Source organism: Canis lupus, chromosome X (assembly GCF_003254725.2).
Source record: "Canis lupus dingo isolate Sandy chromosome X, ASM325472v2, whole genome shotgun sequence".
In the NCBI taxonomy this organism is placed as follows: domain Eukaryota; kingdom Metazoa; phylum Chordata; class Mammalia; order Carnivora; family Canidae; genus Canis; species Canis lupus.
Window position 1 is genome coordinate 108,076,446 of NC_064281.1, and position 72,089 is coordinate 108,148,534.

General features: G+C 43.7%; 1 pseudogene; it reads right to left on the reverse strand.

Moving 5' to 3' along the window:
- Nucleotides 1-34,190: 34,190 nt before the first annotated feature.
- LOC112668550 (uncharacterized protein KIAA1143 homolog) lies at nt 34,191-34,727 on the reverse strand (annotated as a pseudogene).
- Between the last annotated feature and the right edge of the window lie 37,362 nt (nt 34,728-72,089).

Consider the following 72,089-nt stretch of genomic DNA (forward strand, 5'->3'; position numbering starts at 1 on the left):
GCAGAGGGATCTGTGGCAGCATCTGCCAGGCTGACCAAAGCACTGGCATTGACCATGGCTCTTGGGACAGAAAGCACCAGGAGACCCAGGGACAGTGGGATTTACCTGTCTCCACTCAGAATTTGGCAAGAATTAATATGGTGGCATGGATAAAAATGATAGGAGATTCTCAGGAAGTTACTGAGAGGGAAAGCAAATATGTTTGGAGATCCCAGAAGTAATTTCCAAGGAACACAAAAACAAATGGTAATGTTTACTGTTATTTTACTGTAAGCAAACTTGTATGGAGCATTCTCAGGCACAAGCACTCTGCTGAGCTCTTCATAGAAATTCTCTTGTTTGAGATGCCTGAGTGGCTCAGTGGCTGAGCATCTGCCTTTAGCTCAGGTCATAATCCCATGGTCCTGGGATTGAGTCCTGCATTGGGCTCCCCACAGGGAACCTGCTTCTCCCTCTGCCTATGTCTCTGCCTCTCTCTGTGTGTCTCTAATGAATAAATAAGTAAAACCTTCAAAAAATTATCTTGTTTAATTAAGGTGGGTGTTAGCATCAGCCCCAACTTCCAGATGAGAAATCTGAGGGTCTGAAACAAGATTGTCACCTGCCCAGGGTCACACAGCTCATAAATTCTAGAGCCAGGAATCCAATCCAGGGTGGCTGACTTCAGGATAATTAAGTGAGGACTTGTCCCAAAATCTTACTTGGGACTTTGTTAGGGTTGAGGGGTGGGAGGGGGGAAACTAACCTTTATTGATAAAACCCTTTGCCTCATTTCATCCTCACAACTCCCTTGGTGGATTCTGCTATTCCCATTTGACAGGTGAAAGAGACAATCAAGTCTGTGGGTGGCTAAGTCTGGTGGGGAGAGCTGTTACTTGGGATGAATTGTTTTAAACCTTAGGAAGGAGCTTGAGAGCACTTCCAGGGGGCATCCCTCAACCACCATAGGGTGGTTTCAGGGTCTCTGCTGATCTGCCCTGATTCGTACTTCCTGGTTTGTGTATATATGCATGTAATGCTCAGAACATCACACATCAGTGGGTTGGCGCCCCATGACCCTGGGCCTGGCTACCCTCAAGTTCCTGTGAACTGGATGGGTACATTGTGCTCAAGTGGCTCCCCCTTTCTGGTGGGGGGTTCTGTTGGTTTCCCCATTCTGTTAGGATGCACTTTGATACCCTAAGATTCAAATAGACTACTGGAAAAGCACTGGCTGCTGAGACATGCCATTCCGAATACTGGAGATGGGGTCAAGTAAGGGCTTAGGCTTCTGGTTCATGGGAATCGCCAAGTTCATTCCTCTCTCTCAGCCATCCAAACTGCCATCCAAAATGCCACCAGCTTCCCTGCTTCTTGCCATCCGGCTGTGCTGTGGATGAAAAATAAAACCCTGTTTGCAGTTAACTGACCTCACCGTAAAAAACACTGCATCCTCCACGTTTGAAGTCCTTTGTGCTTAGACGCAACCTATTTCAAGCCTTGTACTGTTATACCCTGGACCTACCCTGCCTGCTTCTACTGATGAGGCCCCTGAGGCCCAGAGAGGTCAGGTGAGCTGCCCAAGAGCATACAGCCAGTCAGGCGTAGAGCCAGAATTGAAGCCTAGCCTTCGGCTGCAGACCCAGCGCTCGGAATCTGAGGTGCTCCTGCCTCTCAGGAATGCGGGACTCCAACCTGGCTTCCACGCTGCCATTTCGTCATAGCCTTCCACCTCTTTCAGGATCTGCTTGAGGCTCCAAGCCCTGAGAGCTTGCTCTGAACGGGCTCAGTGGACAGGACTCAGAGGTGCAGAGAGACAGATGCTGATGTGGATGTGGGAAGCTGGAGTGGGGGCAGACAATTTGAGTTGAAAATTGCCAGCTTTAGAACTGCACCAGTAAGTGGAGTTGGGGAGAATGGGAAGGGTGAATGAAATAAAATTGTCATTCATCTTCCCTATTTTTTTTTCACTTTTGCCCTGAGAGGGCAATTAAGGAAACAAATGGTTTGTGGAGATTAGCTGGCTGGGAACTTTGCATATTAATATAAGGATACTTGGCTATACCAGGCTGACTTATGATTTAAGGTAGCTTTGTCCTTTCAGGCTGAAGAACTAACTTCAGAGAATTGGGCTCCTGCAGATTAAAAATATAAAATAAAATAAAATAAAATAAAATAAAATAATAAAATAAAATAAAATAAATAAATAAATAAAATAAAATAAAAGTCTGTACTCTGTCTCCACCCTGCTTGTGTCCCTCCAAGAAAAATAAGACGTGAACAAGGCTGAGCACCCTTCTGCTGATAGACATGAAGGTCTCCACCTGACATGAGTCAAAATTCAATTGTATTCAGAAGCTTTGGCTAGGCTTCATGTTCCACTAGGTACTGCGGATGCTGAGAAGGCTGATGCTGGGTCCCTTCTCTCAGGGAGTGTCTAGCCTAGCCGGGGAGAAAGACACACAATCCATGCTGTAATTTTGTCTGAAGGGCATCAGGGAGTTGACATCAGGCTTATTCTAGAAGAATGGGTAATAATTGGACAGCCAGGCTGCAGGAAATGATTTCTTTCCAGAAGAAGAGGGTGGCTCTGGTGTGTGGTGGGCACTGTGATGCCCACAGTGACCCTCGGTTGAAACCTGAGCACTCCTGTGCTGGCTGCCAGAGGATGGATCCATTGGCAGTCCTGGCATCTGTGGTCAGATCAGGGACCCCCATCTCCAAACAAATTGAGTCCTGCCTCATGCCCACTTCGGCTCTACCTGCAGAACTTTCTAAGGAGCAGTTTGGAAGGTGGTTAATCACATGAGCTTGTGAGTCACACAGATCTGGTCTAAAATCATGACCCTGCCTCTGCCATGCTACGTGAGCTTGGACAAGTCATCCTTCTCTCCTCTACGGACTCACTTTCTAGAAAGTAGGGATAATGACCAGTACCTACCTCGTAGGGCTCTTGTGATGATTGCGTGAGATTCTACTGTGGTAACACAAATGTTATCCGCTGGAGTCTTCTAACCCTTAAAAGCTTGATAACATTGACTCAAACTTGCATTCCTTCTCCCCAAGATGTGCACATATTTCAGGGAGGCAGTGTCACAACAGCATGGTGACCCCTATCCCTGGCCGTCCCCCTATCCCTGACTTCCTATTCTTCAAATTATGGCCATTCGAGATTTTGTAGCTCCCTTCTAATAAGAACCTTAACTTAGATGTCAAACCCCTACTTTGATTTCAGCAGTGGTAAAGCTGCACCCTCCCCCCCAGATATTAGCAATGACAAAAGCAGTGACACAGCCTGTATTGTATAGCATACTTCAGGGAAGGTTTGAGGAAGTAGAAGCCCTTCGGCAGCCCCTCCAAGTTGCTCAGCTGGCCTCTCTCGACTCTCTTCTTGGCTCCCTCGCTCCTGGAGACAAAGGAGCTAAATGTTTGCTATTTTCTGATGCAAAGCAATTCAGCTCTTCCTGGCCCTTAACCTCCATCCTGGGCATTGGGCTTCAAAAAAAAATTTTTTTTAATAAGCAAGGATCTGGCTGAGGCTTAGAAATGACCTCCTACAAGGACCTAATTAAGTTTTTGAACAAGTTACCATCCACTTTCCTGTTTTTAATGGGGTGGAGGGTGATTTTTTTCTCATTATACATGTAAAGCACTTTACACAAATCTCGCCCATACTATTAAGCATGCAATAAAATAATGGCCATTGTTATTATAATAATCTTAATATTTTGGACTGAATTAAGCATAAATTAATCAGTGCAGTATACATTTATATCAGTGTGAGAGTCAAAGGAGATTATTTCTAGAAGAGCCCTTAGAGATCCAGTATTTCTCAAAATGTGTTTTTTGGAATGCTATTTTCACAGGCTGTTTGTAGACCATCCAAGAAATAAGGTTTCCTTCCTTAATTAGATTAGAGTCATGCTGCATACTATTTCCCACTCTTGGAAATAGAATATTCACATTAGTCCATTAAAGGCTCTGAGAAGTCTTGCAGTAAAGATCATCTATTTAAGGTTGTTTGCCATTTGATTTGCCCACAAAGTGCTTTGTGTTCACCAAAGAGTGCAATTAGTATATCGTGAAACTTGCTTTGAGGACGTTAACTGGGCTCCAGCCTATCATTTCACAGATGATTGAAGTGAGCTACACAGAGGGGAAGGGCCTAAACCAAAGAAAACCACCCAGCTAGCCAGTGGTTTCTGAGTATGAGGAATAAAGTGGAATGGAGGATGGAAAGAGTATCTCAGGAAAGATTTAAATACACCCCAGTCTTTTCATACTATTCACCTATTGCAGTCCTGGCATCTGTGGCCAGATCAGGGACCCCCATCTCCAAACAGAAATTGAGCCCTGCCTCATGCCCACTTTGGCTCTACCTGCAGAACTTTCTAAGGAGCAGTTTGGAAGGTGGTTAATAACATGAGCTTGTGAGTCACACAGATCTGGTTTAAAATCAGGTTTGATACAACCTGAAGATCTTTGTTCAGAAAGAGTCTACTGGAAGAGTTATTCTGTACTCCTTGTCCACCCTCCCTTATCTCCTCTAGTCCACACTACTCAGACTTCAAATCCCACTGTTTAACCGAAACTGTTCTTATCAAACTCACCAGTGACCTCTCTGTGAACAAACCCACTGATCACTTCTCTGCCCCCATCTTCCATGACTTCTTGGCAGCATGTAAGACAAGTAAACATTCCCTCTTTCTTGAAATATTCTCCCTTCCTGGTTTTGCATAGCATGGAGCCTTCCGTGTTTCCCCCAGTTCCCTTCACCATGGTTTGCTGTGGTGACTTTCTGTTCTTGTTCTTTGTTTATTGACTTTTCAGAACAAAATCTGTCAAGTCTGTATTCTTTGTCATGGGTGGCCACTGGTATCTTTTTGGTTAGCTTAGTCAGCCAATGGTTAGACTGATATTTTTTTAAATGTCTAGACACAGTAGCCCATTCTTTGTTTTGAGGGGCTCTGTGCATACGTTGGAGCACACCTGCAAAACTCTGGTGGGCAGTTGTCAACTCTGCCTTAGCATTCACTTCTGGCTTGCTGTAGCTTCAGGGTCATCCAGAGGTGAGAAATTTGAGCCTTTACAGGTGTTTCTGAGTATGTGCCCAATCTTGTGCATGTGGCCTTCTAGATTCTCAGGAATACGTCAGATCTCTTCAAAGTTCCTTGTGGACACCTCATTTCCCAGCTTTTCCTTTGAAGCTTTTTGGTTAGTTTATTGTCTGCCCCAAACTTTAAACCATGCCTCAGGAAGCTGTTTTGTTAAACAATTGCTGCTGATTGTTTTGACAAACAGCCCTGGGGAAGAAGCTGTTTGCACTAGTCAAACTTGAGTCCAGCTGGTGCTCTGTTTAATCTACATCCTGAATCCACCACTTTTTGCTGCCACACCCACTGCCCTGATCCAAGCCACTGTGTTCTTTCACTTGAATCATAATCATCACCTAACTGTTCTCCCTAATTCCATTCTTGCCCTCATAGGATGCATTCTCCACACAGCAGAGCTTTCTGAAATGCTCTTCAAATGAGGTTATGTCACTATTTAAAATCCTCCAATGGCTTTCCCACTGTCCTTTGGAGAAAAGCATAGCTTTTCCCATGGTGTCCTGGGCCCTGAATGATCTGGTCCCTGCTTACCTCAATTCATATTTTTTCCCTGTTGTGCCCTAAACTAACCACCCTGTTTGTTTGTTTCTTTTTTTAATATTTTATGTATTTATTGATGAGAGACACACAGAGAGAGACAGAGACATAGGCAGAGAGAGAAGCAGGTTCCCTGCAGGGAGCTGGATGAGGGACTCAGTCCCAGAACCCTGGGATCATGCCCTGAGCTGAAGGCAAATGATCAACCACTGAGCCACTTAGGTGTCCCGGTTTATTTCTTTAATTTAGAGAACATATCAAGTTCTTTCCCACAGCAGGGCCTTCACACTATGATTGTTAACATCCCTCTTGTCCTGGAACTTTCTGATTTTAGCATGGAAAGTTCCAGATCTCATGAATCCTTCAATCCTGGGTAGATGGGGACAGTTGGTCACCTTACTGTAGACACAGTGTTATCTCTAATGAAAATGCTGGTCTCCTCCACTCTTCACTGAAATATAAACCTGCCCATCCCTTAATCTGTTTAGATATTCCTCCTTTAGAGAGGCCTTCCCTGGCCATGCGCTTGTAGCAGGGCCTCCCTGATTTTCTCTCCCATAATTCTCTAGTATTTTCCCATAATTCTCTAGTATTTTCCTTAGCACAACTTATAATGATTTGTGATCATGTATTTGTTATTTGTTTACTTTTATTGCTGGTCTTTTCCACTGGACTGTAAACTCTATGAGGGTAGGAACCACTTTTGCCACTGGACTCACTTTTGTCTTGTTCACTACTGTATTCCCATCACATAGTAGGAGCTCAGGAAATACTTGTTGAATGAATGAATGCATGCATGCTATGCCACCATTGTTAATTTATCACTTTCTGTGTAATGTTGCAGCATTTATATTCAGTGAATGTTTTCTTCTGGGGCCTATTTGTACTCCCCAGACAGGGTTAATGCACCCTTCTCAGATTGGGATAATGACTCCCTCATACTCTGTAAATCTGGAAACCCCAAAGTGGCAGATAGCTCATGGGTAACACAATGACCTGAGCAGGAACAGAATGAGCTCATACAGTACCTTTGTATAAACTGGAGGAAAGTGCCCCTATCAAGTCAGACATAATATTAGCGGAGGGAATGGCTTGGTGAAAAGGGTATGGGCTGCCTTTCAGACAGCTAAGTGGCCTCGTGAAGGTCACAGACTGCACAGCAGTGAGCCATTCTAAGGGGAAATTTGTAAGCAAGGTGAGAGGAAAGAGCAACAGAATCTCACAATATTCTATGCCCACCTCTACTAGAAACTAAGCTTCCTTTGCAAGTGGCTTTAGAAAGCTATTTGAAGGGAAAGGCAAGGCAAGATGGCGGAAGAGTAGGGGTCCTCAACGCACCTGGCCCCACCAACTCACATAGATAACTTTCAAAACATCCTGAACACCTACGAATTCAACCTGAGATTTAAAGAGAAAACAGCCAGAACACTATAGAGAGAAGGGTTTTCACTTCTAACAAGGTAGGAAGGTGAAAAAAATAAATAAATGAATAAAATGAAGGAGGGGCATCATGAGAAGCTGGGCTAAAACAGAGGGGGAAGGCCTCCAGGACAGGAAGGACCAGCCCTAGTGAACTGAACTGGGAACTTTAAAAATCCATGCTGGATTTTTCCCGGACAGAAAAATACCTTGCAGGGAAATTGGGCAGAATCAGGAGGGGCAGTGAAGCCTCCAGATTCCAGGAGTCACTATTAGAGGAGGTGCGTCCAGGGGAAAGCGGACTGATCTCGGAAAAGGGATAGAGAGTGCATCCGGCAGGGCATCTGAGAGAAGCCAGTCGGTTAGGCAGGCAGCTCTGAATGGAGGTGGGTGTGCCCTCTTGCCTTTGGGAGCTGTGGTCCCCGGGAGTGTGGCTCCAGCAGCACAGGGCCCCAGATCCCAAGGCACCTGAGTGGACAAAGCCAGTGATCCTTCATTCCCCCTGCAACAGGCAGAAGAGGGGAGAGCACAGCACAGCAAGAATTTTCCTGCTGATGGGCGCCCCACAAGCTGTGCATATCAGTGCACCCGAGCCGGCCCAGGAGCATCTAGGCCAGTGGGGACTGGGACTCTGCATTAGTTACTAGCAGAGAGCTGACTCCAGAGCTAGAGACCTGGCCGCCTCCAGTTTTTTTTTTTCCTCCTTGTTTCACCTTGTGCCTGGGAGAGGTGGGACTACCAGGGAACAAAGGCCATACAGGATAAACAGCTCACACTGAGCCTGGCAACTGGCAGGGGGTAGGGCATCTCTCCCAGGCACACACACACCTGAGAATCGGCACAACAGACCTTTCCGCCAGAAGACCTGCTGGAAGAACAGGGGAAAAGAAGCTCCTGATCAAGCAGCACTGGAAAGCTCCAGGACCGAGGGAAAATCAAGGGAATATAGAACTAAAGGGGTCCCCCCTTTTAAAAATTTTTGTCTTTTCCTTTTTCCATTACAACCCATTTTAATACCAGACAAAAATTTCCAATATTTTTTGGTCTTTCCCCACCTTAACTACAATATTTTACTAGCACTTCATTTTTAAGGATCTTCCTTTTTGACTTTGATATTTCTACAATGTTGTGTCTTAGATATATTTTTCACTTCTGGATTCCCTTCAGCATACTCAATTTAAATATGGGAGATATAAAAGATATGGGTTTTTGTTTTGTGTTTTTTGTTTTCTCTACCTTGTTTTGTTCTACAATGGCAGAAGTTAATACCTTTTGAAACATGACCACCATACACCCAGAACCAAGTGGAATACCATGCTGGTTCATTCTGTGAGATTATATTCTCTCTTCATTTCCATTTTGCCCCCCTGTTTTATCTTGTTTGTGTTTTGGTGGTCATTGATGGGGCTTTCTATAAGTATTGCTGGTTTATATAAATTTAGGATTGACCATCTTCTAACATACAGAACTTAATACACTAAGAACCAAGAGGATCACCCTCTAGGACCTCTCAGGTAGACTACATTCTCCCTCCACTACAACTTCTTCACCACCACCATCCCCCAGTCCCCTCCCCTTTTTAAAATTTTTTTCTTTTTTCTCTTTTTCCTCTTTACATTTTTTTCTTCTTTTTTTCTTTTTCTTTTTTTTCTTCTTTGGGATTCTTGGCCTTTTATTTTTTACTACTTTATTTTAAAATTTGTTTTTCAATTCAGAGGTCCTTTTGTTTTACTTCGTTCTGATCTTCGTTTTAATTTTCTGGTCTCTGACCTCATCAGAATCATCTAGAGTGGAATTTACTTACATCATGGTTGATATTCTTGACTCAGCCCACTCATATAGCCACTCTGCACTGATCAAAATGACTAGAAGGAAGAATTCACTACAAAAGAAAGAATCAGAAACAGTACTCTCTGCCACAGAGTTAAAAAATATGGATTACAATTTGATGTCAGAAAGCCAATTCGGAAGCACAGTTATAAAGCTACTGGTGGCTCTGGAAAAAAAGCATAAAGGACTCTAGAGACTTCATGACTGCAGGATTTAGATCTAATCAGGCAGAAATTAAAAACCAATTAAATGAGATGGAATCCAAACTGGATGTCCTAATGGCTAGTGTTAATGAGGTGGAAGAAAGAGTGAGCGACATAGAAGACAAATTGATGGCAAGAAAGGAAGCTGAGGAAAAAAGAGAAAAACAATTAACAGACAATGAGGAAAGGTTAAAGGAAATAAATGGTAGCCTAAGGAGGAAGAATCTACGTATACTTGGGGTTCCAGAGAGCGCTGAGAGGGCCAGAGGGCCAGAAAGCATATTTGAACAAATCATAGCTGAGAACTTCCCTAATTTGGGGAGAGAAACAGGCATTCAGATCCAGGAGATAGAAAGGTTCCCCCCACCCGCCAAAATCAATAAACACTGTTCAACACCTCGACATTTAATAGTGAAACTTGCAAATTTCAAAGATAGAGAGAAAATCCTTAAAGCAGCAAAAGACAAGACATTCCTAAGTTATATGGGGAGAAATATCAGATTGACAGCAGACCTCTCCACAGAGACCTGGCAGGCCAGAAAGGGCTGCCATGATATATTCAGGGTTCTAAATGAGAAGAACATGCAGCCAAGAATACTTTATCCAGCAAGGCTCTCATTCAGAATAGAAGGAGAGATAAAGAGCTTCCAAGATAGGCAGAAACTGAAAGAACATGTGACCACCAAACCAGCTCTGCAAGAAATATTAAGAGGGGGCCCTGTAAAAGAAAGAGGAAGCCCAAAGAAATAATCCACAACAACCAGGGCCTGAATAGGTATTATGATGACACTAAATTCATATCATTCAATAGTTATTCTGAACATGAATGGGCTAAATGATCCCATCAAAAGATGCACTCAGGGTTTTGAACTGGATAGAAAAAGCAAGACCCATCTACTTGCTGTCTACAAGAGACTCATTTTAGACCTAAGGACACTCCAGCCTTTCATTTTCAATGAAAGTTTGGAGAACCATTTACCATTCAAATGGTCCTCAAAAGAAAGCGGGGGTAGCAATCCTCATATCAGATAAATTAAAGTTTATCCCAAAGACTGTAGTAAGACATGAAGAGGGACACTATATCATACTTAAAGGATCTATCCAACAAGAGGACCTAACAAGCATGAATATTTATTCACAGCCCCTACTGTGGGAGCTGCCAAATATATCAATCAATTAATAACCAAAGGAAAGACATGCTTAGATAATATTATGCTAATAGTAGGAGACTTCAACATGGCGCTTTCTGCAAATGACAGATCCTCTAAGCACAACATCACCAAAGAAACAAGGGCGTTAAATGATACACTGGACCAGATGGATTTAACAGATATATACAGAACTTTCCATCCGAACGCAAATGAATACACATTCTTCTCAGGCGCACATGGAACTTTCTCCAGAATAGACCACATACTGGGTCACAAATCAGGTCTCAACTGATACCAAAAGATTGGGATTGTCCCTTGCATATTTTCAGACCACAATGCTTCGAAACTAGAACTCAATCACAAGAAGAAATTTGGGAGAAACTCAAACATGTGGAGGTTAAAAGATGAATGGGTCAACCAGGAAATTAGAGAAGAATTAAAAAGATTCATGGAAACTAATGAAAATGAAGATGCAACTGTTTAAAATCTTTGGGATACAGCAAAAGCGGTCCCAAGAGGGAAATACATCGCAATCAATACAAGCATCCCTCAAAAAATTGGAAAAAACTCAAATACACAAGCTAACCTTGCACCTAAAGGAACTGGAGAAAGAACAGCAAATAAAACCTACACCAAGCAGAAGAAGACAGATAATAAAGATTTGAGCAGATCTCAATGAAATATAGACCAGAAGGACTGTAGAACAGATCAACAAAACCAAGAGTTGGTTCTTTGAAGAATTAATAAAATAGATAAACCATTAACCAGCCTTATTAAAAAGAAAAAAGACTCAAGTTAATAAAATCATGAATGAAAGAGGAGGGATCACAACCAATACCAAGGAAATACAAGCGGTTTTAAAAACGTATTATAAGCAGCTATATGCCAACAAATTAGGCAATCTAGAAGAAATGGATAAATTTCTGGCAACCCGCAAATTACCAAAACTAGAACAGGAAGAAATAGAAATAGAAACCCGAAGAGGTCACTAACCAGGGAGGAAATTGAAGCAGTCATCAAAAACCTCCCAAGACACAAAAGTCCAGGGTCAGATGGCTTCCCAGGGGAATTCTATCAAATGTTTAAAGAAGGAATAATACCTACTCTGCTAAAGCTGTTCTAAAGGATAGAAAGGGACGGAATAATTCCAAACTTGTTTTACGAGGCCAGCATCACCTTAATTCCAAAACCAGACAAAGACCCCACCGAAAAGGAGAATTATAGACCAATATCCCTGATGAACACGGATGCAAAAATTCTCAACAAGATACTAGCTAATAGGATCCAACAGCACATTAAGAAGATTATTCACCATAACCAAGTGGGATTTATCCCTGGGATGCAAGGCTGGTTCAACACTCGTAAAACAATCAACGTGATAAATCACATCAACAAAAGAAAAAACAAGAACCATCTGATCCTCTCAATAGATGCAGGGAAAGCATTTGACAAAATGCAGCATCCATTCCTTTTTTTTTTTAAGATTTTATTTATTTATTCATGAGAGACAGAGAGAGAGACAGAGAGAGAGAGAGAGAGAGAGAGAGAGGCAGAGACACAGGCAGAGGGAGAAGCAGGCTCCATGCAGGGAGCCCGATATGGGACTCGATCCCGGGACTCCAGGATCACGCCCTAGGCCGAAGGCAGGTGCTAAACCACTGAGCCACCCAGGGATCCCCTGCAGCATCCATTCCTGATCAAAACTCTTCAGAGTGTAGGGATAGAGGGAACATTCCTCAGCATCTTAAAAGCCATCTATGAAAAGCCCACAGGAAATATCATTCTCAATGGGGAAAGACTGAGAGCCTTTCCCCTACGATCAGGAACACAACAGGGATGTCCACTCTCACCACTGCTATTCAACACAGTACTAGAAGTCCTAGCCTCAGCAATCAGACCACTAAAAGAAATAAAAGGCATTCAAAATGGCAAAGAAGACGTCAAACTCTCCCTCTTTGCAGATGACACGATAGTGTATGTAGAAAACCCAAAAGACCCACCCCAAGATTGCTAGAACTCATACAGCAATTTGGCAATGTAGCAGGATACAAATTCAATGCCCAGAAATCAGTGGCATTTCTATACACTAGCAATGAGACTGAAGAAAGAGAAATTAAAGAGTCTATCCCATGTACAACTGCACCCAAAAGCATAAGAAACCTAGGAATAAACCTAACCAAAGAGGTAAAGGATCTATACCCTAGAAACTACAGAACACTTCTGAAAGAAATTGAGGAAGACACAAAGAGATGGAAAAATATTCCATGCTCATGGATTGGAAGAATTAATATTGTGAAAATGCCAATATCACTCAGGGCAATTTACACGTTCAATACAGTCCCTATCAAAATACCATGGACTTTCTTCACAGAGTTGGAACAAATAATCTTACGATTTGTGTGGAACCAGAAAAGACCCTGAGTAGCCAGGGCATATTGAAAAAGAAAGCCAGAGCCGGGGGCATCACAATGCCAGATTTCAAGTTGTACTACAAAGCTGTGATCATCAAGACAGTGTGGTACTGGCATAAAAACAGACACCTAGATCAATGGAACAGAATAGAGAGCCCAGAAATGGGTCCTCAACTCTATGGTCAACTAATATTCGACAGAGCAGGAAAAACTATCCACTGGAAAAAGGACAGTCTCTTCAATAAATGGTGCTGGGAAAATTAGACAGCCACATGCAGAAGAATGAAACTGGACCATTCTCTTACACCATACACAAAGATAAACTCAAAATGGATGAAAGATCTAAATGTGAGAGAAGAATCCACCACCTCACACCAGTGAGAATGGGGACAATTAACAAGGCAGGAAACCACAAATGTTGGAGAGGATGCGTAGAAAAGGGAACCCTCCTGCCCTGTTGGTGGGAATGTGAAATGGTGCAGCCACTCTGGAAAATTGTGTGGAGGTTCCTCAAAGAGTTAAAAATAGACCTGCCCTACGACCCAGCAATTGCACTGTTGGGGATTTACCCCAAAGATACAGATGCAATGAAACGCCGGGACACCTGCACCCCGATGTTTCTAGCAGCAATGTCCACAATAGCCAAACTGTGGAAGGAGCTTCGGTGTCCATCGAAAGATGAATGGATAAAGAAGACGTGGTCTATGTATACAATGGAATATTACTCAGCCATTAGAAATGACAAATACCCACCATTTGCTTCAACGTGGATGGAACTGGAGGGTATTATGCTGAGTGAAATAAGTCAATTGGAGAAGGACAAACATTATATGGTCTCATTCATTTGGGGAATATAAATAATAGTGAAAGGGAATAGAAGGGAAGGGAAAAGAAATGGGGAGGAAATATCAGAAAGGGAGACAGAACATGAAGACTGCTAACTCTGGGAAACGAACTAGGGGTGGTGGAAGGGGAGGAGGGCGGGGAGTGGGGGTGAATGGGTGACGGGCACTGAGGGGGGCACTTGACAGGATGAGCACTGGGTGTTATTCTGTATGTTGGCAAATTGAACACCAATAAAAAATAAATTTATTATTTAAAAAAATCCTAGAGGAGAACACAGGCAACATCCTTTTTTAACTTGGCCACAGCAACTTCTTGCAAGATACATCTGTGAAGGGCAGCCCAGGTGGCTCAGCGGTTTGGCGCCACCTTCAGCCCAGGGCCTGATCCTGGAGACCTGGGATCGAGTCCCAGGTCGGGCTCCCTGCGTGGAACCTACTTCTCCCTCTGCTCGTGTCTCTGCCTCTCTCTTTCTCTCTCAGTGTCTCTCATGAATAAATAAATAAAAATCTTTAAAAAAAGATACATCTATGAAGGCAAGGAAAACAAAAGCAAAAATGAACTATTGGGACTTCATCAAGAGAAAAAGCTTCTGCACAGCAAAAGAAACAGTCAACAAAACTCAAAGGCAACCTACAGATATTTGCAAATGACGTATCAGATAAAGGGCTAGTATCCAAGATCTATAAATAACTTATTAAACTTAACACCCAAGAAACAAGCAATCCAATCATGAAATGGGCAAAAGACATGAACAGAAATCTCACAGAGGAAGACATAGACATGGCCAACAAGCACATGAGAAAATGCTCCACATCACTTGCCATCAGGGAAATACAAATCAAAACCACAATGAGATACCGCCTCACACCAGTGAGAATGGTGAAAATTAACAAGACAGGAAACAACAAATGTTGGAGAGGATGTGGAGAAAGGGGGGCCCTCTTGCACTGTTGGTGGGAATGTGAACTGGTGCAGTCACTCTGGAAAACTGTGTGGAGATGCCTCAAAGAGTTAAAAATAGAGCTACCCTACAACAATTGCACTGCTGGGGATTTACCCCCAAAGATACAGATACAGTGAAACGCCGGGACACCTGCACCCCAATGTTTATAGCAGCAATGTTCACTATAGCCAAACTGTGGAAGGAGCCTTGGTGTCCATGGAAAGATGAATGGATAAAGAAGATATGGTCTATATGTACAATATATATAGGACAATCACTATATGGCTTCATTCATATGGGGAATATAAGAAATAGTCAAAGTGGTCCTAGTGGAAAGGAGAGAAAATGAGTGGGAAAAATCAGAGAGGGTGAGAGAACATAAGGGACTTGAAACTCTAGGGAACGAACAAGCGGTAGTGCAAGGGGAGATGGGCGGGTGGATCCGGTGACTGGGTGATGGGCATGAGGGGGGCACTTGATGGGGTGAGCACTGGGTGCTATAGTATATGTTGGCAAATTGAATTCCAATAAAATAAAATTATATCTATATATATATATAAAGCTATTTCAAGAGAATGAATACACAGAGATTGCCTAAGTATCAACTCATGTCAGTGGTTAAGCCTCTGGTACACTAGTTCTGGAATCCCTCAGACCTTGGTTTGCATTCTGGCTCAGCCTTTTACTAGCTATGTGACCTAAGAGAGGTGCTTCCATTTTCTCATCTATCAAATGGCTCATTTGGTCATTGTGAATATGAAGTAAGATTATGGGTATAATATATGCTTACCATAGTGTCCTTTTTTTAAAAATAATTAATTAATTAATTAATTAATTTATTTATTTATTTTGGAAGTCATATTCCCAATCTGCCTTTCTCCCAAATATTTCCTTTTTAATTTATTTTTTATTGGTGTTCAATTTACCAACATACACAGTAACCCCCAGTGCCCGTCACCCAATCACTCCCACCCCCCGCCCTCCTCCCCTTCTACCACCCCTAGTTCGTTTCCCAGAGTTAGCAGTCTTCATGTTCTGTCTCCCTTTCTGATATTTCCTCCCCATTTCTTTTCCCTTCCCTTCTATTCCCTTTCACTATTATTTATATTCCCCAAATGAATGAGACCATATAATGTTTGTCCTTCTCCAATTGACTTATTTCACTCAGCATAATACCCTCCAGTTCCATCCACGTTGAAGCAAATGGTGGGTATTTGTCATTTCTAATGGCTGAGTAATATTCCATTGTATACATAGACCACGTCTTCTTTATCCATTCATCTTTCGATGGACACCGAAGCTCCTTCCACAGTTTGGCTATTGTGGACATTGCTGCTAGAAACATCGGGGTGCAGGTGTCCCGGCGTTTCATTGCATCTGTATCTTTGGGGTAAATCCCCAACAGTGCAATTGCTGGGTCGTAGGGCAGGTCTATTTTTAACTCTTTGAGGAACCTCCACACAGTTTTCCAGAGTGGCTGCACCATTTCACATTCCCACCAACAGTGTAAGAGGTTCCCTTTTTTCCGCATCCTCTCCAACATTTGTTGTTTCCTGTCTTGTTAATTTGCCCCATTCTCACTGGTGTGAGGTGGTATCTCATTGTGGTTTTGATTTGTATTTCCCTGATGGCAAGTGATGCAGAGCATTTTCTCATGTGCGTGTTGGCCATGTCTATGTCTTCCTCTGTGAGATTTGTCTTCATGTCTTTTGCCCATTTCATGATTGGATTGTTTGTTTCTTTGGTGTTGAGTTTAATAAGTTCTTTATAGATCTTGGAAACTAGCCCTTTATCTGATAGGTCATTTGCAAATATCTTCTCCCATTCTGTAGGTTGTCTTTTAGTTTTGTTGACTGTATCCTTTGCTGTGCAAAAGCTTCTTATCTTGATGAAGTCCCAATAGCTCATTTTTGCTTTTGTTTCTTTTGCCTTCGTGGATGTATCTTGCAAGAAGTTACTGTGGCCGAGTTCAAAAAGGGTGTTGCCTGTGTTCTTCTCTAGGATTTTGATGGAATCTTGTCTCACATTTAGATCTTTCATCCATTTTGAGTTTATCTTTGTGTATGGTGAAAGAGAGTGGTCTAGTTTCATTCTTCTGCATGTGGATGTCCAATTTTCCCAGCACCATTTATTGAAGAGACTGTCTTTCTTCCAATGGATAGTCTTTCCTCCTTTATCGAATCTTAGTTGACCATAAAGTTCAGGGTCCACTTCTGGGTTCTCTATTCTGTTCCATTGATCTATGTGTCTGTTTTGTGCCAGTACCACACCGTCTTGATGACCACAGCTTTGTAGTACAACCTGAAATCTGGCATTGTGATGCCCCCAGATATGGTTTTCTTTTTTAAAATTCCCCTGGCTATTCGGGGTCTTTTCTGATTCCACACAAATCTTAAAACAATTTGTTCTAACTCTCTGAAGAAAGTCCATGGTATTTTGATAGGGACTGCACTAAACGTGTATATTGCCCTGGGTAACATTGACATTTTCACAATATTGATTCTGCCAATCCATGAGCATAGAATATTTTTCCATCTCTTTGTGTCTTCCTCAATTTCTTTCAGAAGTGTTCTATAGTTTTGAGGGTATAGATCCTTTACATCTTTGGTGAGGTTTATTCCTAGGTATCTTATGCTTTTGGGTGCAATTGTAAATGGGATTGACTCCTTAATTTCTCTTTCTTCAGTCTCATTGTTAGTGTATAGAAATGCCACTGATTTCTAGGCATTGATTTTGTATCCTGCCATGCTACCGAATTGCTGTATGAGTTCTAGCAATCTTGGGGTGGATACTTTTGGGTTTTCTATGTAGAGTATCATGTCATCGGCGAAGAGGGAGAGTTTGACTTCTTCTTTGCCCATTTGAATGCCTTTAATGTCTTTTTGTTGTCTGATTGCTGAGGCTAGGACTTCCAGTACTATGTTGAATAGCAGTGGTGAGAGTGGACATCCCTGTCTTGTTCCTGATCTTAGGGGAAAGGCTCCCAGTGCTTCCCCATTGAGAATGATATTTGCTGTGGGCTTTTCGTAGATGGCTTTTAAGATGTTGAGGAATGTTCCCTCTATCCCTACACTCTGAAGAGTTTTGATCAGAAATGGATGCTGTATTTTGTCAAATGCTTTCTCTGCATCTAATGAGAGCATCATATGGTTCTTGGTTTTTCTCTTGCTGATATGATGAATCACATTGATTGTTTTACGGGTGTTGAACCAGCCTTGTGTCCCGGGGATAAATCCTACTTAGTCATCGTGAATAATTTTCTTAATGTACTGTTGGATCCTATTGGCCAGTATCTTGTTGAGAATTTTTGCATCCATGTTCATCAGGGATATTGGTCTGTAATTCTCCTTTTTGGTGGGGTCTTTGTCTGGTTTTGGAATAAGGTGATGCTGCCCTCATAGAGCGAATTTGGAAGTACTCCATCTCTTTCTATCTTTCCAAACAACTTTAGGAGGATAGGTATGGTTTCTTCTTTAAACGTTTGATAGAATTCCCCTGGGAAGCCATCTGGCCCTGGACTCTTGTGTCTTGGGAGGTTTTTGATGACTGCTTCAATTTCCTCCCTAGTTATTGGCCTGTTCAGGTTTTCTCTTTCTTCCTGTTCCAGTTTTGGTAGTTTGTGGCTTTCCAGGAATGCGTCCATTTCTTCTAGATTCCCTAATTTATTGGCGTATAGCTGTTCATAATATGTTTTTAAAATCGTTTGTATTTCCTTGGTGTTGGTAGTGATCTCTCCTTTCTCATTCATGATTTTATTAATTTGAGTCTTCTCTCTCTTCTTTTTAATAAGGCTGGCTAATGGTTTATCTATCTTATTAATTCTTTCAAAGAACCAACTCCTGGTTCTGTTGATCTGTTCCACAGTTCTTCTGGTCTCGATTTCGTTGAGTTCGGCTCGAATCTTTATTAACTCCCTTCTTCTCTTGGGTGTAGGATCTATTTGCTGTTTTTTCTCTAGCTCCTTTATGTGTAAGGTTAGCTTTTGTATTTGAGTTCTTTCCAGTTTTTGGATGGATGCTTGTATTGCGATGTATTCCCCCTTAGGACTGCTTTTGCTGCATCCCAAAGATTTTGAACGGTTGTATCTTCATTGTCATTAGTTTCCATGAATCCTTTTAATTATTCCTTAATTTCCTGGTTGACCCTTTCATCTTTTAGCAGGATGGTCCTTAACCTCCACATGTTTGAGGTCCTTCCAAACTTCTTGTTGTGATTTAGTTCTAATGTCAAGGCATTATGGTCTGAGAATATGCAGGGGACGATCCCAATCTTTTGGTATCAGTTCAGACCCGATTTGTGACCCAGTATGTGGTCTATTCTGGAGAATGTTCATGTGCACTTGAGAAGAATGTGTATTCAGTTGAGTTTGGATGAAAAGTTCTGTAGATATCTGTGAAATCCATCTGGTCCAGTGTATCATTTAAAGCTCTCGTTTCTTTGGAGATGTTGTGCTTAGAAGACCTATCGAGTATAGAAAGAGCTAGATTGAAGTCACCAAGTATAAGTGTATTATTATCTAAGTATTTCTTCACTTTGGTTGATAATTGATTTATATATTTGGCAGCTCCCACATTCGGGGCATATATATTGAGGATTGTTAAGTCCTCTTGTTGGATAGATCCTTTAAGTATGATATATCGTCCTTCTTCATCTCTTACTAGAGTCTTCGGGGTAAATTTTAGTTTATCTGATATAAGGATGGCTACCCCTGCTTTCTTTTGAGGACCATTCGAATGGTAAATGGTTCTCCAACCTTTTATTTTCAGGCTGTAGGTGTCCTTCTGTCTAAAATGAGTCTCTTGTAGACAGCAAATAGATGGGTCCTGCTTTTTTATCCAGTCTGAAACCCTGCGCCTTTTGATGGGGTCATTAAGCCCGTTCACGTTCACAGTTACTATTGAAAGATGTGAGTTTAGTGTCATCATGATATCTATTCAGTCCTTGTTTTTGTGGATTGTTCCACTGAACTTCCTCTTAAAGGGGAATTTTAAGAGTCCCCCTTAAAATTTCTTGAAGAGCTGGTTTGGAGGTCACATATTGTTTCAGTTCCTGCCTGTCTTGGAAGCTCTTTATCTCTCCTTCCATTTTGAATGAGAGCCTTGCTGGATAAAGTATTCTTGGTTGCATGTTCTTCTCATTTAGGACCCTGAATATATCCTGCCAGCCCTTTCTGGCCTGCCAGGTCTCTGTGGAGAGGTCTGCTGTTACCCTAATACTCCTTCCCATAAAAGTCAGGGATTTCTTGTCTCTTGCTGCTTTAAGGATCTTCTCTTTATCTTTGGAATTTGCAAGCTTCACTATTAAATGTCGAGGTGTTGAACGGTTTTTATTGATTTTAGGGGGGGATCTTTCTATTTCCTGGATCTGAATGCCTGTTTCCCTTCCCAGATTAGGAACGTTTTCAGCTAGAATTTGTTCAAATACATATTCTGGCCCTCTGTCCCTTTCGGCGCCCTCGGGAACACCAATTAAACGTAGGTTTTTCTTCCTCAGGCTGTCGTTTATTTCCCTTAATCTATCTTCATGGTCTTTTAATTGTTTGTCTCTTTTTTCCTCAGTTTCCCTCTTTGCTATCAACTTGTCTTCTATGTCACTCACTCGTTCTTCCACCTCGTTAACCCTCGTCGTTAGGACTTCTAGTTTGGATTGCATCTCATTCAATTGATTTTTAATTTCTGCCTGATTAGCTCTAAATTCTGCAGTCATGAAGTCTCTTGAGTCCTGTATGTTTTTTTCTAGAGCCACCAGTAGCTGTATAATAGTGCTTCTGAATTGGCTTTCTGACATTGAATTGTAATCCAGATTTTGTAACTCTGTGGGAGAGAGGACTGTTTCTGATTCTTTCTTTTGAGGTGAGGTTTTCCTTCTAGTCATTTTGCTCAGTGCAGAGTGGCCAAAAGCGAGTTGTATTGGGAAAAGGAGAAAAAGAGAGGAGAGAAAGAAGGAAAGAAAAGAGAAAGAGAAAAAAAAAGGAAGAAAAAAGAAAAAAAAGAAAAAGAGAAAGAAAAAGAAAAAGAAAGAAAGGGAAAAAAAGGGTGGGGGAAGCAAACAAATCAAAAAGCAAAACAAAAAAGAAAACAAAAAACAAAAAACCCACGGGGGAGTATCTTCTGATTCTGTATACTTTAAGTCCCTTGACTTCCTCTGGAACTTGTCCGTCTAGCTGGTCTTCTGGGGGAGGGGCCTGTTGTGCTGATTTTCAGGTGTTAGCACTTGGGGGAGCTGCTCTGCCCCCTGCCTGGTGCAGGGCTCAGTGGGGGTTGTTTACCCCGTGAGGCCCCAGGAGCAACAGCCCCAGTGGTGAGGCCAGCTCTGGAAACCTGGATTCAGCCCCCGCAGTAACTCCGGAGCTCTCCGTCTGCAGGGCTTGGATGCTCCGGGCGGGGCCGCTGATCTGCTCAGCTCGGGGCAGGAGCGTTCTTGCTGTCCTGGGCCCTCCCGGCCTCTGCCTGTCCCGGGGGGAGGCCGGATCCTGGGCTGTGTCCCGGCGCCCTGTGCTCTGGGGCCTGTGCTGTTGGATTCGCACTCCCGGCCGCACAGCCCCCTCCGCGGAGCCGCCGCCCGAGCCCCTCCGAGTTGCTCCGGGTCCCGCGGTGCGTGCTGTAGCCCTTAGGGAGCTCGGCGCACTCTCCTGGGCGCGCAGTTGCTCTGTTACTGTCCCAGGGAGCCTGAGGGCATCCCCGCCCTCCTGGGGTCCTGCTCCAACTCCCTGCGAGCCTTTTCCGCCCGGGAAGGTTGGTGCAGCTCCTGCTTCTCCGGGACGGGGCTCTCCTGTCCTGGGGACACTCACCCTGGCCTCAGCCTGGCTCCTCACGGGGCCCCTCCCCCTTGCGGGCCTTTTGTTTCTTTATTTCTTTTTCCCCGTCTTCCTACCTTGATAGAAGCGCGAACTCTTCTCACTGTAGCATTCCAGGTGTTCTCTCTTTAATTCTCAGGCCGAATTCATAGATTTTCAGGATAATTTGAAGGTTTTCTAGGTAATTTGGTGGAGACAGGTGATTTGGAGACCCTACTCTTCCGCCATCTTGCCCCTCCCCCCATAGTGTCCTACACATAGGTACTCTTAAATAGTCATCACTACTATTGATGCATCTTATTATTTATATTATATAAAATAAATATAGAAAACATGAGATTTCTGAGAAATCAGAATGAGTTGCAAAGGCAGCCCCTTTCCCTGGCAATCAGCTTTGAGTTTGCAGATCAGGTTTTTATTAAAAGACAGATTTGGAAAGCTTCCCAGATTACACAGCTGGCCCAGTCCCTAGCCAGCCCAGTGACGGTGTAGGGTGACATGCAAGGTGACTCACTTGTCCCAGTAGAGGGCTCATCTCCTGTGAAACAGCAGGGGTGGGTGTGGGGGTGCTGAACAAGATATAAAAAAGGCCCCCACAGCCATGCCCTTGCCAAAGACCCCAGCGTTGTACAGGTGGCTGGCTACAAGCCTGTCCTCAGGAAGAAGGTGCATAGGCCTCAGTGAAGGCTTCATTCTCTTTGAGTGGTCCAGGCTTCTAAGGCAGCTTTTTGCCAAGGGAAGACATAGCCCAGAGCCCAGTACTACTGGAAAGTGTGTAGGCAGCAGAGTGGGTAGGCAGCAGGAATGTGGCCTCCTAAAGGAGGCCAAGAATATGAAGAACAGTCAGCTCAGCGTTAGAGCCCTTCTGTGGGGCAGAAGGCCCACCCAGGAAGACATTGAAACTCAGGGGAAGTGGCCCAAGCAAAGAGCTATCAGGCAAACTTGAGAGGGAAAGAAAGAAAAGATAAGAGAATAGCTTGGGGTACCAAGTACCAGGAGTTTTGAGTTTTGATAAGGAAGCCACATCCTTTAACCAAGGTCATTTAGGCAGTAGAAGTCTCCAAACCCAGTTCAACTATACAACACAATGGATGGGGCACCTGGGTGGCTCAGTTGGTTAAGCATACAACTCTTAATTTCCGCTTGGGTCATGAGCTCAGGGTGGTGAGATCAAGCCCCTATGGGGTTCCATGTTCAGCGAGGACTCTGCTTGAGATTCTTTCCCTCTGCCATTCCCCTACTCTATCCCTTTCTCTCTGTCTCTCAAAGAAATAAATCTTGAAAAAAACAATACAATGGATAATGACAATAGTAATAACAGGGGCAACAGTAATTTTAGTGAGCCATTGCTAAACATCAGAGGTTGGCCCCCACTAAGTGCCTACACAGACTGCCTCGATTTGCCCTCCCAACAACTTAGTGCAGTAGTCACCATTACCATCTTCATTTTACAGATGAGGTGACTGAGATTCAAGGAGAAATAGTAGCTTAGCCCGTGTTGGCCAATGGAACCTGCATTGGAACCAAGGTCTCTCCAGCGCTAGAGTTGCTAGCCCCAAATCAGAATACGTAGCCTAGCATTCCACAAACATGGGGTTTCCCAGCCATCTCCAGGAGGAATATCCAGGGCCTATGGTCACCCACCTCTTGCACAGTCTGGGCCCTGAGCTCTGAGAGGCCCAGCTTATCTTTTACTTGTTCAGTTCTGTCATTCGCTGTCACTCAACTTACTAGCTGCATGACCACGAGCACCGGCGGACTTCGCACAGCACCTGGCATGCAGCAAGCACGCCATAATGTAAGCTGGTTTGATGGCTGGTAGTAGCCTTCCTGAGCCTGTTTTTCCTGGATACACTGGGATAATAGAGTTCATGCTACCTACCTCACAGGCTTCCTGTGAGGTCAAATGAGATGATGGGTAGAAGAGGCTTTGTAAACTAAGGTCAGTACAAATGTACTGTGCTTTCATTGATGTGTTCATTTGTTCCATCAATCAGCTTGCCCTGCATGCTTTTGTGCACTAGGATAGACACAGAGGTGAAATAGAAGATCTGCCTTTGTACCTTCACATTCTCCTTGAAAATCTTATTATTTCTTTGTGTACCACAGCGCAGAGATTGTCATTGTCATTTCACAGCTGAGGTTGTTATTTGTCCCAAATCATAAAATGATACAGAATTAACAATAATAGGTATCTGCATGATCTTGGGCATGTTACTTAATCTCTTTACGATAAACTAAATAATGTCCCGCAGATATCTAGGTCCTTATCACTAGGCCTGTATATGTTACCATATGTGGCAGAAGGGAGTTTGCTGATATGATTAAGTCAAGGACCCTGAGATGGGGAAATTATCCTGGATTATCCAGCTGGGCCCACATGCAATGGCACGAAACCTTGCAAGAGAGGGGCAGAGAGAGATTTGACATAGAACAGTAGAAGACAGTGTGACCATAGTGTGATCACAGATTAGAGGGCTGTGGCCACATGCCAAGGGATTTTGGCATCCACCAAAGCTGGAAGTGGCAAGGCACAGATTCCTCCCTAGAGCCTTCCAAGGGAGTGTGGCTCTGCCAATAACCTGATTGCCACCCAATGGGTGATACTGATTTTGAGCTTCTGGCCTCCAGAATGATTCTGTGGGAGAATAATTGTCTCTTGTTTCAAGCTGACAAATCGGTGGTAATTTGTTACTACGGCCATAGGAAATGGTAATGCACTCTCCATGACGCAGTTTCCTCACTTGGAAAATGGGGCTAATAATAAAATCCACTTCATAAGGTTGCTGTAGGGATTCATTGGATTAATATGTGCAGAGAACTGTCCAACAGTGCCTATCCTATTGTAACCCATTAGCTATTGCTGTACTCATGCTTGTCATAACCAAATGAGCATTCACTGGGTGCCAGGTCCTATGCTTAGAACTTTGTTCATGCAAGTAAATATGTTGGACCTGTAAGTCGAGTTTTCCAGATCCAAAAGCCATGCATTTGTTTTTTGTGGTTAATCAGTTATTGTCATCATGTAAATATCCCATAAGACAAGTGTATCTCCAGACTTTGCAACACCTCTCTTCTACATCTCAACCCCAGAGTTCAGGGCTTCTTGGGCAGAAACTCTATCTTCACAGGGCATGTGTTCCTCAGTGAGGGAGTCCTGCCCCCTCCCAGCCCTGAGCTCCTCACTGGGAGTGTTGGAGAGGGTGGGTTAAAGCACCATTCTCTCCTGGGAGTGAAATACCCTCTCCTTCTATTAGGGGGACGACCAAGGACATCACTGCCTTTCTCATTTGTCCCCTGAGCATCTGGCACATATTAGAATTCCATAAATATTTGGTGAATCACTGACTCTTTCTGGGATGATTGGAAGACAAAATTCAAAATTCCATTACCCAGAGAACTGGAGGCCCACAGATATTATGTGAGTGCATCCATCCTGGCCCTGGTGGCAAAGAGATGGTGCCCCTAAAAGGGTATCTTGAGAATCTAAGGAAAGAACTACTTACACAGTGTTTTCTGCGGTGCCTGGGTGGCTCAGTGGTTGAGCGTCTGCCTTTGTTCGACTCAGATCATGATCCTAGGGTCCTGGGATCAAGCCCCACATTGGGCTCCCTGCTCAGCTCTGCTTCTCCACCTCCCTCTGCCCCCTGCTCCTGCTCTCTCTCTCAAGTAAATACATAAAATCTTTTTAAAAAACCTGAAGGTATTCATTGGCCAGGTAAAGGGAGCCAAGAAGAGATGGTGAAGGACCCTGGCCTAGCCACAGCAGGGAGCTGTTGCCATCCCCAGCCTGAAGAAGCAAGGGAAGGGAGCAGACACAGAACCCAGTGAAAGCCATGGCTGTCGGAGGAGGACTTCACAGCAGGAGCTATGCCTTTTGGTGAGGGATGGCAGGCTCTACCAACCTGTGGCACAGTGTCCTTAGTCTATTCAGGCTGCTGTAGCAAAATATCACAGGCTGAGGGCCTTATAAACAACTACATTGATTTCTCCAGGATCTGGAGGCTGGAAAGTCCAAGATGAAGGTGCCAGCAGATTTGGTGTCTGGCAAGGACTTTCTCTCTTGTCCCAAGATGATGGTCTTTTTTGCTGTGTCCTCACATGAGGAATGGGGCAAGGTAGCCCTCTGGGATCTCTTTTTTTAGGACATGAATCCCATTCATAAAGTCTTTGCTCTCTTGACCTAGGCACCTCTCAAAGGCCCCAAATGCCATTGCACTGGGGATTAGATTTCAATGTATGAATTTGAGGGGAAGGGAAACACAAATATTCAGTCTGTAGCACCCAGACAGTAGGGGAGCCAGGGTGATATATAGCTCATTTTCCTTCTCTTTCTGCCCTTCAATCTTCTACCAGTGTTTCTCATTGATCAACCCAACTGGAAGCCAGAGGACTAGGGAGTCCAGGTGATATGGTCCATGTGGGTCTGCCTCTTGCAGCACAGGGCAACATGGAGAAGGGTGGTGAGTGGATGTGAGGGGGACAAATAGAGAATTTTGGCGTGGCTCATATTCCAACAAGACCAGTGCTAAGTTGAAAATAGGACGTTTAATGACCCTGGGCTCATTCCCTAAGACCATGTTTCCAAAAATGCTAATTGAGTGATGCAGCTCATGATTGGCCAAGTGCTCCTTATCCTCATTTGTTCTCAGAACTTCTGACACAGTTTTTTTTCCCCCCATCATCAATGGGTTTGAAAAGTAAACTCTCTCTAGCATTGCTCAATCTTTTAATTGATTTTTTGGTGACATCTCATTTTTAATTATACTTTCCACAGGCCATGAATGAGTTAGTACAGGAGATAAATGAATAAAATCTCTGTAGTATCCCTATAAGCTGCACTTACGTGCTTACGAAGAATTAGAACTAAAGTGTACAGATTTTTCTGAAAGTTTTGATTGATGGTAAATTAGAATTGGAAATGAGAAATGTTTCCCTGGGAGGTTGTACTTAGTTGCCTGGAGATATGTTGGTGGAGAACAGAAAAATCCTGATCTATCCGCTGTAGGAATTACAGGCATCAGGTTCTTTATTCCCCAGGTTAGAAAGGTCTGGTCAAAAAAAAAAAAAAACAAAAACAAAAAAAAAAAAAAAAAAAAAAAAAAAAAAAAAAAAAAAAAAAAAAAAAGAAAGGTCTGGTCACTCACTGGTATGTACTTCCTACACACAAGTAAGGAGGATTGGCCACTGGAAGGCTGGGCTCTGGAGTCGGCCAGGTCTCAGTTGGTTGCCAGCTTCGCTACTCCCTTGTGATGTGGCCTTGGCCAAGTCATTTCATCTCTCTGAGCCTCAGTTTCCCCTATGACAAAGTCGGTGGATGGCTCAGTCGATTAAACATCCAAATCTTGATTTCAGCTCAGGTGGTGATCTCAGTGTCATGAGATTGAGCCCCATATCGGGCTTTGGGATGGGCATGGAGCCTGCTTAAGATTCTGTCTCTGCCCCTACCCTCTGAGTATGTGTTATCTCTCTCTCTCTCTCTCTCTCTCTCTCTCTCTCTCTCTCTTTCTCTCTCTCTCTCAAACTACAAAAACAACAAAGTGGGAGTATGAAGTGCCTACCTTTCAGAGTCACTCTGAGGATAAAATGAGGTCACAGCAGAAAGCCTTTGGTGTGCTGCCTAGAGGCTGGCCAGCCCTCCACAAATGGTGCAGCCCCTGGTGGGAGTGCTGAGCGCAGGAACCTCTCCCTTCCCCCACCCCTGCCGGCTGCCGGCTGGCCTGGGTTACAGCCCATCCCCTGGCCTGGCACCCCAGCTTCTCTACCCACCTCTGGCTCCTTTGTAGACAGCCATCGCCTTCTGGATTTTCATGTTGTCATTCCCTAGCCTGCCAAGGTCCTCCCCCCTGCCTGCCCCATTGGCTCACCTTGGCATTGTGTAGCCCCTACATGCATCTGCAGTCAACCCCAACGACTTCCCTGCAGTAGCCCCCCAGGCCCGGAATGCCCAAGTCGGGGGTCCTATGCCCGGTCACCTGCCCCCCAGGTGCCCTGCAGCCCCCAAGTGCTTCTCAGATGAGGAGTCATTCGTAACACATGACACCACCGAGGTCAGAGTGGGAGCAATGAAACAGCAGGCTCCACATCCCGGTGCCACCTCCCACCACCTGCTCCATCTCATACAAACTACCTGACCTCATGGAGTCTGATGTCTCCTCCATGAGCTGGGGAGCATGGTAGCCCCCGCCTCGGAGGACTACAGGGATTCTGATGAGCCTGCTTTATGGGAACCTGAAATACCTCCCCACCTTCTGTAGGAAAAAATGAGGCCACAGAGCCACATTTCACCAGCTTATTGCCTCCACTCCAAGGCCACTGACTTTGCACACGAGAGGCCGGCAGTCTGAGTGCCAGGTTCCTGGTGAGAACGGCACTGACATTCCTTTTATCCTCACTGCACCTGAGCCAGACTATGTTCTTCTCAGAAAGGAGGACAGTGACCCCACCATACATGTCCTTCTAAGGAGTGGAAGATGCTCTATCTAGTCGGTGTGACCAGATTGGCCAGCTGCCCGTGGTCCTGCTGGTGTTTCTGTTCCTGGCTAGGCCCCAGCCTCACTGAGGGACCCCTTTGTGCCAGGCACTGGGCTGCACACTTCACACACAGTACCTCACCTAATCCCCACAGCTATCGTCCTCGCTCAACCCTTGCCATTCCCATACCAGCCAGCGTGTTCCCACTTTGGAACATTGCATTTGCTGTGCCCTCTGCCCTCTGCCCTGGATCCTCTTTTCCTCAGGTATCCAAATGGCCTGCTCTCTCACCTGCTTCACATCTTCATCCGTTCCGTGAGGCCTTCCTGTCTGCTACTTCCCCCGCCCCAGCTGACACACCCTCTGGCCCCTCTCATAAAGCATTGCATTTATCACTGAGTAACATGGTGTGTACTTACTTGTTACTTATGTCACTCCACAAGGGCCAAGGTTTTCGTACACTTTGCTCTCTGCTGTGTCCCCAGAACCCTAGCACCATGCCTGATGTGTAATAAAAATTTGCTGAATTAATAAAGGATCCCATGAGGTAGCTGGGTTTATGATCCCCGCTTCACAGCCAGAGCTGTGGAGAACTAATGTTAACACACCTTACTCCACATAGTCGGGATTCAAACACAGGACAGTCTGATTTTAGAGCTCTAAGATGAAACCACTACACTGCACTTCCTTTGGATACAGAGGGCTTCTGGGCAAGCAAAGAGTAAACCTTCAAACTGGACCTGGCTATGGAACTAGAAGCTTCCTGATCTCCTGGCCCCACCTCCTACTTGGGAAGTGAAGGAGGAATCACAGGCAGAGTATAAAAGCCAGAGTAGGGCATCCTGGGTGGCTCGACGGTTTAGCGCTGCCTTCCACCCAGGGCCTAATCTTGGAGACCCGAGATCAAGTCCCACTTAGGGCTCCCTGCATGGAGCCTGCTTCTCCCTCTGCCTGTGTCTCTACTTCTCTTTCATGAGTAAAGAAATAAAATTTTTAAAAAAGCCAGAGTATAGGTAGGGTGGTTCAGCCTCTGAGCTGGGAACATGTGGGTGGGTAGCCCCAACCCTGTGCATCCAGCAGCCTATTGGTTTTCCAGAAATTTCTCAGAGACAAGAGAAAGCCCAAGTGTGGCTCCTACTTTCTCTGTCTTACCCTCACTGAAAAGAGCTGGTGCTTCCTTGATATTGAGATCTACTAGGCCTGGTTCTCTGTCAGCTGACATTGTGGCCACCTGACCTTTGAAAGCCTCCAGACTGACATGCTGCCTCTAGTCTCTGGGTCTTCGTCTTCTGGCTCCATGTTCTTTCTTTCTTTTAAAAAAAAAAGATTAAATAGATAAAATATTAAAAATATATATATATTTATTTATTTGAGAGACTGCATACACACAAGTGGGGGAGGGGCAGAGTGAGAGGATCTCAAGCAGACTCCACATGCAATGCAGACCCCATGCAGGGCTCAATCTCACGACCCTGAGACCATGACCTGAGCTGAAATGAAGAGTCAGACACTCAACTGACTGTGCCATCCAGGCACCCTGGCTCCATATTCCTTCTGTACTTGTTCTTTGCCAGAATCTTTGGGGACTTCTGAGTATCCTGTGAAGACCCTGCAAACACCTGAGTCTCTGACTTCCTTGACCTTCTCACTTTCAGTGATCTTCCCCTTCCCTGACTTTGACCATGCTAGCACACTAAAGGCCTCAGCCTCTCTCAGAACTGCTCTGCTACCCTCATGATCTCAAATTCTGAAATTCCTTCTATATCATTCATGATTCCCTTGTGTCCTCCTGCTCCTGCCACTGAATCCATTCTGGGTACATATCCCCCCATTCCCTACTTTCCCTGGCTCTCCCACAATGGCCCTGTTCTGTCAGATGATGGATCAAACTTCTCTTAGCTTAAGCAATTTGATCCACAACTCTACCCAACAGCTGCTCTCTGACCTCCACTCTCCTTTTGATATTTGCAAGCCAGGAAGGGAGTTCTCCCCAGAGACCAAATCAGCTGGATCCTTGATCTTAGACTTCCCAGACTCTAGAACTGTGAGAAATGAATTTTTGTTGCTTAAGCACCCCCTAGTCTATGGCATTTTGTTACGGTAGCCTGCGCCAAGTAATATCATAGCTTGCCTTGCAATATGAAGATATGCTTCAATCAACAAAGATGGTGAATGGAATCTAAAAACGCCAAGCTCATTGGAAGAGAGTAAAATGATAGTTACCAGGAGGTGGGGGTACAGGGATAGGATAGATGGTGTTTAAGGGTATAAACTTGCAACGAGTAGGAAATAAAACCCAGAGATCTAATGCATAGCATAGTGAATATAGGCAACGATATTGTATTATAATCATCAAACCTGCTAAGAAACTGGAACTTAATTATTCTAACCACTGAAAAGAAATGATAATTATGTAACATGACAGAGCTGCTAATTATTTATACAGTGGCAATTATATTACAATACTTAAATGTATCAAATTAACATGTTGTACACCTTAAATTCACAGGTTGCTCTAGGTTGAATATTTTTCAATTAAAAACAAAACAAAAACAAAGATGGCAGAACAGGCTTTATCTTAAGAAATATACAGAACGAGTCAACCTGGTAGCCCCAGCTAAAGCAAAAGTGAGAGCCAAAATGTTAAAACTTGGCAGAGACAACATCTGATTGCCTAGATTACAGTTACTACAAATTTTAATATAATTTTATATTGGTTTCCACATATATGTATATGTGTACACACACACACACACACACACAGAAAGCCTTGGAGTCAAATGTCTACAGAATTCCTGAAGCAATTCTCTAAATCCTTAGGTTCCTGGCCACCATTTATAAACCAGTGCACTGGAAAATAATAGATAGGTAGAAAGCACATGCTTGAAAGACATAGACTCTGACCCTGACTCTAGCAGATCACAGGGGAAGGAAATATAGGATAGCCTAATTCACACGTGGGTATTTTCTCAGTAGAATCAAACAAGAAACTTTCTGAGGATGAACAGCATTGCAGTATTTAACAGGAGGTGTGGGCAAGTGACTAGAGTTAACAAGGTTATTTTTATAAAGGAATATGCTAGAATGGCCTTCTGAAATTTCTCAGAATGATGCAAGTTAATAGCAGCATCCCCAAATATCACTTTTCAAGGTTCATCAATTGCTGGTATAACAAAACATTCCTATTAAACCACTGAAATGTTAGGCCCACAACTGAGAAAATACACCTTGCTGTATATCCTTGTGTGGTGAAAGGAGTTGTATTTTTCCAGCAACTTTCTTAAGTCAGTGAGCAACTCCCTTCCACTTAATGATATCTTTAAATTTTTCTCCCTGTATCCACACTTGCTTCCCTAGATTTCATTTTCAGCATAGGCCAGAAGAGTCTTTTAAAAAGATGACCTTTGACATTTGAAAAAAAATATGTCTTACGGGCATTTGACAGGAAAAGCATATGCCTCCTCCAGCAGAGTGCTGCCACTTTATTCCTTCTTCCTTTTTACTTTTTTGTAATGGAGTTTGATTTGCCAACATGTAGTATAACACCCAGTGCTCATCCCATCAAAGACCCACCTCAATGCCCATCACCCAGTCACCCCATCCACCCGCCCATCTCCTCTTCAAACCCTTGTTCTTTTCCCAGAGTTAGAAGTCTCTAATGTTCTGTCACCCTCACTGATATTTCCCACTCATTTTCTCTCCTTTCCCCTTTATTCCCTTTCACTATTTTTTTATATTCCCCAAATGAATGAGACCATTATATGGACCATATAATGTTTGTCCTTCTCTGATTGACTTACTTCACTCAGCATGACACCCTCCAGGTCCATCCACATTGAAGCAAATGGTGGGTATTTGTCCTTTCTAATAGCTGAGTAATATTCCTTTTTTTTTCTTCTTTTTTAAAATTTTTTATTGCTAAGGTTATCTTGAGAATAAAATGAGTTATATATAATAAATAACTTCCATTAATTGGTTTTGAGTTATAGATGTTCCAGAAATTATAAAAATCTGGCTACTGAAAACAAGCAAAGTTCAGCATTAGTTTTTGGTTCTTAATGTATTTTCAAAAAAACATTCTTTTTATTTTTTTTATTTTTTAAAGATTTATTTATTTATTCATGAGAGATACACAGAGAGGCAGAGACATAGGTAGAGGGAAAAGTAGGCTCTCTCCGGGGAGCCCGATGTAGGACTCGATCCCAGGACCCCGGGATCATGACCTGAGTCAAAGGCAGATGCTCAACCACTGAGCCACCCAGACGTCCCACATTTTTACTTTTTATTATTTTTAAAGATTTTATTTATTCATGAGAGACACACACACAGAGAGGCAGAGACATAGGCAGAGGGAGAAGCAGGCTTCCTATGGGGAGCCCAATGTGGGACTCAATCCCAGGACCCCAGGATCACGACCTGAGCCCAAAGTAGATGCTCAACCACTGAGCCACCCAGATGTCCCCTGGTTTTATTTTTTAAAAACATTCTTGAAATTGGGCTATTATTTCATGCTTAATTTACAGAAATTTATTTAAACTATGTCCAGATTTAAAAAGAATACAATTTAATACCAGTTTATTCTTGAGAAAATTCAGATTGAGTCAGAGAATAAAAGGAAATTATTGGGATTTGAGCAGATCTTGTGAAGTATACTGCTGGGTACCCTGAAGAGCTTTTTTTGATCTTGACACCTCTTGCTATTGGACCTTATTTCACTTCAAGCTCTAGACCTCTCTTTCCATGAAAAAGGATGTCTTGGTGATACTAACTGAATAAAAACTCATGTTGCAGGACTTTTGCGTGTTGGACAGGGGGTCAGTGAGGAGAAGTTATAGAATTATAAAGAGGGGTGGAAATAGAGGAAACCATATGCATGTTGATTAGCATGTGGCTGTACTTGCTTGGAAATTTGTGAAATGGAATAAAGAAAATGTCACTTAAAAATGGAGTTGGGAAGCCAGAGAGGGGAGCTCACATATATCACACCTTACAGCCCTTTGCAGAAACGACAGAGCCATACCTTGCATTCCTAACAAGAAGCCTACTTTACTAACCCCCAGCAAGAAGAAGGGAGGTTTTCTCCTTGCCTGGCAACAGCCTAGCCAATGAGACTGTCACAACTCAGCCAATGAAAAAGCATTCCACTTCGAGCTCCCAGTATACTCCAATGGACATTTTATCACAACTCCTCCAAATTCCCTCTTTCCTCTGTAAAAGAGCAATCCCCTCCTTGTTCTCCTGACTTGCCTATGGTTTTGTAGCAGCTTGTGTATCCTGAATTGCAACTGTCTACTATTCTCAAACCCATGTTGCTGGTAAAATAACTGACTTTTATTTTTAAGGCTAATAAATTCTAGGAGCACAGCACTAAAGAGGGCCTCCTAAGGGAAAAGGAGGGCAAGATATATTGAATTTTCAAGTGTCAGCAAGTGGTACCACTGACCATCAACTTTTGGTTTATTCTTCTCATGTATCAAGTCCAGAATCCGTAGCTGGTGCAGTAGCTTCTTGAGGCATGCTATCAGGATCCAAGTGCCTTGAGTTTATCCACTGTACCACCCAGAAAAAGGGTCTGCCTTCCTTAGGGCAAAAAAATGGCACCAGTACTCCTAAGTTTCATGTATGTGCTCTTGGATGTAGCAGGATGTAGCAAAGACAAAGGTTCATGCTTGCCAGACCTGCTTTCTTTTTTTTTTTTTTAAAGATTTATTTATTTATTTATTCATGATAGACACAGAGATTGAGAAAGAGGCAGAGACACAGGAGGAGGGAGAAGCGGGCCCCATGCCGGGAGCCCGACGTGGGACTCGATCCCGGGACTCCAGGATCGCGCCCTGGGCCAAAGGCAGGCGCCAAACCGCTGAGCCACCCAGGGATCCCCAGACCTGCTTTCTTATATCAAACACCTGGTAGCTTTGTTAAGCAGACTTCTATTTGTATCTCTTTTTGTTATCAACTACAGTCACCATGTTATACATTAGATCCTTATTTCTATCAAGATCATTTGTATTAGATCCTCACTTGTACAAGTTCCACTTTTATCTCTAAAATTGCTGGAGCTGTTATATGGCTACCTTTAGCTGGGGAACTATTCTTAACTAGGCACATTATCATCCTCATTCAAAGTGAGCTTCTGCTAATGTGGAAGATTCAATAGGTGCTCTGTATAATGACAAAATCCTCTGTAGCAATTATGCTAAGTTTCTGAATTACTGATCTGGAAAAATGCTCACACTATAATGTCATGTGAGAAGCAGGACAGAAAGCATATACAATATAATCTTAATTTTGTTTAAAAAATATAATTTATATACATACATACCCCACGTGTGGGAGTTCCAAAATGTTAGTAGTAGCTATTATCTATAGAGTTAGAATCATGTCAAAGAAGTATTGATAGACAAAATTTTTATCATACTAAATTTTTTCTGAATTCTCTGAACTTTCTATAATGAGCCTGTATTATCTTTAAATAGAAAAAAAAGTCACTTTAAAAAACACCCCATAAGCTCTTGAAGACTAAGTCCAAAATATTTACTTATGCAGGTTCATCTTCATTGTCAAAAGAAAGGAGGGAACTGTTTTTTATTTGCTTTTGTGAGTTCTTTTTAACCGAGTCCTGATTATTTATTTCATCTTCTTTTGCCTTCCTCTTTTTTCAAGTTGCTGTTAAACCTGAGTATTTTTCATCTGATGAACGCTTGACTGGTTTCTGATAAATGATTCTTCCATCAACAGCAGCTGGTTCTTCATCTGCTTTCGCAGCTTTTATTTCTGCTTTAATTTTCATGACTTCTTCAACTGACAGGTCTCCCTTTTTTAAAACCACCACTTGGGGCTGCTGTTCATCTTCTTTGTCACTGTGATCACCATCATCATCTGGGAGCTGAAGCTGGGTTCTCTTGGTTTCCACGGTGGGCCCTTCCCTGAAGCCGACACATTCCTTGAAGCAGGAGAGGAACGCCGGCTCAGCTGGCCCCACGTATGAAACCTGGTTCCTCTTGCTCCTAGCTGAGTAATATTCCATTGTATACATATACAACATCTTCTTTATCCATTCATCTTTCCATGGACACCAAGGCTCCTTCCACAGTTTGGCTATAGTGAACATTGCTGCTATAAACATTGGGGTGCAGGTGTCCCGGCGTTTCACTGTATCTGTATCTTTGGGGGTAAATCCCCAGCAGTGCAATTGTTGTAGGGTAGCTCTATTTTTAACTCTTTGAGGCATCTCCACACAGTTTTCCAGAGTGACTGCACCAGTTCACATTCCCACCAACAGTGCAAGAGGGCCCCCCTTTCTCCACATCCTCTCCAACATTTGTTGTTTCCTGTCTTGTTAATTTTCACCATTCTCACTGGTGTGAGGCGGTATCTCATTGTGGTTTTGATTTGTATTTCCCTGATGGCAAGTGATGTGGAGCATTTTCTCATGTGCTTGTTGGCCATGTCTATGTCTTCCTCTGTGAGATTTCTGTTCATGTCTTTTGCCCATTTCATGATTGGATTGCTTGTTTCTTGGGTGTTGAGTTTAATAAGTTATTTATAGATCTTGGATACTAGCCCTTTATCTGATACGTCATTTGCAAATATCTGTAGGTTGCCTTTGAGTTTTGTTGACTGTTTCTTTTGCTGTGCAGAAGCTTTTTCTCTTGATGAAGTCCCAATAGTTCATTTTTGCTTTTGTTTTCCTTGCCTTCATAGATGTATCTTTTTTTAAAGATTTTTATTTATTTATTCATGAGAGACACTGAGAGAGAAAGAGAGAGGCAGAGACACGAGCAGAGGGAGAAGTAGGTTCCACGCAGGGAGCCCGACCTGGGACTCGATCCCAGGTCTCCAGGATCAGGCCCTGGGCTGAAGGTGGCGCCAAACCGCTGAGCCACCTGGGCTGCCCTTCACAGATGTATCTTGCAAGAAGTTGCTGTGGCCAAGTTAAAAAAGGATGTTGCCTGTGTTCTCCTCTAGGATTTTTTTAAATAATAAATTTATTTTTTATTGGTGTTCAATTTGCCAACATACAGAATAACACCCAGTGCTCATCCTGTCAAGTGCCCCGCTCAGTGCCCGTCACCCATTCACCCCCACTCCCCGCCCTCCTCCCCTTCCACCACCCCTAGTTCGTTTCCCAGAGTTAGCAGTCTTCATGTTCTGTCTCCCTTTCTGATATTTCCTCCCCATTTCTTTTCCCTTCCCTTCTATTCCCTTTCACTATTATTTATATTCCCCAAATGAATGAGACCATATAATGTTTGTCCTTCTCCAATTGACTTATTTCACTCAGCATAATACCCTCCAGTTCCATCCACGTTGAAGCAAATGGTGGGTATTTGTCATTTCTAATGGCTGAGTAATATTCCATTGTATACATAAACCACATCTTCTTTATCCATTCATCTTTCAGTGGACACCGAGGCTCCTTCCACAGTTTGGCTATTGTGGACATTGCTGCTAGAAACATCGGGGTGCAGGTGTCCCGGCGTTTCATTGCATCTGTATCTTTGGGGTAAATCCCCAACAGTGCAATTGCTGGGTCGTAGGGCAGGTCTATTTTTAACTCTTTGAGGAACCTCCACACAGTTTTCCAGAGTGGCTGCACCATTTCACATTCCCACCAACAGGGCAGGAGGGTTCCCTTTTCTACGCATCCTCTCCAACATTTGTGGTTTCCTGCCTTGTTAATTGTCCCCATTCTTACTGGTGTGAGGTGGTGGATTCTTCTCTCACATTTAGATCTTTCATCCATTTTGAGTTTATCTTTGTGTATGGTGTAAGAGAATGGTCCAGTTTCATTCTTCTGCATGTGGCTGTCTAATTTTCCCAGCACCATTTATTGAAGAGACTGTCCTTTTTCCAGTGGATAGTTTTTCCTGCTCTGTCGAATATTAGTTGACCATAGAGTTGAGGACCCATTTCTGGGCTCTCTATTCTGTTCCATTGATCTAGGTGTCTGTTTTTATGCCAGTACCACACTGTCTTGATGATCACAGCTTTGTAGTACAACTTGAAATCTGGCATTGTGATGCCCCCGGCTCTGGCTTTCTTTTTCAATATGCCCTGGCTACTCAGGGTCTTTTCTGGTTCCACACAAATCGTAAGATTATTTGTTCCAACTCTGTGAAGAAAGTCCATGGTATTTTGATAGGGACTGTATTGAACGTGTAAATTGCCCTGAGTGACATTGGCATTTTCACAATATTAATTCTTCCAATCCATGAGCATGGAATATTTTTCCATCTCTTTGTGTCTTCCTCAATTTCTTTCAGAAGTGTTCTGTAGTTTCTAGGGTATAGATCCTTTACCTCTTTGGTTAGGTTTATTCCTAGGTTTCTTATGCTTTTGGGTGCAGTTGTACATGGGATAGACTCTTTAATTTTCTTTCTTCAGTCTCATTGCTAGTGTATAGAAATGCCACTGATTTCTGGGCATTGAATTTGTATCCTGCTACATTGCCAAATTGCTGTATGAGTTCTAGCAATCTTGGGGTGGGTCTTTTGGGTTTTCTACATACACTATCGTGTCATCTGCAAAGAGGGAGAGTTTGACGTCTTCTTTGCCATTTTGAATGCCTTTTATTTCTTTTAGTGGTCTGATTGCTGAGGCTAGGACTTCTAGTACTGTGTTGAATAGCAGTGGTGAGAGTGGACATCCCTGTTGTGTTCCTGATCGTAGGGGAAAGGCTCTCAGTCTTTCCCCATTGAGAATGATATTTCCTGTGGGCTTTTCATAGATGGCTTTTAAGATGCTGAGGAATGTTCCCTCTATCCCTACACTCTGAAGAGTTTTGATCAGGAATGGATGCTGCAGGGGATCCCTGGGTGGCTCAGTGGTTTAGCACCTGCCTTCGGCCTAGGGCGTGATCCTGGAGTCCCGGGATCGAGTCCCATATCGGGCTCCATGCATGGAGCCTGCTTCTCCCTTTGCCTGTGTCTCTGCCTCTCTCTCTCTCTCTCTCTCTCTGTCTCTCTCTCTGTCTCTCATGAATAAATAAATAAAATCTTAAAAAAAAAAGGAATGGATGCTGCATTTTGTCAAATGCTTTCCCTGCATCTATTGAGAGGATCAGATGGTTCTTGTTTTTTCTTTTGTTGATGTGATTTATCACGTTGATTGTTTTACGAGTGTTGAACCAGCCTTGCATCCCAGGGATAAATCCCACTTGGTTATGGTGAATAATCTTCTTAATGTGCTGTTGGATCCTATTAGCTAGTATCTTGTTGAGAATTTTTGCATCCGTGTTCATCAGGGATATTGGTCTATAATTCTCCTTTTCGGTGGGGTCTTTGTCTGGTTTTGGAATTAAGGTGATGCTGGCCTCGTAAAACAAGTTTGGAATTATTCCGTCCCTTTCTATCCTTTAGAACAGCTTTAGCAGAGTAGGTATTATTCCTTCTTTAAACATTTGATAGAATTCCCCTGGGAAGCCATCTGACCCTGGACTTTTGTGTCTTGGGAGGTTTTTGATGACTGCTTCAATTTCCTCCCTGGTTAGTGACCTCTTCGGGTTTCTATTTCTATTTCTTCCTGTTCTAGTTTTGGTAATTTGCGGGTTGCCAGAAATTTATCCATTTCTTCTAGATTGCCTAATTTGTTGGCATATAGCTGCTTATAATACGTTTTTAAAACCGCTTGTATTTCCTTGGTATTGGTTGTGATCCCTCCTCTTTCATTCATGATTTTATTAACTTGAGTCTTTTTTCTTTTTAATAAGGCTGGTTAATGGTTTATCTATTTTATTAATTCTTCAAAGAACCAACTCTTGGTTTTGTTGATCTGTTCTACAGTCCTTCTGGTCTATATTTCATTGAGATCTGCTCAAATCTTTATTATCTGTCTTCTTCTGCTTGGTGTAGGTTTTATTTGCTGTTCTTTCTCCAGTTCCTTTAGGTGCAAGGTTAGCTTGTGTATTTGAGTTTTTTCCAATTTTTTGAGGGATGCTTGTATTGATTGCGATGTATTTCCCTCTTGGGACCGCTTTTGCTGTATCCCAAAGATTTTAAACAGTTGCATCTTCATTTTCATTAGTTTCCATGAATCTTTTTAATTCTTCTCTAATTTCCTGGTTGACCCATTCATCTTTTAACCTCCACATGTTTGAGTTTCTCCCAAATTTCTTCTTGTGATTGAGTTCTAGTTTCGAAGCATTGTGGTCTGAAAATATGCAAGGGACAATCCCAATCTTTTGGTATCAGTTGAGACCTGATTTGTGACCCAGTATGTGGTCTATTCTGGAGAAAGTTCCATGTGCGCCTGAGAAGAATGTGTATTCATTTGCGTTCGGATGGAAAGTTCTGTATATATCTGTTAAATCCATCTGGTCCAGTGTATCATTTAACGCCCTTGTTTCTTTGGTGATGTTGTGCTTAGAGGATCTGTCATTTGCAGAAAGCGCCATGTTGAAGTCTCCTACTATTAGCATAATATTATCTAAGCATGTCTTTCCTTTGGTTATTAATTGATTGATATATTTGGCAGCTCCCACAGTAGGGGCTGTGAATAAATATTCATGCTTGTTAGGTCCTCTTGTTGGATAGATCCTTTAAGTATGATATAGTGTCCCTCTTCATGTCTTACTACAGTCTTTGGGATAAACTTTAATTTATCTGATATGAGGATTGCTACCCCCGCTTTCTTTTGAGGACCATTTGAATGGTAAATGGTTCTCCAAACTTTCATTGAAAATGAAAGGCTGGAGTGTCCTTAGGTCTAAAATGAGTCTCTTGTAGACAGCAAGTAGATGGGTCTTGCTTTTTCTATCCAGTTCAAAACCCTGAGTGCATCTTTTGATGGGATCATTTAGCCCATTCATGTTCAGAATAACTATTGAATGATATGAATTTAGTGTCATCATAATACCTATTCAGGCCCTGGTTGTTGTGGATTATTTCTTTGGGCTTCCTCTTTCTTTTACAGGGCCCCCTCTTAATATTTCTTGCAGAGCTGGTTTGGTGGTCACATGTTCTTTCAGTTTCTGCCTATCTTGGAAGCTCTTTATCTCTCCTTCTATTCTGAATGAGAGCCTTGCTGGATAAAGTATTCTTGGCTGCATGTTCTTCTCATTTAGAACCCTGAATATATCATGGCAGCCCTTTCTGGCCTGCCAGGTCTCTGTGGAGAGGTCTGCTGTCAATCTGATATTTCTCCCCATATAACTTAGGAATGTCTTGTCTTTTGCTGCTTTAAGGATTTTCTCTCTATCTTTGAAATTTGCAAGTTTCACTATTAAATGTCGAGGTGTTGAACAGTGTTTATTGATTTTGGCGGGTGGGGGGAACCTTTCTATCTCCTGGATCTGAATGCCTGTTTCTCTCCCCAAATTAGGGAAGTTCTCAGCTATGATTTGTTCAAATATGCTTTCTGGCCCTCTGGCCCTCTCAGCGCTCTCTGGAACCCCAAGTATACGTAGATTCTTCCTCCTTAGGCTACCATTTATTTCCTTTAACCTTTCCTCATTGTCTGTTAATTGTTTTTCTCTTTTTTCCTCAGCTTCCTTTCTTGCCATCAATTTGTCTTCTATGTCGCTCACTCTTTCTTCCACCTCATTAACACTAGCCATTAGGACATCCAGTTTGGATTCCATCTCATTTAATTGGTTTTTAATTTCTGCCTGATTAGATCTAAATCCTGCAGTCATGAAGTCTCTAGAGTCCTTTATGCTTTTTTTCCAGAGCCACCAGTAGCTTTATAACTGTGCTTCCGAATTGGCTTTCTGACATCAAATTGTAATCCATATTTTTTAACTCTGTGGCAGAGAGTACTGTTTCTGATTCTTTCTTTTGTAGTGAATTCTTCCTTCTAGTCATTTTGATCAGTGCAGAGTGGCTATATGAGTGGGCTGAGTCAAGAATATCAACCATGATGTAAGTAAATTCCACTCTAGATGATTCTGATGAGGTCAGAGACCAGAAAATTAAAACGAAGATCAGAACGAAGTAAAACAAAAGGACCTCTGAATTGAAAAACAAATTTTAAAATAAAGTAGTAAAAAATAAAAGGCCAAGAATCCCAAAGAAGAAAAAAAAGAAAAAGAAAAAAAGAAGAAAAAAATGTAAAGAGGAAAAAGAGAAAAAAGAAAAAAATTTTAAAAAGGGGAGGGGACTGGGGGATGGTGGTGGTGAAGAAGTTGTAGTGGAGGGAGAATGTAGTCTACCTGAGAGGTCCTAGAGGGTGATCCTCTTGGTTCTTAGTGTATTAAGTTCTGTATGTTAGAAGATGGTCAATCCTAAATTTATATAAACCAGCAATACTTATAGAAAGCCCCATCAATGACCACCAAAACACAAACAAGATAAAACAGGGGGGCAAAATGGAAATGAAGAGAGAATATAATCTCACAGAATGAACCAGCATGGTATTCCACTTGGTTCTGGGTGTATGGTGGTCATGTTTCAAAAGGTATTAACTTCTGCCATTGTAGAACAAAACAAGGTAGAGGAAACAAAAAAACAGAAAACAAAACAACAACAACAACAAAAACATACCTCATGTATCTCCCAAAATTAAATGAATGTGTTGAAGGGCATCTAGAAGTGGAAAATATATCTAAGACATATAATTTTAGAAATAATGAAAGTCAAAAAGGAAGATGCTTAAAAAACAAGAGTTGATAAAATATTGTAGTTAAGGTGGGAGTAGACAAAAAAAATATTGGGAATTTTTGGGAATTTTTAGTCTGATATAAAAACGAGTTGTACCAGAAAAGGGGGGAAAAAGAGAGGGGTACCCTCTCGTTCTGTAACTACTGTAAATCCCTCAACTTCCCCTGGAGCTTTCCAGCACTGTTTGGTCAAGGACTTGCTCTTACCCTGTCCTTCCAGCTGGTCTTCTGGGGGAGGGGCCTGCTGTGCTGATTCTCAGGTGTGTCTACCTGGTGCAGCTGCCCCCTCCCCACCCCGCCGGATGGTGCCGGACTCAGTGGGAGCTGCTTATCTTGTGAGGCCTCTGTTCCCTCGGGGCCGGCTTTCCCAGGTCACAGTGACACCAGGAGGAACAACTACACTGGCTGTGGCCAGGTCTCCAGCTCTGGAGTCAGCTCCCCACTAGTAAATAACGCAGTCACCCTGTCAGCACTGGCTTAGATGCTCCCAGCGTGGTGCAGGTGCACTGATCTGTGCAGCTTTGGGGTGCCTGGCGGCAGGAGAGTCCTTGCTGTCCTGTGCCCTCCCCACCTCCGCCTGTGAGGTGGGGTGGGGAGCGCAGAATCCTGGGCGTGTCCCCCGGCCCCCGGCGCCCTGGGATCTGGGGCCTGCTGAAATCGCGCTCCCAGGGCCTCGGCTCCAGAAGGCACCAAGGCGCAGACCCCTCTACCTGGAGCCCCCCATCTGACCCACCAGCTTCTCCCTGCAGGCCCCTGGGCATGCGCTCCAGCCCTTTACTGAGATTGGCCACGGTGTGCGGTTAGCTTTCCCCCGGGTGCACCTCCTCTGTTAGTGACCCGGGGAGACTGGAGGCTTCCCTGCCCCTCCTGCAATTTTGCCCAAGTTCCCTGCTAAGAGCTCCCCCCCCTCCCGGGAAGAATCCAGTGCGGATTTTTTTTTGTTGCCACTTTATTCCTATGCATTTTTTTCCCTATTTTTTCTTTTAAAGATTTTTCTAAAAAACTATGACTATGTTTCTAGGCCATAGTTGTCCTTTCCCCACACCCCCATTCTTGGCATCTGGTACACATTGGTCATCACGTCTGGGTGTGGTTCACTGAGTTGACTTTGAAAGGGAGTGACACAGGGAGCCACAAGAGTCAGGACATCTGTAGTCATTGCAAGCCACCAACTGCTTGCTGACCACACGTGGCTCAGCAGAAACTAGGGAGGAGAACGTGCACTCTCTGCCCTCACGAGCTCTCAATTTAGTTCAAGCCCCCTCTCTGCCCCTAATTTGCTCTAGGGTCGCAAGGGAGTCCCTCACTGTGCTCGTGCCTCAGTTTCCTCGTCTGTTAAGTGTGGGGACTCAAGACACACGACTTCTGAGGGCCTTCACAGTCTTCTGCTGTGTGAGACAATGATTCAGTGAAACTCTGCTTCTTCACGTCACACCATGACACTTCCCTGGCCTATTTAAGGACAGGAAAAATCACACTGACAGCCACATGCCCTGGCCAACAGCTCTAAGTTATGGAAGGACCCGCGCTCAACTCCCACTGTTTTCTTTCATCCTAGTTCGCTTCACACCTCCTTGGATTCTCTTGTGTCCATTCCTTTTCATCCTGAGTCCCCAGACTTTATGAGGAGACACCAATCAGGGCCTCCTCTGAGGAGAGCACCCATAGATGTGTGTGCATGGATGGTGGAAGATGAGCCTACCCTTACCTGAGCTTTCTTCTCTTGGGCAGGGCGGCCCCCAAAACAGCTGAGGAGAAAATAACTGTTGCATATACACCAAGTGCCAGATTACTACTTTATTTTTTAAAAGATTTTATTTATTTATTCATGAGAGACATCAAGAGAGAGGCAGAGACATAGGCAGAGGGAGAAGCAGGCTCTCCACTGGGCAGGGAGACGTATGCGGGACTTGATCCTGGGATCCTGGGATCACAGCCTGAGCCAAACCTCAACCACTGAGCCACTCAGATGCCCCCAGATTACTACTATAAAAGAGAAAAAAGTCTCTTTCCATTTTTCAGTCTAGGTTATTCCAATATTCTCTTCTTCCTATAGGACATTGGAGAATAATGGGATGTAGACAGATGAGAAATATTTCTAATGGTTATTCTCACCTTTTTAATATTGTCATTGAGTTCCTCACTAATACTAGAACTAGAAACTGTTGAATATGACTAATAACAATTCCCTTTCTAGGCATTTCATTTCTTCTTCAGCTGAGAATTAGTTAAAGGGATATATCGTATAGAAATGTGGCCCCGGAGATTTTGATAATGTGAGTCACTCCATCTCTCAGGTGTACACACATTCCCTGAAATGATGAAAAAGCTGCTCTTAGAAACATGTGGATAAGTGACTGTGCTGAACGTAACCCACTCTTCTGGTTTTTCCCTTGAGAGGGAGTTGGCTGTATCTGTACTGTCTTAGCGTCACACAACTTCCATCTTTATGCCTCCCTGGTGATGTGCTATGAAAAGGAAGAAAAGCATTTCATTTTACAGACTTGTTCCATAAGACTTTATTAAACAGTTTGCTATAAAGAGAAGGTGATGAGGTCATGTGGAATAGTGCCCTTGCTATCATCCTACTCTGGTTCAGAAGAGGAAATGCAAAGCCATACATGACTATGAGACTTCTGTATGCTATGTTCAAGGGACAGTATACATGACAAGTTTTATGCCAAGTTACATGAATATTGACATACAAATAAGGATAATTCTGCTCCTTGAGGTGCATTTTTGGGTAGCTAGATAAATGGATCCTTGAAGTAAATTCTATATGGTCTGAGTTATATGGCTGCTTCTTGGCATTGATAGAATTAGCCAGATAATTGCCAACCCTCATATAATTTTGTACCATGGAGTTCACTACCTGAGCTGAACTTTCATGGAGGTTGACCCATTCGTCATACATTGCAGGTTAAGCTAAGAGCATATACAGCCACCCCATGTAACTGGGTCCACCAGTTGTAAGAACCATGAGCATTTGGATCAGGCCCATCTACAGCCATACCACTCTAAATGCGCCCAATCTCATCTGGATCAAGCCCTTACATTTGACTGGCATAAGCCAGGATACAGAGTTAATGGAAGGTGGCATTGCTTTATCCATTAGGATAGCTACCAACCATGCATGGTGCTGCGCAGAAAAATTCTGGAAATAATAATGGTAATAGAAGTTTATTTTGGCTTTGGCTTTAGCCAAAAAAACAAAAGCCCACCTAAAATTCATCTGACTACATGTGATTTTACTAACATTTATTCATGCACTGGAGATTTACCTACTGGGCTTGGCTCATAGACTGTGTCCTCTACTAGAGCTTCTTTTTCTGTTCTGTTGTTATAGTAACTGAACATATAACACAAAAATAATGCTTATCATGTGCTTCTTCAAAAGTTCTTTTTGTTAATTGAGGTATTCATCCACACTGCTCCCTTTGCACACCCTTTGGGGCAACCAAATAATATAAGGCTGAGAAGTGGTCATACACACAATAGAAGAAGAATAAAGGGAAAAAAAGAGAGATTATGGGGATCCCTGGGTAGCTCAGTGGTTTGGCGCCTGCCTTTGGCCCAGGGCGTGGTCCTGGGGTCCTGGGATCAGGTCCCACATCGGGCTCCCTACATGGAGCCTGCTTCTCCCTCTGCCTGTGTCTCTGCCTCTCTGTGTGTGTGTGTGTGTGTATCTCATGAATAAATAAATAAAATCTTAAAAAAAGAAAGAGAAAGAATAGAGTCATTCCATTCCTCTTCACCACACATACACGCATATACACACATGCCTATGCACACACAAGATAAATCAATAGCTTTTATGATGCAAACTAAAGGGAACTTACCTACCTTATTCACCTTAAAGAAGATAAACTCATGACTCAGAAACAGAACACGCAAAAAAAAAAGAAACAGAATATGCTTTTTAAAAATTTTAATTCCAGTGTAGTTTATATAACAGTGTCATATTAGTTTCAGGTGTACAATATAGTGATTCAACACTTCCATGCATTACTCAGCACTCAAGATAAGTGCACTTTTCATCCCCTTTACCTGTTTCCACTTGATAATCTCCCCTCTGATAACCATTTGCCTTCTTTAGTAAGAGTTTTTCAGTTTGTCTCCTTTTTCCCCTTTGATCAAAAAGCATGCTTTTTAATACTCAAATTGCCTGGCAGAGCTAATAGCATATATGTCATACCTTGCCTTTAAAGGGATGGTGTATTACTTTTATATTCCCATTTTAGCATATTTTTCCCAAAGGCTTTTAGATATTTTCTTACTTTTCTTCCCTCAATGGTCCCCTGGACTCTGCATAACCAACTCACCTTGGGTTTCCAGATCAAAGGAAGTAGTGGATGGAGGCCTCTACAATGGATCTTCCCAGGGATCTAGGAGAGCTCCAGTAGCAGGATGGGCCTCTCTGCTCTTCCCTACAATGGCTACTATTCACTGAGTACTACTCTGTGCATACTTCAATGTGAGGCTTTTAACATACTTTATTGAATTTAGTCCTCTTGGCAACCCCAAAAGGTAGGCAGTATTTCTTTTAGTACTTGCTTCTGTAGTTTTATGTCTTAAATGGCAATAAAAAGACAACTAATGTGAAGGAGGTGCTAAGGACAATTATTGGAACTGTGGCTCCAGTTCCAGAGAAATTAAATAATTTGGAAACATGGAAAACATCAATTGCAAAAGTTGCTTAAACTTTGGGATCTCCAACATTTTAAGATAGTTCCTTTAGTTCTCATGCTCTAATATCTGTACCCTTATATGAGCCCTTCCCCTAGAAAGTGGGTGGAGCCTGTTACTTGCTTCCAACCAATAGAATTACAAAGGTGGCAGGATTTTGCAAATGTAACTTAGATCTCTAATCAATTAACTTTGATTCAACCAAAATAAAGATGAATTTGGCTGTGTCTGACCTAGTTGAGTGAGGTTCCAGGCCCTCCCTGAAAGAAGAGACTAGAAGTCAGAGTCTATTCTGCTGGTTTTGAAGAAGAAGCTGCCATGAGTTCTACTGCAGCCAGAAAGTGAATTCTGCCAACAACCATGTGAGCTTGGGAGAGAACTTTGAACTTCAGATGAGATCCCAGCACCAGCCAATACCTGGATGAAACCCTGAGCAGAGCTGGCCCCAGACTCCTGACCCATGAAAAGTGAGATAATACATGGGTGTTGTTTTAATCCACTAAATTTGTGGTCATTTGTTACAAAGAAATAGAAACTGCATATAAAGTTCATGAGCCTTACTCATCTCTTCTATTAAAAAAAAAAAAAAGAGGAGAAATGCCAACTAGTCACACCTCCAGAAGAGGTTAGAAAGATTCAGTAGTAAGTGCTGTGGCTGCTTCAGCATCATTTGGGCAGTGGCTAAGCATCTGTGCTCCCACAAGAGATGGACATGAGTTCTGGCACCAGCCCTTACACTTTTAAGCCGTTTGAATTTAAATAAGGCAAAGAGGGTCAATTTAGGGGTTCATCCTCACACTGAATTCTGCAGGCCAGGGTCTCCATGGGAAAGGTTTTATAAAATGAATTCCTGGGCCACTCTTGAATTAGACAAGGTAGAAATAGTGAGGATTGGGGTTAGTATAAATGCATGTGAGGACCTCTTTAGTTTCTTGGGTTTTAAGCTTCTGGAATCCGGACTAGTGTTTGGTGGCTGCTCTTGCTCTCTATTCTGTTATCCAAAAGCAAATAAATCAATCATCAAATGGTAGAGAGGGAAAGTGGACTGCTCAAAGTCACAGGCCCCAGCAGCACCAGCATTAGTACCAGAGCTCAAGTTCTTTGGGCCTCCTTGCCCTGCTCCTTCAGCTGTGTCATCCTGCCTCTCCTAGAATTTCAACTGGTTTGCTGTGAGGCCCCTGGAATATAATTTCTACTATTTTATTTCTTTGTCGTTCTGCCCAAGGCCTGCATCATTTAACTTGATTACATCTTGTCTGGGCTGTAAGAAGTAATTTCATCAAGTACTGAACTCTGATGGGTACCCGCTCCCCCACCCAGTGCAGACTGCCAGTGACCACTGGCAAATTTCACAGTGCAGTTCGCCTCCATGGTTCCCACTTCCTGCTCTCCCCAAGATAGAGATGGGGTTCACACCCACTTTCAGTTGAAAAAGCAAAGGTAGGAGGAAAAGACAGAGTGAAAAATACACACGCATGGAAGTAAAGGAAAACAAAGTGAAGGCAGAGCCGAGTGGACTCCCAGAGGAGCACTGTTATTCCTCCTGACAAAATCATCTTTCAAGACCCAGCTTAGCTGACGCCTCATCTAGGACTCATTTGCTGTCTTACCTCAGGCAAAGCTTCTCTCTTTGTTGCATGTGGACTAGGATTCTTTTTCGGTATTTATCAAGTGTCTCTCTGGGTTCCAGTTCTTGTCCCCAGCATGGAGGTGGGGCCCTGGGCACAGACCGGTTCTTCCCTCACCTTGGCCGCAGCCACTCTCAAGCATGCCCAGCACAGAGGAGGCACCTCATCACTGCTTGCCGGGCTGAGTTGAAACTCAAAATTGTTTTAACTTAGAAATTTGCAGCAGTGTACTTGGGATCCATTGCCCTTGATGAGTGATGCAGATGCTTTTCTGTTTTCGGAGTGGATCTGGGGATGGCCATCTTCCAGCATCAGACTTCTTGTCATCCTCTCGCATGCAAACATCTGGCTGCCGAATGTGCCCTTGTTTTCTGTCTGCTCTGGTTTCCGGTCCACAGGCACGCAGGACATGGTGTAGCAGTTGGGATACAGGGCCAGAAACAAACTGCTTAAGGTACAGTGGTCAGAAATTATTAAACACAGGGCATCCGTGCTGAAACATTACTTGAAGGGCTAGAGGCGCAGGCTATAGATGGAACTGAATGGTCTGAGGAACTGCCGTCCCTAAGGCCACCAGCGGAACCACCACATCCAAGGACACGCTGCTGGTGCTACTACCCAGGAATCTGGAAAGTGGAATTAGGAAGCTGCCATTAGCACTCTCTCTAGAGCAGCTGCCTCCAGCCCATGCAGAGATGGTGCCTGGGCCCTGGGCCCTGGACTCTGGCTAGTGCATTCATTGCAACTCCTTCCAGGAAGCTGGAGAATGGACACAGGATCACCAGTGCAGGAAACCTCTGTGCCTCAGAGACCTTGCTTACCAGCAGAAAACAACGAAAAGAGCAAGGCAGTGGTGCGCATTATACTTCTGCCTTCCACAAAGTGAGCAAGTGCATCTTTTTTTAAAGATTTTATTTATTTATTTTTAAGATTTTCTTTATTTCTTCATGAGAGACACACACACAGAGAGGCAGCAACATAGGCAGAGGGAGAAGCAGGCTCCCCACAGGGAGCCTGATGCGGGACTTGATCTCAGGACTCCAGGATCACGACCTAAGCCCAGGGCAGATGCTCAACCACTGAGCCATCCGGGTGCCCCTTATTTATTTTTTTGATAGAGACAGAAAGAGAGCACAAGCAGGGGAAGCTGCAGAAGGAGAGGGAGAAACAGGCTCCCCGCTGAGCAGGGAATGGGAATATGGGGCTTGATCCCAGAACCTTGGGATGATGATTGGAGCCAAAGGCTTAACCAACTGAGCCACCCAGGCACACCCCCTAGCAAGTGCATCTCATTGGTAGAACCTATTTTGCATCCAGAACACCAGCTGCAAGAGAGACTGTAGGTTCTAGCTTCCCAATATCTGCAGTATAGGAAGGTAGATCAAAGAGGGAGATGTGATGGAGACTCAGGGAGCTAAAACATAGTGTCCCCACAAGCTGATTCTGGGAGTGTCTGCTGGCCTTTTGGCTGTGGCAATCCAGAGCCTCCTGCCCTGTGCTTATCTAGACCCATTGTCCTAAAGACATCATTATACTAAATATGTCAGTTGTTGTCTGCCCTGCTCACTTCAAGAGAAACTTCCTGTCACATAGCCTTGTTAAATAGTCAGTGGATTATGTGACCTGACCTCCTTGCTGTACCCTGTGTGACCACAATGAGCCATTAGCCCAATTATGTCTCATATATGTAGGCTAGCCAGGGACCTACATGGCTCAGATGGCCTGGTTTAAGAAAAAGAGCTGAATCAATAGACTTGTGCCCTCAGAAATTGAGCAGAGGAAACTGAGAAACTGTGCTGGGGCAGCTAAGCCAGGAGGCAATCGGAGACCCCTACAGGACCAGGGTGGCCACTGTAGGCTATGTACCAGGTAGAATTGGCATGAAATAAGATTAGTGAAAAGGCAAACACAGCAAATAGGCAGGTGAAACAGGCATGCCCCAGAGGCAGCAGCCCCTGAGTGATCCTCAGAGAAAGTAGTTGACTCTGTTCTTAGCATCTTTTGAGGCCAATTCCAACCCATGCTTTGCAATCCCCTCTCCATTTGCCTTGCAGGTAACTTGAGTAGTTTACCATGAAGCAAAAGAGCCTGACTAAATCTAGCACGCAAGGGAAAGGGGATGGGAGACACACTTCTTCACCTGGACCATGCGGCAGACAGTGCTGTATTCCCCACCCTGCCTCCTCTTCCTTTCCCAGGAAGAGTGCGTTCCTAGCCTCTCTTATTTTTTTCAGATTTTTTATTTATTTGAGAGAGAGAGGGAGAGAGAGAGAGAGATAGATCACACAGAGGGAGAGGGAGAAGCAGACTCCCTGCTGAGCAGAGATTCCCGACTCGGGGCTTTATCCCAGGACACTGGGATCATGACCTGAGCTGAAGGCAGATGTTTAACCAACTGAGCCACCCAGGCACTCCTCCTAGGCTCTCTTAGAGGGCTATGGAGACTTCTTCCCAATGGAAATATCAGTGCAAGAGATAATGTCATTTTCACTCCAAGGTAGTTTAAAATGGTGTGCTCCTTCCTCCTGCTCACTTCCTCTTCACAAAGCTGGAAGCTAAATGCTCCAAGATGGCAGCTTTGTACTCTAGAAGTAGCAGGGATGTCCCAGTCATTTGGTGGAGGACAGCTGCCAAGGAGATCAGCTTCATTTTCAGCAGACTGTGACAGGCCCTTTATTGTGTGAAAAGGCTGGTGAAGGTGGGGCGGGGAAAGTGTCTGTTGTAGCACCTAGTACTGATCACCCCTGTGAGGACAGGCTGGCCTCCTGGATGAGCAGCTCAAGTACTACTTGCTGGGCAGCATGGGTGGCACATCTGCATTGCTCTAGGGATGCTGGTGTTCATAGCTACTTGGGACCTGCATGTTCTCCGGCAGCTGCTTGGGGCATCCTTTGTTTGATTTGCATGCGGGAAGAATTAACACGAGCAATGGAAAAGAACTGAGTTTTCAGTGGCATACCCCAGAAGCTTTTTTTATTCCTTTCTAAAAAAAAATAGGCAAAGTACAAAGAACCTTTAAAGCCCTCCGGATGCCCAAGGAGCTTTTCGCTTTTGGTGATGGAAGCTACTTCTTCCCGAGGGTGTCGAGGGAGGCACATGGGCTCTATGGCTAAAGTCAATGGCAGTATTTCTGTGTAACTCAGTGACTGGCTTGACGGTATAAACTCCATAAGGAAGAGACCATGGCTGCCCTGTTCACCACTCTATCTCCCAAGTCAAGAAAGTGCCCACTGTCTGTGTCCAATAAATGTTTGTTGAAGGAATGAATGAATGAAACAGAAGAAGATTCTGTGACTTTAAAATAACTTTTAAGGGCCTTTAGTTAGCCAAGAACTGTAAGTTGGTCCCCATTTTGGAGAATTTTCTTAGGATGATGCCAATCCTCCATGAGCCAAGGTCAACTAGATGGGTCCAAGTGGCATCGGGAGCAGAGTTGCCATCACAGAGTTGGGTATTGTTTAGACTTTGTAATGCAAGTTTACTTGCAGGTAGGCCTCGCTCTGCATGAAAGGCTGAGTTCTGGGATGCCTGGGTGGCTCAGTGGTTGAGTGTCTGCCTTTGGCTCGGGTTATGATCCTGGGGTCTGGGGATCGAGTTCCGCATTGGGCTCTCCTCAGGGAGCCTGCTTCTCCCTCTGCCTGTGTATCTGCCTCTGTGTGTGTGTGTCTCTCTCATGAATAAATAAAATATTTTTTAAAAAAGAAAAGAAAAAAAGAAAATCTGAGTTCTTAAGATGACATATGATAGGCAGTCACCTTAAGGGCAAGAGGTGCTCACTAATTCATGCACTCACTCATTCATTCCCAGGGAGCACCTCTCCTGTGGTTTAATAAAGCAAGAATGACTTTTCCAGGGGAATGTTTACTCTCTGATTTTTCTAGTCAGTCAACTTTCATCTACTGAGTGCTTTTCATCATGTGGAATCCTTCATGGACCTCAGTGAGGGGCATGGCGATGTGTAAGGCATGCTCCCTGTTCTCAGTCGACCACGTTAAACTAGGACCAGTTAGGGAAAGCTTCTCAGAAAAGGTGGTGTATTCATTTTCTGTTACTATAAACACTGTGACTACAAATCACACCCACCTGTTAGCTTGCAGGTCTGCAGGATCTGATTCAGCTGGCTTCTCCAGTCAAGTTGTCTTTAGGGTGAAATCAAGGTGTGTGCTGGGCTGAATCCTCATGTGGGAAATCCAGGAAAAATCTGCTTCTACGCTTGTTCAGATTGTTAGCTAAATTCGGTTCATTGAAGTTGCAGGACTAAAGTCCCTGTTTCCTTGCTAAATGTGTAGCAAGGGGTCATATTCAGCTCCAAGGGCTACCCACATTCATTGCCATGTGGTTCCCTCCATTTTCAAAACAGGGATCAGGTGTGAAATCCTTCCCAAGCTTCAAATCTCTGACTCCCTCCTCTGTAAGCATCTGTAGAAAACTCTGCTTTTAAAGGGTTCACCCCATTAGATCAGACCCATCCAGGATAATCTCCCTTTGCCACATAATGTAACATAAACACAGCAATGAGATCTCATTATGTTCCCTGGTTCTGCTAACACTGAAGGGGATTGTGCAGGCATGTGCACTTCAGAGGGGGGTGGTGCAGATATCTTCAGGGCCATTTTAGGATCTTGCCTACCACGGATGGATGTCAAACTAGTTCTTGAGAGTGGCAAACTATCCATGCTACAGAACCATGGTGGAGACATCTGGAAGGTGTTTTCCTGTTCCTGGTCTCTCACACCTGCTTTGTCTTCTGATGATGGCTCCTTTCTTTGCTTGCTGAATACCAAAGATCAGTTGGAGCAGTTAGTGTCTACATCAGGCCTTCAGGAGTGGTTTTCCAGATGACAAATGTGTGGAGTGCTTCTTTCTGTAAATACCTAGAGGGCAGGCACATCATCACATTTACCCACAGACCAAGCCAACACAATAGACTTTCTCTGACCCGCATATATCTGACACATTTCTCTCCCAAACTTTATAGCCAGGCTTGGTGGGGAAAGTCACCTATATCCCCTGTTTCTATCTCCTTACTTACAAATGACTCCTCCATCCACTGTAATCTAGCTGCGTCCACCCCATTCCATTCCATTCGGTTTGTCCCAATAAAATAGATTGACCTGGATTCCAGTGGTGGCTGAGTCCCTCACCTGATGTGTGACCTTGGGCAGACTACAGAACTCTCTCAGCCTCAGTTTCCTCTTCCATAAAAAGGGAGTGGTATCTGTACTGCAGTGTGTCATGGTGATAATGAGTGACAATGCACGTAAAGCACCAACACATGTGTGATATTACTCTTTCATGACTCCAAGCTTCTTATTGGCAGAACCCATATTTTAAAGGGGCACAGGACATTCTGATGCAGCTTTCTGGACACTGGCATTTTGATACAATAGCAACAAAATGTCCCACATCCAAATGGCTCTATGAAAACATCCTTATCGAGAATTTCACATCCTTATCTCCCACATTTCCTTGCACAGTGCTCAATGCATCACCGGAACCCCATTGGTGCTTGTTAATGGTAGAAATGATGCATTAATCTCTTTCTTTCATCTAAATTGTATTCTCCTTGAGGGCAGATCATTTTTTCTTGTTACTAAGAATCTATATGGTTTATTCTTTCAAAGGAAATATTAATTTTATTATGATATTTTTCAAGGGATAAACAGTGTTTGGTGATAGATAATTCCTTCATTCATCTGAATTCTCAGACTTTAGTGAAACCTGAGGAAAGGCTGAACTCAAGCACCCCAGTAAGAAGATTAGCTCTTTAATGTTTAAGAATCATGGTGAGAGGGAAGGGATTTGACAACCTTCCCCCAGTAACTTGATTCAGAGTTAGATTAGATAGAAGGAAGACAATAAGGATTATTAAAATCCCTCATGCTCTACTGAAGTCTATTTCCAAATGCTAATGGGGTGCCTAGGAAGTCAGGCAAGTTCTTCCCTCCTTCTGGTGTGTGTGTGTGTGTGTGTGTGTGTGTGTGTGTGTGTTTAATGCACCAGAGAAATGAGAATAGGTTGTCCCAGAGGGTCTGAATCAAAGATTTCCGATAGCAGAGTGGTGAAGAAATAGAGCTAAGGGCTTCAAAAACATGGATTATGTCTCAAATTAAAGCTCTACTATCTGATATGGGTAGCAAATTCTTTAGGCCCTCTGATCCTCAGTCTCCTCACATGGAAAGTGAGAGTAATAATACCACTTCCCCCAAGGGCGGCAAGAGTAAATAAGAATTCACATAAAGCCCTTAGCACATGCCTAGCAGTAATAAATGCTTGCTGTGGGGATCCCTGGGTGGCGCAGCGGTTTGGCGCCTGCCTTTGGCCCAGGGCGCGATCCTGGGGACCCAGGATCGAATCCCACATCGGGCTCCCGGTGCATGGAGCCTGCTTCTCCCTCTGCCTGTGTCTCTGCCTCTCTCTCTCTCTCTGTGACTATCATAGATAAATAAAAATTAAAAAAAAATGCTTGCTGTTTATATCATATGTAGAATCCTTTCTGAACAAGAGTATTTTAATGCCTAACCTGATATGGTCATCATGAAGCAATTCATGTCTTAATAAACATAACTCTGCTTTGCTGCTGAGGAGAAGCACTCCTGTGTGAGAGCCATACTCCAAAAATCCTCTTTACTTTGCAGTCGTTGGGATCTAATTATTCTCTGAAACCAGTGTTAGGTCTGTGTTAAGACAGTGCCCGGACAAAGTCTCCATGTTAAATGTCACGTTAGTTATGATAAAATGCAATGCTTTTCCCAGTGGGTTAGTGTTATTTTGGTTAGGTGGATTGAGAAAAGAATTAGAGGTATTGTTTTTGGTTTTGGTTTAGGAATATGTATTTACTTAGGAAATAGAGAAGCCCTGATGAAGTTCCCATTGGAGGAGGGGTGCCTAATCCTAGCAATAAAGTATACTTCTCCTTTTGGGAAAAAGGGCAAAATTCAGGGCTGATTGGATATTTGGCCGAGTTATTGAGAGGGCTTGGAACAATGACTTCTGATTCAGTAGGTCTGGGATGCAGCCTGTGAATCTGCATTTCTGACCTGTTACCGGGTGGTGCCAGAGAGACACTTGAGAACCACTGTTCTGGAGGCAGTGAGGGAATAATACCCCCTCCCACCTGCATAGCATGTTTTCTCTTTGCCAATCCTGTTCGCATCCATTATCACATTGGAACCTCACTGAGGTCAGATTGAGGCGAACAGTATTGTGGATTTCAGTTGCTCATGAGAGATAAGATGGGAAGCAGGAACTCACAAACTTTGGATTCTGCAGTGTATTTTGATCCATATAAACTGAAATCCTATCTGTGCGGGGCAGTGGGAGGTGGATAAAAACAGGCCGTGAGGGCAAACTCTAAAAAGATGGGGAACGTGGGTCACCTGTGCCTGCATTCTTCTCACTGTGTCCATGGAAACATTGCCAATCAGTCACAGCTGTCTTTTCCCATGGGGCCTGGATTTGTTGTCCGGACCCTTCTGACCTGGGTGCTCCAAGCAGCCACTACTAGCTGATCAGGGTTGACACATACTGCCCTGTTTCACTCATTCTCCAAAGGGCAATGAAGATGAACAGAGTAGAATGGACCTGTGTGAATTACCAACTGTGACCCAGGCCAAAGAGGGAGTCACAGATGTTTCAGCTGCCTGTGAAGTCCTTTATAGGAAAACAGAGCTGTTGTGGTAAACAAAGTCCTCCAGCCTGGCAGGCTCCAAGAACTGGCCAATGTCAAGATATTATTCCTTCATTCATTCAACTGTTATTTATTGACACCTACTGTAGTGCCAAGCCCAGTGCTTTAGGCTATAGAGGTAGAGCAGACACAGGCCCCACATGATCTGGAAGAGAAGATAAAACATGAGCAAAATTATACCTTAGGGAAAAATGGAGTAAAAGGCTTTAAGAGGCAGAGGTAAAGGACACAGGAGCTGGCAGAAGAGAGGTGTCAGTCTCGAGGGTGAACTCTGACCTGCCTGCGTTGGGCCCACGTCCACAACCTAGTTGCAAAGTGACACATTCAAAGTTCATGCCCCAAAGCCTCTGCCCTCTGGTAAGTGGTTCAGAAGCAGAGATGTAGCCATTGGCAGGGGACCGTGAGCTCAGTTCCCTGTTTATCATTAGCGGAGGGAGATAGAGATTAATGGGATGCCTCTTTGTCGGGAGTTTTGCAATGCAGCTGCAAGCAAACATCTTGGCTTTTGGTAATGAGAAAGCACAGACTTAGCATTTCCCCAGTTCAAGTCAGAAATTGCAGTTTGAGTCTGGATGAGAGCTTTCTGCAGGAATGGAGGAAAAGGCAGCCTAGGAAAGAGGCTCTGGGGGAAAAAAATGGACCATTCATTATTTTTGAAGGCCAAAGGTTAAAATTTTTTTATTGCCAGCCTGGAAACTGGTTTCCTGCAGTAGTGCTGTAGCCCTAGGGCACACAGAACAAATGGTCCAGGCTTTGGAAGTGGTGGCAATGACTCAGCTATTGGTAAACTCCAGCTCAAAACTCTCCATCTCCATCTCTGTCTCATACACTCACACACACATATACCACTATTGTTTGAATATACTCATGTCTACATCTCTTTTCGTGTTTTATTATGGGGAGACATTAGCATTGCTTCTAGAATCATATCCAACAGCATGAGGAATCAAGAAGCCATGGAAACAGCATGTCTAGTTATACATGACTATAAAAAGCAACTGGATTTCAAAAACCTAAACAACAAAAAACAGAGCTAAGATCTTATGAACTGTCTCACAACTATATTTTTGATTTGTACCTCATTCCTTAGTGATTGCTTGCTCTTGTTCTGTCTACCTATCTATCTAAAGCTAAAATATATTATATATATATATAATATATATACTACACATATACATATATTAAAGCTAAAGCTTCTCTGTTCCCTCGACTAGAGCCTACAGTGGGAACTGGGGATGGTAGACACCTTATTCCCAAATCCCACACCTTGCACTTCTATTCCTCTCTCCCACCTGGCTGATCATGGTTCCTGTGATCTTCTCAGTAGTCAAAGCAGGGACAGAGAAGAGAGGCAAGGGGGCACGAAAGGTCTTACTTAGTGCTGCCATGATAATCCGGCATCAGGGCTCTTTGGGCTTAGCAGGTGTAGAAAGCAGGCTCTTGCTCTCTGGCCTACTTCATGGGTTCCTCCTTTATGCTCTCAACATTGGAGAGAGATTTATAATCAAAAGCCACTTTGCAAAACTTGTTAGGCTTCAGATCTTAGTAACAGAGACAAAAACCTTAGTAACAAAGACAAAAACCAGTTTTATTTTTTGGTTTTTTAAAAAGGTTTTGTTTGTTTGTTTGTTTATTCATTTAGAGAGAGAGAAAGCAGGGGGAGGGGCAGAGGAAGAGGGAGAGAGAACCTCAAGCATACTCCACGCTGAGCACCAGAGCCCACATGGGCCTTGATCTCATGATCCGGAGATCATGAGCTGAGCTGAAACCAAGAGTCAGATGCTTAATTGACTGAGACACCCAGGCACCCCAAAAACAGTTTCATTGTAACATCCTAGTATATATAACTGATTCATTCCTTCCTAATGCTGTGGCTAGGATCACTGACTTTGGAGCCAAAGAAACTGACTTTGACTCCAGGTTGTGCCACTCCCTAGCTGAATGAGTTAGAGAAAGCTTTCTTTTTCTTTTTTAAGATTTTATTTTATTTATTCATAGAGACAGAGAGAGAGAGGCAGACACACAGGCAGAGGGAGAAGCAGGCACCATACAGAGAGCCCAACGTGGGACTCGATCCCGGGTCTCCAGGATCATGCCCCAGCCGCAGGCAGCGCTAAACCGCTGCGCCACCGGGGCTGCCCTAGAGAAAGCTTTCTTACCCTAAGTCTCAGCTTATAAAATCTGTAAAATGGATTTCATAATACCTACTTCAGGGGCATAGTTTGAGATGGTATATATTAGGTGTCTTAACATAGATTGAGTGGCATAAAATAGCACTCAATGATTGGTATTAGTAGTACCGGTATATTATGCAGGCAAAGCTGACCCCATTGAGCATTTCAAGGTAGCTATTGCTTATCTTTCTCACTGCCCACTCCCTCTCCTGCCTCCTGGAGCCCTAAGGCTTCTGGAGTTCTCACTTTCTCAGTGCTTGAAAAGCTTCACCAGCTTATCCTACCTAAACCTGCCAGCCCTGCCAAATGACTTTTTTCTCAGTTGTAAGGATAAAATGATATCATGCATTTAAAGTGATTATCCAGCTTCTAGCACTGGTAAGTGCTCAAGAGGTGAGAGGTGCCATTATTATTTGTCATAGTGTTGTTATTATTATGACCTTCCCATATCCATGCTTTCTAGAAAATGCTTCTCTGACTCACAACGTCAACTCCCTCATTCTCAACAAACTAATTCACTTTCTTCTCTAACCAGTTGCTTGAGATTCTTTGAAGTGACATAGTAGATTGGTTTAAGAACAGGTCCTAAAATCACACCAACTTGACTTCTAGTCACAGTGCTATTCCTTACTAGCTGTGTGACCTTGGGTAAGTCAGTCAACCTCTTTGAACCTCAGTATTCTCATCTGTAAAACGGGGACAATAATAATGTGTATGTTGTGGATTTCTAGTGAGGATTTTTTTTTTTTCTAGTGAGGATTAAATGGGGTAATGTATGTAAAGCACCTGGCATAAGTCCTAGAGCACAGTTAATCAATGATCATGTACTTATTACCACACGTTCCTTGATGTGCTAGAACTAGGGATAGAGGGGTGATAGGCAAAAACCCAGTTCCTATATCCAAGGAATTTACTCTCTGAAGCAGTGATTCTCAAACTTGCACATTAGATTCACCTAATGGGCTTTTAACTCTCAATGCTGCATCCATAACAATGAAGTCAGAATCTCTGGTTGAGGACCAGGGTGACATGAGCATCAGGATATTTTCAGCTAGTTTGACCATGTAGTTCTGACTACATGAACATGTAGTAATGAACATGCGAGCTAAAGTAATTGCTATTGCTATGAGAAGTAGAGGGATTCATAACACATGGAAGAGCAGAATAGATACAGGAGGAGGAATGGCTGAATGCAGAGGCGCAGTTAGGGAGAGGGGTGCGTGAAGAGGGAACCCAAGTTTCTAGCTGGTGCAGCTGAGAGCATTTGATGCTATTCCCTGAGCTGAGGAGCACTGATGAGAGGTGAAAGGAAGACCATGAGTATGGTTTCAGATACATGGAGTTTGCAGTGCCAGTAGGACTTTCGTGTGGATATGTCCAATGGACAGTCTTGAGCATGACAATGAGGTTGGGATGGGTAATAGAGATGAGTAGTCAGTAGCATATGGATGTAGTGCAAGCAGTGGTTTTTGAGATGTTCACCCATGCAGTGAGGAGAAAGAAAAGAAGAGATAAAATCATGATCCTGGTAACATATGTGAGAAGAGAAAACTGTAAAAGGTCATAAGAGGTGGCCAAGTTCTAATGACTACCTGCTGCACGGGTCCCTGAGAGCCTAAGGATCTAGCACCCTCACTGTTGCTAGCCCCAGGGTCTGCACGATGTCAAGAAGAAAAAGCCCCAGCAAAGGCTGGAAGTTGTCGTTACATAGGATCAGAGAAAGCAGTTGCTTGGCATGATCCATGGTAAGAATTTGCCAAAGGCCAAATGAATTCAGAGCATTGGTAAAGAGTAGTTGAAAAGCAGGCTGACTGAGGACCAAGTGTGGAGAGAGAAGTCATAAAGCTAGCTGGCTGCTGACAGACCGGCGAAAATGGATAACAGAAGGACTACATTTCTCCCCACAAGTACACAATCCTAGTCATTTGAAAGAGGCTTGTTTAAAGAGTCTAAACCCCTTCGCATCTCAGTCACTTTGACAGGACCCACACTAGGACAAGGCAAACAGAGCGCGGAGGGCACAAAATGTAAGAAGGCACTTGCTGTCCAGGGACTGTTATGCACTTGCATGACCCTGAGAGTGGGTGCCTCCTTACATTTTTATACCCCAGCACTTCCCTGCTTCACTGTAGCCCAGCACACAGAGCCCCGATCCCAGAGACAACTATTTACATTTTGGCACATTTCCTTCTAGTCCGTTCTCTGAATCATTTCTCGGTTTCACCAAGTTGAAGTCATACTGCTTATACGATTTTGTATCTAGCTTAATTTACTTGAAGTTATAATAAAATTGAATCTTCTTTGAAACTGTTTTTATTATGTCTCTGCTCACTGGTAATGCATATTCACTGCAGCAAAACCAGACAATACAGATAAGAAAAAAAAAAAAAAGGAACCATCTGAAATCGCACCATCCAGAGACAATGACTTGTCACTTTGTTGCATACTAAAATTGATTCATGAATCAAAAAGGTACTTCTGCTGTAGAAATATGCTGCCAGCTTGTGGAAGGCTGTGCACAGAATGTCTGCAGTTAATCAAATGTAGTGAAGTTGGCAGAATGGTTTTGGGGTAGGAAGAAAGGCACCAGGACCACCCCCTCAAGTGGGAAATAAGCACACCCTGCCTAAAAACCTCAAATTTTAGTCCCAGCCTCAGAGAGCAACCCAAAGTGAAAAGATTGGAATTGCAGGGAAATAATGTAGAAAAAAATGTTTTGAAAATGTTTCACTTGTTTGGATGCTTTGTAATAACTCTCTGACAGGCCTCTTAATAGTCTAAGTTTCTTTGCAGGGCATCTGTTGTCCTGCTGTCCTCCACGTGAAAGGCATATGACGTCACATTCCCAGCTGAAAGGCAGGCTGTCTGGTCATGGTTCCACTAAATGTAAGTATGATCGTCCATCACGTGTGATCACCATTTACAGAAATACTTGAGATTCTAGTTTTTCATTAGAAAACCTAGATAAATCTGGATGGCTCCTCCATTTCCTAGAAAGAAGAAAAAACCCTCTTCATTATCTGGCCTCAGGCTAGCTTTTTAAGCTTTGTTCTCTCTCCTCTTTCCTTCAGAGCCAATCCCTTCCCTTGTGCTACTATCCCATCCACCTATAATTCCAGCAAATGGGATGACTTCATCTACCCTCAGTTTCTCCCCGCTTTCCAGCTGCCCTGTCTTTTTCTGCTCAGATCATCTCAAAAGCCTTCTTTTCCCCCATGTCTATGTATGCAACTCTACCCCAAAGACTCAACCCAAACAACAATTCCAGGGTGAAGTCTTCCCAGATCCAGCCGACCAGAAGGGATTTTTGAAGTGGATTGCTGATACTGCTCAGGTTCTTATTGAAATGAGGGCTATTGTTTTGAGAAGAGTCAATAAGTATTTTCTTGTAAGGATATTTGATGTCAAGGTGCAGAGACAAATAGAAAAGTCTAATCAATAAGCTAGTGTGTGAGCAGTCGGATAAATGGTGATGTTTATATATGCAGCCTAGCTAGGATTTCACTTTGAAGGGCTGCTGGGTGCTAGGGAAGTAGAGGTCATATTTCTCACAGGGCTTGGTGGTACAAGGCCAGTTAAATACAAGATATGAGAAGACGAGGCAACAGTGAGTTACATCCTCTCTCTTCATTAACGGTGGGGCAGAGTAGGAAGCACATGGAGTTTGGATAAGAGGAAGCTGAGAGCTGAGTCAGACCCAGCTGCTAAACACTTTATAAATTCCTCCTTGGTCTCAGAAGCCCACTTTGGTGGAATTGGCCAATCTAGATGTGAGTCATGGCTCTATCACTCACTAGCTATGTGCATTTGGGCCAAGTCATATCATACTCGCCATACTCAGATTCCTTATCTGGAAAATAGGACAAAGCAGTGATGGCTCTCCAAAGGGTTCTTGCAAGAAATGAGAACATGTATGTAAAGAGCTCTGGACACTCTGCCTGCATCATCACAGAAATGCCTATTATTATTATAGAAAAAGGTACAAATGAAAGAGGAAATTTTCTATATTTCATACTATTAACAAATATTGCTCTGTTTACCAGGCACTGGAGCTAGAGCCACTTCCTTCACCAAGTACAGGAATGCTAGCACCTAGCTGGGACTTGCCATTATAGGGAACCTGGGATCTTGGGGCATTCTTCCTGAGTTACAGTTAATAACTGGGAAACCTGCCTAAGGGAACCTACTTCCTTGAGGGGGTAAGAGGACCAAAAGTGTTCAGAGGGAGTACAGCAGTCCCAACAGCCAGGACCAGAGCTTACTAAGATGAGTCTTTCAAGGTCAGGACCGAAGGTTTCAAAATCCGATTTGTCTCTCTCACACTGAATAAGGCTGGATCGCAGGCACAGACTGCACGGCCATGCTTGTCTGCTTGCCCACATGGCATGCACCCCAATCAGTTTCGCATCTGTGACAATGCATCTGTGCACCCCAGACTGGTGCCATTGTTCTTGAGGAGTTCTATATCTGGTGCTACCTCTACTCCTAGTGAGGTTTGGACCTTTACTTCCAGGTGAATAGACCTGTCTCCAGTACCATGGTTTCTTTCTTTCCTAAGTGGGGAGAGGTGTGATTAATAAAAATAATCAAGGAGTAGGTTAGTATAACTATCACCTTTCAGCCCCTGAAACAGCAGAGTAGAACCCATTGGTTGCCTTCCTTAGTCATATTTTATGTATTTGAAATAATTGTGCTTTGTCATTAATGTGTCATTGATGTGTTCATGACTGCAGAGGCCACCTGAATTATTTTTAAAATAGGTTTTCAGGGACACCTGGGTGGCTCAGCGGTTGAGTGTCTGCCTTTGGCTCAGGGCGTGATCCTGGAGTCCCAGGATCAAGTCCCACATCAGGCTCCCTGCATGGGGTCTGCTTCTCCTTCTGCCTGTGTCTCTGCCTCTCTCTCTGTGTGTCTCACATGAATAAATAAATAAAATCTTTAAAAATAAAATAAAATAAAATAGGTTTTCATGGCCATCAAAAAAAATGAAATCTTACCATTTGGAATGATATGGATGGAACTAGAAGATATTATGCTAAGTGAAATAAATCAGAGAAAGACATGATTTCACTCATATGTGGAATTTAAGATACAAAACAGAGGAGCATATGGGAAGGGAGGGAAAAATAAAGTAAGACGAAATCAGAGAGGGAGACAAACTATAAGGGACTCCTAACTCTAGGAAACAAGCATAGGGTCGCTGGAGGGGAGGTGTGTGGGGGGATGGGGTAACTGGGTGATGGGCACGAAGGAGGGAAATTGATGTGACGAGCACTGGGTGTTATATGCAACAGATGAATCCCTGAACTCTATCTCTGAAACTAATCATACACCATATGTTAATTAGTTGAACTTGAATTCAAAAAAGCTTTTCATGGATGAGGCTAATGCTGCAGGAATCAAAATCATAGGAAATGAACATTAATCTGGGGACCATCCTCCTTAATGTATTAAATAGCTTTTGCTTTATGTTGAGGCATCCTGGGCTGCGACTTGATCTATTAATCTGTCATATCAACTTCCGTGAGAATGGGTGCTGAACTGTGAGACCACATTGTGATTGGGGGAGGGGGTTCTTGGAGGAAGACTAATGCGCATGTGCTTCACAGGTACTCAGCCCTCTTCCATTCAGTCACCTTCCATTCAGTCACCTAGTCACTTCTCCAGCACTTAAAGAAGGCTGTTTCCCTGACATTCTCCCAGAATTTCTCTTACTTGGCCTCACTAAGGTGCTCAAAATGCCCACTCCAGTGACTCCTGGGATTATACAGTCCATTGATTCCCCTTGAGGACCCTGGGCCCATCACTTCAAAGTCATTGCCATTTGTTCTGCTCATTAAGTTGCTTCTGGTTAATTTCTTGTCCCAAGGGCACACTGAATCCAGTTTTCTCTCCCACCCCTGGCCTCAGTGCCAAGGACAAGCCTAAGATAGAATGTCAAGTGCTGACTCCCTGGCTCACAGACCAGAATTCACTTCCAGGCCCCTGGTCAGGTAGATGTTTGCTGGAGTGTTCTGTCCAGGTACCCCGTGATCACAGCCATGAGAAGGGGAAAGCCTGAAACAAGAGAAGAGCAGGCAGATAAGGCTGGTACTGCTGTTGAGAGGAGAGAGACAAGATTAGAAGTGTGGTCAGCAGATAAATACAGAATGGCCACGAGATTTGGTTATTTACTGCTGTCATTGCCTATAGCTATCTTTTCAAGACAATCTCAAATCCTTTTAAGAGTGTTTGACGGGTAGGTGAGATCTAATGGCACAGGCTTGAAGTTTCACAGCTCTGGTCTTGTCTCTGCCTTTGATTTACCGAATGACCTTTGACTTTACCTTCCTCCTCCTCCCTCCCCGCAACATAAACCACTCTTTCACAGTGCACTAGGGGTCGTATGTTCAGCTAGCTGGAACATGGGTTTCTGGGGGCTGGAATCCCACCATCTGCTGTGCCATCGGCCTACACTCAAAGTAAGTTACATCCAAGGTCTCTGGGCTTCAGTGTCTCTCTATATATAATAGATGCCATAGAGGGAACTTTGGGGCCTAAGAGGCTTCTATTAGTATGGAGTTTTTCTTTTAGGAAAACTTACATGTATTTTCGAGTTCTTAAAACTGCATGAAACATTCTCCATCATAATTTTGATTACTTATTGGGTTTGGATTTGTTTTGTTTGAGTTGAATGAGGGAACCGGGAAATTTCCAGACTTTGAAATTCCTGAGCCTGTCTTCATTATATGCAGGCCAGCTCCTGTTACATGGCTAATGAATCAAAAAAATTAGAATACTCCTTCCACATCAAGAACGGAAGTGAAAAATAGGACCATCTTGGGGACAGTAAGCCACAAGGAAAAAAAAAACTAGCATCTTTTTTAGTACTTATGATGCGCCAGCACGCAACACACACCATCTCATGTGGTCCTTTGCCAACTATGTATAGGGAATGGGGCTGGAATGTCCTCTGTTGTACAGTGAGGGAACAGAGGCATGATATAGTTAAATAACATGCCCTGAATCTTGCAGTTAATATGTGCCCAAATGGGGACTAAGAGTTCTAGAATATTCCCAAGCTGTTACGCCGTGAAGTCTCCAGAAAACCTGCTTTCTCGCTTTAACCTGTCGCATTCTCCTGTGAACAGTCTTGCTTCTTGAGGGAGCCATTTTGAAATCTGAGCCCCGTTGATACCTCCCATGAAACTGAGCGGAAGCCCCCCAACTCAGTGCACCTGGGGAGACTTGCCAAGCTAAATCAACAGAGTAATTCTTGGGGGCCCAGGCCATCTGAAGTGGCCCAAGCTCCCAGTTATGAATCCCAGAGAGTGACTGGGTCTGCTGGGGAGAGGTCAAGAGTGGCTGAGCCAGGACAGCTGGGAGAGCAGGGGTCCAGACCCCAGGGTGACCAGGCTGGGGGTAGAGGGGCGAGAGATTCTGCAGGGTGAGTGGCAGCTAAGATGCAGGGAATCCAAGGACAGATGGGTGGGGTAAATAAATATCCTCTGCAAAGCTCTCTGTTGCTGAAGTGTGGCTGTGTGGGTGACGAAGTGAAACTGGGCTGCAGAAAAGGAGACAGAGACAGAGAGACATACATAGGCAGAGACAGAATACATCCAGGTGGCACTTTTTCAGCCCAATCAGGGCAGGACAAATGCCACAGAGCACTTCAATGGTCTCAGAAATGTCAAAATCCTCACTCTGAGTCAGACCTCCCCATGCAGACACACACACTAGAGCATTTCCAGATCACTCTAATCACTCAAGAAGACTCTTCTGACTTCCTTTCTGCCATTCCTAGCCTGAAAGCCCCAAGAGCAATGACAGTGAGCTTCCAAATTATAGATACAACATGAAATTCTGTCTCACCACAAAAATGTCCTTGCTGAGTCCATGTTTACCCAACTATCTAATTCTGCCACCTTCCAAAATAGCATCGCACAGCACCTGGTATGGGAACATGTGCATGTACGGGGTGGGAGGGACTAGGGTAGGAGATAAGAGGTGGGTGGGACTTCAACACGTCTGTATAGTTGAAGCCCTCCCCCTTAATGATTTTCCTGCATTGTCTGCTGTTCATACAGCAGAACGTGCCGTGTACAAGTTCACATATTCTTCTTCTCTGGATCTCGCAAGTCAGCAGGTATTCCTGCAGATGACCTTGACAGGAGACAAGATGTTGCCAAAGAAGGAAACTGGCATGGCTAGCAGAAAGGGAGGCTAGCGTCCATATAAGGCAGTCTTGCAGCCGGATCCCCACCCCTCAAAGAGGTGACAAGCCATAGTCTGCCCTCCTTCCAAAGCTGACCCCTGCTTGGGCCTTTTCTGGACCCCTTGGGGAATTTGAAAGAAGGACATCTCACACATGCTTTTAAGTGACATCATTTTTCAGGCCATATTTCACATTTTATGACTTGCAAACAGGACTCAGGTTATCAGTTGACATTGACATTGGAAGCAGAAGATTGGGTTGCCCAGGTTTATGGGTGAGGTCTGAAGCTCCCTCCACATCTGGGCCTTTACGCAGTACAGTATCTCTCAACTGCCCATCCTCACTCTTGGCCCTCCAGTAGGAGTCTCAAACAGGTATTGGCTTTTCTTGGTGGTCAGATTGTGTTACTTTGTAACCCACATTGGGAAAACTTCTACTCCCTAGGAGTCCGTGGTTGTACTTTGCCAGCTCCTAAATAAACACCTACCTCTCCTCCTCCTGGTTTCAGATTCTCAGAACTCAGCAAGGATCTCTCTCTTTCCCAAAACGCATTCTCCTGTTGTTTTTTTCTTCTCTCTCTCTCTCTGTCAAAAAGAAAAAAAAAGCATGAGGACCTCAAAGGGCACTTTTGGATTCTGCTCCTCTGCCTACAATTACCTTTAATAATAATGACGTTTGAGTGGAAACATAATGGGTTAGCCTGGAACACTGGAGTGGGTGTTTAATTGGCCCTGCCATTCTCAAAATTGGAGATAAAAATAAGACCGCTTAAGAAGGCCCTCTCAAGCTGGGCACTTGGGGAAGAAGTTAGTTGTGCCACTCATTCCCGAGCTGCCTTTTCTGTCCTTCTGCCAATCCTTCAATTAGCCCATTCTGAGCCTGGGCAATCAGGCTGTTTAGCTTCCTGGACTGATTTGGTTCATGGAGGGTTATTCTTTTAAGCCAAGTTTATTTTTGTGGTGAGCTGGCAGCTCCAAAATGTTTTTCTTCCTGTAAAGTCCTGACACTTTTTGTTTCTCTTTGGCAATGATGTGGCCCTAATATATAATGTTTGAAGGTAGCAAGGAGACTTTAGAAGAGCAAGTCAGTCTCCTCGTTTGGGTTCTCAAAGTGGGATCAGAGGAACCCTGGGGGTCCCCCAGATGCTTTCCTCCTTTCTCCAATTACATTTCTCTGTGCAACAAGCTTTCCCACATCTACTACTTCCCAAACAATGTGCCTGGAGACCAAATGCAGAAATGGATGGGGGTCCAGATGTGTTTCATTAAGCCAGACATTACAGAAATTTGTAGACATGTAAATGCCACTCTTCTTACTAAATCTTCTTTTGTTTTGGAAAATATAGTTATTTTTCATAAAAGTATCTGTGATGGACTTCTTATCCTTTGCAGATGAACCAATAGATTTTTTTTAGTTTCTCAGTTTTCATTTCTAATTCTATACATAGCAATAGATATGGCTGCATAAACCAAAACCCTTTAGAGGGTCTCAGTAACTCTTAAGAGCGTAAAGGGATCATTTGAAACACAGGGGTGTGAGAACCAAGGCTTTAGAGGGTTTAGAAGAAATACTCAGGAAAAAAAATCAAAGCACCTGTGTGTTGAAGTCCTTTTGCTGACATGTGGCCCTTCAGCAGGGAGACAAGAGTCCTTCTGTTCCTCCTTGGCTCCTGCCTGGCCCCACCTCCCACCCCTGGCCCCTCGCCACTTTCTGACCACTGTATTTCTCTTGCTTCTGCTGGATACACCTAGCACAAGGACATTCACAACAGGCATCAGAGAGACTAGAAGCAAGAAGCAAGAAGCACGCAACTCCAAGTAAGCACCGCATTTTTTCAGTATATGGCTACGAACTCAGGTTTGGGAGTCAGCAGCTTCTAGTCCAAATCCTGTGTTTGCAATTTATTGGCTAAGTGACTTTGAACAAGTTGCCTAGTCTCCCTGAACCTAGTAATTTCTTTATCTGTAAAATCGAGATGCCCATTTCAGTGGGTTTTTTATGGGAGTTACGTATGAAAAATGAGTTTGAAACACACTCGGTGAGAGTTTTCACAAGAAAGGAGACAATACATACGCAGAATGCCAGGCACAGAACAGGTGCTCAGCTAATGGTAGCTCTTGCAGTTATTGTTCAGAACCACATCCTCGGAGGGCACAGCAGTTTATGATGACGTGTAAATGCCCTCATATCCATCCAGACACTCAGGATCCTCACATTCTCCCCCACCCATGCCCTCTGTCCAGGCTCTTCTTACCCACCAGCATCTTCTACATGCATGTGCATTTGTGTATTTGCACACACGCACAGACACACGCTCACAGATTCAGCAGATACACGCTAACTGAACACCTGCTGTGGACCAGGCAGGGTTGGAAGTGAGGAAGACACAGTGACCATGACAGGCCTGGTTCCTCCTCTTGAGGGCCCTCCTGTCTAGCTGGAGAGGAAGAGAAGGAAGCAGGCAGCCGCAGCACGGCTCATGGCCACTGCTGGTTTCCTCAACCTCCCTCTGCCCAACAGCTTCACACGTGCAGGGCTTGGTCCAGAACACACCGACGTGTTAAGTGGATGACCTAATTCACCCCCAACCCGCCAGGCCTGGGTCCTTCCTGACCGGCTCCATTCTCTCACCATTAAACTTCTCTACCACTTTGTGATATTAGAGATTGGCTATTCATAAACAAGTCTGGTTCCCTCTGAGAAGGGAAGGGAGCGTATTTCATATACAGATGAGTGGAATGGCTAAGTATCTGACTTTGAACTTAACCTGACCTGGCCTCAAATCCTGGTTTTGCTAACTTACTGGCTGTGCGAATTTGGAAGGTCACTTCTTCCCTCTGCCCCCACCTCCCATCTGCAACATTTACAGGGTTGGATGACATGACCTCTTAGGTCATTTCCCACTCTGAGGATTCTAGGAACTCTGTGAGATGCTAAAGAAATGGGTGCTCTTTGGCTGTGGAGTCATGACACACTGCCCCAGGAGATGAGGGGAAGTGGAGAAAGGCATGCAGAAACTGTCCAGTGGACCATCCAAATCAAGAAAAAAACAGAGACTATTCTAAAATGTGAAGAGTAGTAATTTCTGGCTGGAATTACAAGTGACTTGTAGATTTGCTACATTTTCTGAGGTATTGGCTCTCCACATGGTGGTTTCTAGCCACTCCTTCCCACACTTATGAAAACCAGTCCTCAAACCCAATAATAGTGCCCCTTTTTAGATTCTGTACACACATCAGGGCCGCCTGTGGTCTCAGAAGTTGCTGTGTAAAGGGCCAGTCCCTGAACCCCCATTGCAGGCCAGGCCTGGTTCCAGGGACTTGGGATGGTGGGAATTTGACACAGGAGGGATAAGACAGCTGTGGGTTTCCCCGGAGCAGACATGACTGACGTGCTCCGTTCCAGACACAGGTTTTACACTTGTATCCGGACAAGCATCCAGAGACTAATGCATGATTGCTGAACAAACATTTCTCCACACAGGACCAATGTATTTGCCTGTTTTTCTTGATGGGGTAGTTTGCCCCATTTCTGAATCTGCTCTGCTTTTCACCTGATTTGCTTCCCTCTGTAATGGATTTTCTTTTTTTTCTCTTTCCTTTTTTTCTTTTTTTCCCCTTCTTTTATTATTTAGTCCCAGCGAAGCAAAGAGTAGTCCAAAGGAATTACTTTTCATAGGCTTTACAAAGCTGGCCTAGCCCCAACAACATTATTCCTCACCTCTGAGGAGGAAGAAGCCTGACGTAAACTTGAACTTCTATTGCGGCTTCCTATGAAGGGTTATGGAAAAACTGAGCTGCTATTGTTGAGATGAACCAACTTCCAGCATATGGTGGGTGCTCATTAAGTGTTAAGTAATAATAATATGTTGATTCAGGAAGCTTGATTTATACTCCTAATCCATGGAGTTGGATCGTGTGGGTTGGGCCACCCCATTGTTAGGGGAAATTAGTAAGGGAAATTAAGTGACAGGCTACATACATTTCTCTCCACCTAGCACACCATAACGACAATTTACCTGTCAGCCTTCCTGACACTAATCTTTGCCTGTGGCTCTTTCTGGTCTGACTTTCTAAATCCCCTTGTAGTTACTTAAATCTTTGAAGGCTGGTTCTTTAGGGAGATTGAGAAATGATGGTCATGGGCAATATATTATTTCTGGGGTGGAAAAAAATAGCCTTTTCAGAGCTTCCTCTCACTTCCACCAGAGCTTGAACTATATTGTGCTTCTCCCAGGTATCAGCAAATATGTGGGTGGTTGCATGGAGGCCGCTTTATAGTGTGGGGAATTGCTTGGTCACGCCTATCAATCAGCAAAGCCTGTACTTGAATTTCTCTGATTAGCTACAGACATTTTGGGGAATATTTGACTTGAGACTGAATTTCCACGATGCACACTTTCTCTTGATGCACATCTCCACATCTTAAAACGTAACTAATTCGTACAGGACCTATTCAATGGTTTTCATATGCTTAAATTATCTAATTGTGGAAGGGAGAAGGAGAAGGCAAGAATCTCTATAACCTACAAACAAACAAACAAAAAAACCTTTGAGCAGACAAGTTGGATTTGGTGCCTTCCACCGCATGACCCTGGGCTCTCTCTGGGCCAGTGACTCCACAGTGTGTGTTTCCAACTTCTTTTTCTCTGCCTGTTCCTGTAAACCATTGCAGACAGCTATCCAGTGGTGTTGGAGCACACAGGCTTCTGTGTCAATCCATTGGGCTTTCATAGAATCTACACAAGAGAGAACATGAGCTTTTCAAGGACAAGTACTGGACCCCATCTTATCTCTTCCCTGTCCCCACGCCACAACCAGACTAACTGCCCAACACATAAGGAAAGGAAAGCCCTGGGACTGATAGACAGGATCTTCCAGATCCTGAATGAGATTACATCAGTCCAAAGGACACCAGGGTGTGGGTGAGGACAAGGAGGTAGATGTAATACAGGATCAATATGCAAATTGTAAGTCCTCGGGGTCGCCATAGGCTCAGGCCAGTGACCTCCTAGTATTATGATGTTCTGTTATCTTGAGAACTGGTATGAACCTATCAAAGTAACACTTACAGATACACTTGTAGCCCAGAAGACAGAATTGCCCTGCCACATGAACTTTGGGTTCAGCTAGACCCACATTCATATTCTGGATCTGCTCTTATGAAATGGGTAACCCAGGACAGTGACAACCTTGGTGGCTCTTAGTTACAAAATGAGGATTGTACCTACTGCAGTGTTATTGTAAGGATTGAATGGATGATGTAAACATGTGGAGGATACAGAACAATGGCATGCGGGAAGGGCTAAGGAAACATAAGCTATTATGCCCATCATTGGATCTGATTATTTCTCTTTTTTTTTTAATGAAGCCATCTGTAACCACTCAAGCGCTTGTAGCAGGAGAGGTGATGTGAAGAGTACAATAACACTGCCAGATCCAAGGCCAGCAGCCTCCCAGGAATCAAGGTATCAGGTCAGTGCCCAAAAGAGAATTAGATTTTGAGCCTGTGAGGGTACAGGGAAGTCTGGCCTCACCCTAATCCCTTTGGGTGTTCTAGACCACTCTTATCCATCTCAGACATTTGGGCTTTCCTGATTTGAATCTTGATGTGTCAGGGTAGAGAGGTGCTGGCTCATGCTGGCAATCATGTCACTTTTGTTGACACTATTCAGGGAAATCAATTTTAAAACCGGTGGCCTAATGTACTGAACATGCCTACAAGTGAGGGGATTTTTCAGGGTATGATAATTATCAGTTCAGCCCTAGGACAAACTTATGAGCAAATGACAATTCATTTTACAATTACTAAAGGATAATATTTAACAGTAGTTAATTTAACAGCATCATTATACTTAAATGAATACATGACACATTTTGTTAATGCCATTTTCAGGTCATCATGTGAAACACAGAATACAAAAAAGTGATGCTTAAAACAGAGCTCATGCCCATCCCGGGCAATTTGGGACTTATAGTCTCCCAGTGTCTTAAATCCAAACAGATTGACATCCCAACCTTCAAACTAAAATCGGGCTGTGTTCCTGAGCTGAGACCTTTTACTGCTGTGTGCCCATGCTTTATGACACCTACTTATTGTCATAGCTGTCCCCTATTTTAGCTTTGGTTTTTCCTGTCCAGTCTCCAGATTTCTCAAAGTCAATGTCTGCCATCTCAGTGTGTAGGGCCTCCTCCACATTGGCACGCAAATGTGAAGTCTATTAAGACTCATCACAAGGCTGTGTTAGGTTAGCTTGGCCTCCAGGGGGAACAAAAGAAATAAGAAGGTTCCAGTATCTAAGCCTCCCAGGACAATAGCTAGATGCTAAAGGTGTCCTTGAGGGAAAAACAAAACCACATGAAAAGAAGAAGCGTAAGCATCTGCGGGCTTGAGGTCCATTCGCTTGAGTGTTTAAAATGC